This window comes from Cetorhinus maximus, chromosome 15 (genome assembly GCF_964194155.1).
Source record: "Cetorhinus maximus chromosome 15, sCetMax3.hap1.1, whole genome shotgun sequence".
Classification (NCBI taxonomy): Eukaryota; Metazoa; Chordata; class Chondrichthyes; order Lamniformes; family Cetorhinidae; genus Cetorhinus; species Cetorhinus maximus.
This window is the reverse complement of record NC_135893.1, coordinates 99,829,569-99,892,560: the sequence shown is the minus strand read 5'-3', so window position 1 is coordinate 99,892,560 and position 62,992 is coordinate 99,829,569. Positions and strand designations below refer to the sequence as shown.

At 45.0% G+C, this 62,992-nt stretch overlaps 1 protein-coding gene across 1 annotated transcript; it reads right to left on the bottom strand.

Moving 5' to 3' along the window:
• Positions 1-2,586: 2,586 nt before the first annotated feature.
• jmjd8 (jumonji domain containing 8) lies at positions 2,587-30,336 on the bottom strand. Its single transcript, XM_078557670.1, has 9 exons — positions 29,993-30,336; positions 17,333-17,422; positions 15,509-15,557; positions 13,322-13,418; positions 12,019-12,087; positions 11,125-11,244; positions 9,825-9,892; positions 4,162-4,296; positions 2,587-3,215 (listed from the first exon to the last, which is right to left on the bottom strand). Exons 1-9 carry the CDS (start codon positions 30,334-30,336, stop codon positions 3,135-3,137), a joined length of 1,053 nt encoding a protein of 350 aa, XP_078413796.1. The 3' UTR covers positions 2,587-3,134.
• Positions 30,337-62,992: the final 32,656 nt, after the last annotated feature.

The following is a 62,992-nucleotide window of genomic DNA, read 5'->3' as shown; positions in this document are numbered from 1 at the left end:
GTTCGAAATCTGTCCTATTTTGCACAGCTATCCTCAATGTGAAGGTGGGATTTCGTCTCCATCAGGACAGTATGATACAATACTGTTATGGACAGATATGTCTGCAACAGGTAGATTAATGAGGATGAGGTGAAGTAGGTAGGAGTTTTTTTTGCCCATGTTTCACCTGATGCCATTAGACTTCATGGGGATCTAGAATCCATGTTCCCAGGGCACCTCCCTCCTGAATGTATACCACTATTGCCTCCTCTGGTGGGTTTGTCCTTCAATTATAGTTGCACCCAGGATTGGTGAATTACTCCTTGATCTAGATAAGATTTCTGTAGAGATTACTGTAATAACATGACATACCTTGGGATGGCGATGGTGTTGTCTGGGACATTGTGTTATGATTCGGTGAATATGACTGTTAGGCTGTTTCTCGACTTGTCTATAGATCAGCTCTCCCAATTTTGGCACAAGCCAATTTCAATGCTATTAAATAGGATGAAGAAACACTTTGAATATGGCTGAAAACAGTATTCAATGGAAAATCATTAGAATATTTTTTGACTGGTCCCTAGTTACCTTAGTTAATCTGGAAGTAGATTTCACTTTTGTGGTGGGAGGGGGAAGCTATGGTGCAATTGTAAGTGAAGGCTGTAAAAGTAGCATGTGTTGGAGACAGTTCATTAACTTTTCTCAAGGGGTTGCTAACTTTGGCAATTATTGTCAAAACAATGGTGTTGTGATTGTACTTTAACTTGAAAGTTGACACTTTTTTTTCCCAATCTATCCTTATGTGAAATGATTCTGGAGTACATCAAGTAGTCACCCTACACTTGACATTATTGAAAGCTATTAAAATATAGTGAATGGAAAGATTCCAAATTCTGCATCTAATCATGTACGTATAAACATCACTCCTGTTTGATCAAGGCTGCAGAACTTACAATTACCACATCTTGCTGCAGCTTCATTAATAATTAGCCTATCACAGAAATTAAAGGATCAATAAACATTGACATAGATTAATTTGTACAAAACAGACAAAAGTGGTTTTTCAGGGAGCACAGATGGTGGACAAAGTACACACACAGATAGTGACTTCCACCCACCCTCACCACCATTGCAATGTTGAAGAAAGGTCTCAGACCTGAAACATGAATCTCTCTCTACAGATGCTGCCTGACCTGTTGGGTAATTCCAGCATTTTCTGGTTTTATTTCAATTTCCAGTATCCATAGTATTTTGCATTTGTATTAGTTAATTTTGATCCTGGCTGGAACAAGACATGCAGACATTTTTCTCACTCCATTGTGGCAGTGTCAAAGCAGATTTGGGTCAGAACTGGTGCTAGAACAACGTAGTCTTATCTCTAAGCTGTGGTCCCTTCAATTACAGTTGCACTCAGGATTGGTGAATTACTCCTTGATCTAGATATGATTTCTGCAGAGATTACTGTAATAACATGACTGATTTGACAAATACTTAAGGCACCTGTCTGGCAGATAAAAATATTGCTGTGTATAATACAACTGTTTCTCCCAGTTAGTCCAATTTTTGTCTTGGTAGTTTACACAGTTGCTTGTCCTGAATACTGCTGAGAATGGGAGGTGTGGAAAATGCACATTTCTGGAATATGATCAGTTTTGGATAGTTGAAAAATATGATAGACTCAGGTCACTGATGCTAATCTAGTAAAAGGCATAATACAAGTTACCCAACATTAAGAAATGTAGAGAGCACAGAACAGCTAGGTCTATGTTTGTTGAAGTACATTATCAGGATAATGCATTTAATCATTGCTAACTGAAGGCATATTTTATTTTATGTCTTGTTTTAATGGATCCCACCAGGTGGCCCCTGTTCACAATTTCCACAGCAAGTGAATGCATTTCATTTCCTGAAAGTCAAAGTAAATTAGCAGGCAGCATAATGACCCAAATCATCCAGTCTCTGGATCAGTGGAGACCAGACACACGTTGGAAGACACATATCAGGACCCTGCGAAAGTCCAGACGCACAGACCGACGTAGGAATTGTCTGGGAAGTTTGAACTTCCGATGGGCAATTCTCCTGCTCCTCAGGACCCTCTGCGAATGACTCCAGCTCTGAGCTAGAGTCAGAGACCTGGGACAGATCCACATGATATAACTGGATAGTTACCCAGGAAATGTTAGACAGTTTAAAACCTGGGTAACTCCACAATATCCCACCCCTACCTCCCCACTTCACCCACACAAAGACTGGACCTTTAAACTTCCCTGAATATAGCAGCTAATGTTGTAAAAATAAAAAGGGGGAGAGGGGGGTGGTGTCCTCACTTCCCCTGACTCTACTCTGCCCTGACAGAGCTCCTCAGGGACACTGTGCTGTGCAGTTCTTTGACAGCTGGGATTGGAAGATCCTGGAAGAAATGTGTTAATTCGGGAGAACGTTCATGCACAGCAACAAAGCACACAGCATCGCTGCTGCTTGGAAGGTTCAGGTTATTATCTGCAACAATTCTACTGCCAGTGGGAATCATTTAGTTACTGTGTACACAGCTAACACTAATTACTCATGGGTTTTGTGGGAGTGAAGAGCAGGGCTTGTGGGCCACAGGTTAGACACCTCTGGTTTACCCGTTTGGATTCCTGCATTGGAATAATAACCTAATATTAATAGTGACCGGTATTTTCTTCAGTCAGTCAGTCAGTTCCATCTGTGTATATTAGTGCTGACATCTCTTAAGAGTCTCTGGTCACCTTTATGTTCATCTGCAGCAACTTTGCTTCAAACAGTGTCTTCAATGGATTCTGTTGAGGTCAAAGGGCTTGACCTGGTCCCAAAGCAGCACCCTGAGCAACATATCTGAGCCAAACACAAAGACCATTGGAAATTTTGTGCAAACTCTATCTCCTCCATACACCCCAACCCACCCCAAAAAGAAAGGGGAAGGGGAGTACAGACTCAGATATATATTTGGTTACGGAAAGCTCCTTCTTAAGCATATTGATGCCATGAACACGTCCCAGCCAGATGGACTGCAATGGCTTTTTTCCAATTGTGCACATTGTTATGTCCATTTAGGGCTGTTGCTTTGGAAGGAGGTTCAGTGTAGATACAGGGAGGGCTGAATGAAAATGGCGAGTCATATGAATTTTCTGAGTTCATCCTAAAAATGTGGAAATGAAGACGCTGGTGTCGATATTAAGGGTTGCATGCCACCAACGATCTGGAAAATACAACACCTGCAACAGGAAGAACAAGTTTCAATTAACATTGAAAAGATCAGCGTGGATAAAAGATAACACACTATAAATGAGGGGGCTTAATGTCCAGTGCACTACACTGTACAGTACAACAGGGTTGTCAACCTTTGAAGTGCTGAATTTAGTGAAATCTCACACTAGGTCAATACCAGGAATGGCCAGGTTGTCTTATGGGGAAAGGTTGGACAGGTTAGGCTTGTATCCACTGGAATTTAGAAGAGTAAGAGGCAACTTGATTGAAACCTTTAAGATCCTGAGGGGGTCTTGACAGGGTGGATGTGGAGAGGATGTTTCCTCTTGTGGGGAGAATCTAGAGCTAGGGGTCACTGTTAAAAAAATAAGGTGTCGTCAATTTAAAACAGGTGAGGAGAAACTTTTTCTCTCAGGAGGTCGTGAGTCTTTGGAACTCTCTTCCTCAAAAGACAGTGGAATCAGAGTCTTTGAATACTTTTAAGGAAGAGCTGGATAGATTCTTGATAAGCAAGGGGGTGAAAGGTTATCGGGGGTGGGCAGGAATGTGGAGTTGAGGTTACAGTCAGATCAGCTGTGGTCTTATTGAATGGCGGAGCAGGCTCGAACTGCTCCTCCTCCTCCTCATATGATCCATAATCTTATAAATATGCCTTGGTGCTTTTTGAGAGGATATTTGACTGGAAACATCACAACCAAGACCAATTCCTTCCTTTTCGTTCCCAAGCCTCATGCTTTGAAATTCTTTCCCTTTCCTTCCTTAACACCTTCTTTAAAATGTACTTCAGTCACTCCTCTTAATATCTTTTTTGAATCGGCGTCTATTTTTCCTCTTAAACCTCTTGCGATGTTTTTCTACTTCAGAGGCTCTGTTGTAAACAGAAGCCTTTGTCGTTGTCATCCTTGCTAATTGTCCGTATGTGCATTGTATAAAATGTACATTGTTTTCGCTCACCTCTCCTGGGTGAATGGTGCACTCCATGGGTTTGTCCGCTTCTGTTAAATATGGGTATGTGTCAAACATCCATGAGAGGGTGGTCTTGTTTGGGTGAAATTCTGGTGTTTTTTCTGGTGGGTAAAGAAACCAGCGCTGTCCAAAATATTTAATAAGTAATTAGAACAAATGAATTGACCCAGAACTTAGTATTTACAAATTATTCAGATATACTTCAGTAACAGGAGGTCTAAAATGTACAACTTCCTGAAAAACAAAATCACATAAATATCTTGTAATAGCTCAGTTCTGTGTAATCTACTGACCATTTGCTGCATTGTCTATTTAGAACCATAGAAAAGTTACGGTGCATAAAGAGGCCATTCAGCCCATTATGTCTGCGCCGGCCAAAAAGAGAAAAAAGAAACTAGCCGCTCATTTTAAGCCCCTGGTCCGTAGCCTTGCAGGTTACAGCACTTCAGATGCAGATTCAGGTACCTTTTAAATGAGCTGAGCATTTCAGCCTCAACCACCAAACTTAGGCAGTGAATTCCAGATGCCCACCACCTTTTGGGTGACAAAGTTTTTCCTCATGTCCCCTTTAATCCTCCGACCAATCACCTTAAATCTATGCCCCCTGGTAATTGACCCCTCAACTAGGGGAAACAAGTCTTTCCTACCTATCCTATCTGGGCCCCTCATAATTTTGTACACCTCAATTAGGTCACCCCTTGGCATCCTCTGTTTGAAGGAAAACAACCCCAGCCTATCGAATCTCTCCTCATAGCTGCAATTTTCAAGCTCTTGTAAATCTCCTCTGCACACTCTCCAGGGCAATTATCTCCTCCCTGTAATGTGGTGACCAGGACTGTACACAAAGTTCCAGGTGTGGCATAACCAGCATTTTATACAGTTCCATCATTACATCACTGCATTTGTATTCCATATCCCTCCCAATAAAGGAGAGCATTCAATATGCTTTCTTGACCACCTTGTCCACCTGTCTTGCCACCTTTAAGGACCTGTGTCCGCAGGAATCAGTCTGGGACCTCTGCTGTTTGTAGTATACATAAATGATTTGGAGGAAAATGTAACTGGGCTAATTAGTAAGTTTGCAGATGACACTAAGGCTGGAGGAGTTGCAGATAGTGAAGAGGATTGTCAAAGGATACAACGGGATATTGATCGGTTGGAGACTTGGGCGGAGAAATGGCAGATGGAGTTTAATCCGGACAAATGTGAGGTAATGCATTTTGGAAGGTCTAATACAGGCAGGAATTATACAGTAAATGGCAGAACCCTTAAGTGCATCGACGGGCAGAGGGATCTGGGTGTACTGGTCCACAGGTCACTGAAAGTGGCAACACAGGTGGATAAGGTAGTCAGGAAGGCATATGGCATGCTTGCCTTCATCGGCAGGGGTATTGAGTATAAAAGCTGGGAAGTCATGCTGCAGCTGTATAGAACCTTGGTTAGGCCACACTTGGAATATTGAGTGCAATTCTGGTCGCCACATTACCAGAAGGATATGGAGGCGTTGGAGAGGGTGCAGAGGAGGTTTACCAGGATGCTACCTGGTCTGGAGGTTATTCGCTATGAGGGGAGGTTGGAGAAACTTGGATTGTTCTCACTAGAGCGACGGAGATTGAGGGGCGACTTGATAGAAGTTTACAAAATTATGAGTGGCATGGACAGAGTAGATAGTCCGGAGCTTTTTCCCAGGGTGGAAGAGTCAATTACTAGAGGACATAGATTTAAGGTGAGAGGTGAAAAATTTAGAGGAGATGTGCAGGGCAAGTTTTTTTACGCAGAGGGTAGTGAGTGTCTGGAATTCGCTGCCAGAGGAGGTGGTGGAAGCAGGTACGGTAGTGGTGTTTAAGAGGCAGCTTGACAAATACATGAATAGGATGGGAATAGAGGGATACGGACCCCGGGAGTGCAAAATGTTTTAGTTTGACAGGCAATATGATCGGCACAGGCTCGGAGGGCCGAAGAACCTGTTCCTGTGCTGTACTGTTATTTGTTCAAGGTCTCTACTTCCTCAACCCCTCTCAATAACTTCCCGTTTATTGAATATTCCCTTGCTTTGTTTGCCCTCCCCAAATGCATTACCTCATACTTTTCTGGATTGAATTCTATTTGCCACTTCTCCATCCACTCAACCAAACCATTCTGGAGTCAACAGCTATTCTCTTCACTATCAACAGTTCACATAATACATATCATCATTGGTCAAACAAACAATATATCATCATTTGACACAACAGAAGCTCTAACACCAATGGAAAAGGTACAACAATCGATTTACAACACACAGAGTTTAGAAGAATGAGAAGCGATCTTATTGAAACATATAAGATTGAGGGGATGTTTCCCTTTATGGGAGAGACTAGAACTAGGGGACACAGTTTAAGAATAAGGGATCTCCTATTTAAAACGGAGATAAGGAGAAATTTCTTCTGAGGAAGCGAATTCACAGATTAACGACCCTCTGAGTGCAGTGGAGGCTGGGTTATTGAATATATCCAAGGTTGAGTTGTACAGATTTTTGATCTAAAAGGGTTATGGGGGCCAGGCAGGAAAGAGGAGTTAAGGCCACAGTCAGGTCAATTGTAATCTTATTGAATGGCGGAGCAGGCTTGATAGATCGATTTATAATCTTACAGTAAAAGTAGCTGAATATAATCATAGAAAAGTCCTAGAAAGTGTCCAAGGCTCAACCATCTTCAGCTGCTGCTTCATCAATGATCCTCCTTCCATCATAAGGTCAGAAGTGGGGATGTTCATTGATAACTGCACAACGTTGAGCAACATTTGCAATTCCTCAGATACTGAAGCAGTCTATGTTAATCTACAGCAAGAACTAGACAACATTCAGGCTTGGGCTGATAAATGGCACGTAACATTCACACCATACAAGTGCCAGGCAATGACCAACTCCAACAAGAGAGAATCTAACCATTTCCCTATGACATTCAATGGCATTACTGAATCCCTCCCTTTTAACAGCCATGGGGTTATCATTGACCAGAAACTGAACTGGACCAGCCATATAATTACTGTGACTACAAGAGCAGGTCAGACGCTGGGAATTCTGCAGAGTAACTCAATCTCCTGACTCCCCAAAGCCTGTCCACCATCTACAAGGCACAAGTCAGGAGTGTGATGGCATACTCTCCACTTGCCTGGATGAGTGCGGCCCCAACAACACTCAAGAAGCTTGACATCATCCAGGACAAATCAGCCCGTTTGATCGGCACCATATCCACCACCAAAAACATTTACTCCCTCCATCACCAATCAACAGTAGCAGCAGTGTGTGCCATCTACAAGATTCATTACAGCAACTCACTACAGGCTCCTTAGACAGCGCCTTCCAAACTTGCGACCTCGACCATCTGGAAGGACAAGAGCCACAGACACATGGGAACACCAGCATCCTGAGTGCTATGGTATCCAAAATCCTGGACCTCCCTCCCTAACAGCACTGTGGGTGTACCTACACCATATGGACTTCAGCGGTTCAAGAAGGCAGCTCACCACCGCCTTCTCAAGGGCAACTAGGGATGAACAATAAATGCTGGTCTTGTCAGAGATGTTCACATCCTATGAAAGAATTTTAAGAAAACCTCCAAACAGATATTTCAGGATGTAATTTTTGTCTTATTCATAAACCAATATTTAAGTGATGTGATGGCAACAGGAGACAAGTCAGCTTTATACAATCCATCATTGGCAAATTTCAACAATTTTAAAAAAATTCGAGAGATTCTCCTTCATTGGCAGAGGTATAGAATATAAAAGTAAGGATGTGATGTTGGAATTGTATGGGGCACTGGTGGGGCCACGGCTGGAGTATTGTGTGCAGTTCTGGTCACCACATTACAGGAAGGATGTAATAGCTCTGGAGAGAGTGCAGAGGAGGTTTACAGGAATGTTGCTAGGGTTGGAGAGGTGTAGCTACGAGGAGAGATTGGATAGGTTGGGGTTATTTTCCTTAGAACAAAGAAGGCTGAGAGATGACTTGATTGAGGCATATAAAATTATGAGGGGAATAGATAGAGTGGACAGGATAAAATTGTTTCCCTTGGTGGAGAATTCTAGAACCAGGGGACATAGATTCAAGATGGGTGGCGGAGGGTGTAGGGGAGACATAAGGAGGGACTTTTTTTACGCAGAGGGTAGTGGGTGTCTGGAATTCGCTGCCCAGGTTGGTGGTAGAGGCAGAAACTCCAAACTCTTTCAAAAAGGTACCTGGATCTGCACCTTGGGTGCTGTGAGCTGCAGGGCTATGAGCCGGGAGCAGGAAGGTGGGATTAGAAAGGGCACCTGGGTGTCCTCGGGCTGGCCTGGACAAGATGGGCCGAATGGCCTCCTTCTGTGCTATAACTTTTCTATGGTTCTATGTGACATTCAGTTAAATACCTGAGAATCAAGCCACACCTTGACTATTTATTGTCAGCTCTCACTAACTCCATGATTAACCGCAACATTGGGATTGTAACAGTTTGCGGGATTGTACAGCAGGGACTATGCAGAAGGCAATAGAACTGTGGACTTCCACGAGTTTAAATTTCAGGCAAGTGGTATATACTGACATCTGTTTAAATTCTATTTTTTTTCTTTTATATTGCCTGATTCTACACACATTATACAATGAGATTCCGTCCTTTTGAAAAATTAGTTTTTGGTTGATCTTTAAAAACAAATTAGAACCATAAAAAGGTAATCCATCCCACTGTGTGCCAATTGTGTGATAAAGCAAATTAAAACTAACCCCACTGCCCCAATTGATCTCCATGACTCTGTACCTTCCTCTACTTTACATTTTTATTTAAAAGCTGCAGTTGTCCCTGTCTCAATTGCTCCGTGACACAGCATTCCATACTCAGACAACTCCCAACACAAGGAAATTTCTCCTAACCTCTAATTTTTAAACAGATGATCCCTTATCATTATCTTCCCAACCAGATGAAATTGTCTTTCCCCATTCACTTCATCAAAGCCTTTCATAATTTTAATCTTATAACTATAACTCGGCAATCCTGATATAATCTTTTTGAAACTATGCTGTACACTCTGTGTGCCTTAAATGTTCTGGGGTACCCAAAACTGCATGTAGTTCTCTATCTGTAGCCTAACCACTGCCTTGTATAAGTTTATTATAAGCACTTTGCTCTTGTACTATTATATGTAAATTCCAAAATGCTTTAGTTTTTTTTAATATATGTCTTCACATACCTGCACAAGCACTCTCAAGAAATTATACATATTAACCTCTAGCTCTCTCTGCTGCTTCACAACTTTCAGCATCTTTTCATTGATTGCGTACTCCCAATCCTTGTTTTTCCTCCCTTCAAACACAACACCTCCCTGTACTTCCCTGTAATAAATTGCATCTGTGACCTGCCTTCCAAAGAGTTGGGAAGGTGAGGTGCAGCCTGGAAGGATAGTGGGAGCAGACTCACTAGTCACTTTCAAAAGGGGAACCGGATATATACTTGAAAAGGAAAAATTTGCTGGGCTACGGGAAAGAGTGGAACCCAACTGGATAACTCTTTCAAAGAACTGGCAGGGGGATGATGGTCTGAATGGCTTTTTGCTGTTTGGTTCTATTCTTCATAATGCTTACGATCATTCTCTTTTTGCAGGTAGTGAATTCTACTGAAGGCCGAAATTCTCACCTTTCGTCCGTATATAACTTCGGAGTACCCTGCTCCATGCCAGTGGAATGGCACTCCGGTACCTGCACCTAAAAGCCAAACCAACACCACACCCCCCCAAAAGAAAAGCAGTTTTTTTAGTTTATCTTCATTCCATTCCAAATTATTTACAGTCAAGAGGAAGAGAACATGCTTTCTTCATACCCATTATGAATATGCATGGCAGAGACAGTAGAATATTACAGAATATCATTAATACTATTCCTAGGATATTAGCCCTTTTAATAGAGGTTAGGGCTGACATAGCAAATCATCCTCACAAGTAATTAGGCCTCCCCCAGATTTAATTCGTACACTTCTATGTCAGTAAGAGACTCCCTTCTTATTGTGGCATCTTGTCTCAGTGGCCCTTTGGTTTCCACATACCAGATGCGTGCAGCAAGCAACCTGTAACCAACCTGTGGCTCTCTGAAATCAGTTACCAGGTCAGCAAAGGCAGCCTTAGGGAATTCAACCCTCTTGAATTTCCCACTCTCCACTTTTGAAAGCTAAGTCTCCTCTATACTTCCCCGTTTACATACAAAAATTAGGTTTCCATAAATGCAATATCCCAGAAAAAGAAGATCTCCCCCAGAGATTAAAATGGAATTGAACCGTGCAGTCGGCCATTTGGCTCTTGCTTCAACCAGTCCCTATAGGATTGTCGCTTGTTATCAACTACGTGACCACTCCCAATCTCTCGAGATTAGTAAAAGACTGAAAATGTTCCAATCTTGTGCACAGCCCCTGCTTCAATTAAGGTTTCACTATGAGACAAGCTTGGCTTTCTGAGGTCAAACTGCTTGATCTCTTTTCCAACAGTATCTGTCTTGCTGCTTTACTCCTCCTGTTACCAGCCCTCCCTCTATCAAATGGCGAAGACCCTGTGGACTCACTGTTCTTGCGCCCACGGATTGGCTCAAATCCAACGACTGTGCTCCCTCTTCTTCACCGTTGGTTTGATTCCCATAACTTTGCTGCACCCATTCCCGCCAGCTTCAATCTCACAGCCTTGCTGCTACCTTTCATGTTAGTTTCGGCCTGTAACTTCTCAATAATTCAAATCTGAACCAATTTGAAGTCAGTCCAGTATAAACTATATTCAGATTTACTATTCCATCTAAGACATTCTCTGCTTGCCAGATCCATCTGTACTGGCAGCTATATTAATAAGTTTATTTTTTGGCTTGCACCTATGCAATATTACACAGGCAATAAAAGGGACCTATCGTCAACGGGTTTGTCTTGTTCAAAACTAGCAGTGCAGAAGCTAGAGATTAACCTGCTATCCCGAAGCTGTAAGCTCCTGTGGTCCCCGGTAGCTGGTATGGAGGCTGGATATATGTCCTGAAGAGTGAGTCCCACTCTGTAAAATTGTTATCTCCAAAAAAGTAGAATGTATCTATTCAAACAGGAAACACAATATATTTAAACAGCTTGTGATTACAGACCTCAAATCACCAGATACACTCTTGCTCCACTCTAACCATATGGTCATCACAGTGGGTTATGACATGAAGGTTTGTGGGGAGTACACTTATTAGTTTAATTAACAATATCTTTAGTAGGTGGTGCAGTGCACTGCAGGCCTACATCTTATTGTGTGACACTGGTGGAATAAGGGTTCAGTTCTGCCATGCCATACCTTCCTGATCTGTCCTAGATTGTCTTGGGGCGCTCAAGTGACTCCCAACAAAAAAAAAGGAAACTGGAAGGGGGCTCGGCTCAGGATGGGCTCGCATTTTAACTCTTGTTGATCAGAGCAGGGTGATATTGATGGGGGCGCGAAAACAGGTAACAAGTTCAACATGGCCCTGTGTGATACAAAAATAAACATTCTTCCTATTTACATCTTCATTTGAAATGGTTCTAAGTAAAAGTGAGTTCTGATGCAAGTTGTAATGGTATCACATGTGAACTCTCTTCTGTTAATGATTCACTTAGTGTTCCAATTCTGGAACTGGCACTGATGTGACATAAAAATTTCAAAGTATAAATCAAGTCAAAATGCAGGAACCTCTTGCTTGAACAGGAAGCTCTGCAGAGCACTATCTCTTGACTTATTATTATTCATTTGTTTGTTGCTTCCTCTGCATACATGTTATCATGCATGAAGGGACACCTTTTGGAAGCAATAATGTTTTAATTAGAGTTACATGATTAAAGGAAAACTCACCACTACCCAAAGAATCCAAAGATTGAGGCTTCATCATGTGCTCAACATATTCTTTAAAAGGAACATCGACTGTGAGGAAGAGAAGGGAAGCTATTTAGTTCCAGAGGAAGAACAGTTAGAAAGGACAGTGTGTGCTTTTGTTAGCGTTTATAGTGATTTTCATGAAAATTGCAGATATTCCTTTGATCCTCAATTTTTTACATTTACAATACTGCTTGCATTTTGTGGGGAGTGAGTTAAGAAAAGAAAATAGTAGAAAACATATCACATTGTCTTAAGAGGATATTTCTGTTTACATTTAAATCATAATGGTTCCTTGATTCACTGGTGACTGAAACACTTTTTATGGAGTCCTAATGGACCGATATGTTAAAGCAGACAGGCAAAAAATAGGGGAGCCAAACAACAGATGGAAACCAGGAACAGCAACAGAAAGCTGTTCTGGCCATGTGGTTTTACAAATACACTTTCTACAAATTCAGTGAGAAAACTTGTGTGTGTTAATGAGAGTCCAGTGCCAAAAGCTATTGCAGCGAGTGTACCAGTGAGAAAGTCAGATCTATCTGACAAGACATTGAATGGACAGAGAACCAACCAATACTTCTCAAACCTTGCAGCATCTTCCAGGGAATGTGAAGAAGTCAGTTGCTCGCACCTTTTTATGGGGGGAGTTCACGTATGTGATTGGTGGGAAAGGGAAGAGAAGACTACATCACAGTACAAGATTATGGACAAAGAGGCATTCAGCATCTCAATGTATACATACATTTACACATATACAATTTAGACTTGAGCACAAGGTGTACAAGCTTAAAATTTGCCGACAACACTAAAGTAAAGGATTTGCGAAAAAGCAAGGTAATATATTTTGGAAGGAGAAACCAGGAAAGAGAGTACATGCTTAATGGAAAAATGAAGGGTGCGGATGAAGAGACACTTGGCAGTTCAAATACATAAACCGCTGAAATTACAGGCAGATAAAATCATAAAAGTGACCAATGGTATTTTTAAAAAAAAACAGAGACCATTGCATATTTCAAAGGGAAATTAGATATAGATATAGAACAGCGTAACATACAGGACTTTAGGGAGAGAGTGGGGCAGTGAGGTCAGATGTAGATTGCTTTAGCAAAGAGCTGGTGCAAGCAGGATGATCCAAAAACTTCTACCGACATATAAAAAAAAAGGGAGATGGAAGCAAAATATACCGAACTAATCCACTGAAAGAACTGTAAGGCTTCAAGGTTAAAATTATATTTAGCCAGAAAGGAGCAGGAAATGTGTTTACTAAACGTATGTGTACCTTTCTGATAGGAGTAAGTGTTTGCTGTGCTCAGTCTCACCAGCCGATATCCAAACTCCTGCAGGAGACTTTGCTTCGAACAGAGAGCCCGGAATTGCTGCAAGATTCAAACACATACAATGCCAGGTCGCAGTACAGCTTTCAGAGGGGGTTTGGCATTTCAACATTTTCAGCCGTAGTATTTGACACTAATAACTGCTGTTGGCTTAGTAATGACATCCCCATATTTCGACATCACATGACGTGCGGATAATGAATTGGTTTGGGAGTGAGCAATAAGACTATAATTTAAAAGATGAGTGCAAATTACATCATGAACCACATGACTGGAGCATGAGTATGAGATTAAAACTTGAACACGAGTTTAAATTATAGCCCTGGCATCCAGTGTACAACTGTGCTTCCACGCAACAGCAGACTATAATTATACATGTTTTCGTTTGGCACAGTAACAGTCAGCAGGTGGTTGGTGTACTGGGCTGGCTTTGACTGCATCTTGAATAAATCCCAAAAAACAAACTGTAGACCATTTTCTTGAAATCAGAGAAGACAGCCCTGCAACACTGCACTGTCTTCACTGGCAGGGGAAGGATGGGGAGTTGCTCCTGTTGCTGCAGGTTCCAGAAAAATCAGGTGGATGTTAAAGATCCCATAGCATGTCCCGGCCAACATGCATCTCTCAGCCAACAGCACCAAACACAGACTAACGGATCATTCTTACCAGTTGCGAAGAAGGGTCTCACACTGGACTCGAAACATTAACTCTGTTTCTCTTTGCACAGATGCTGCCAGACATGCTGAGTTTTTCCAGCATTTTGTTTTTATTCCAGTATCCGCTGCAGTCTGCTTTTATTTTACAGATCATTTATCTCTTTGACATTTGTGAGAATTTGTCGCACACTAAATGGGCGCCATGGTCATTACATAAACTGTTATTGTACTTCAAAAATAATTTGTAGTATATGAAGTACTTATACAAATTGCTTTGGGAATTTCTTAGAGATGTGATATTGGTGTTATCCAAATGTAGTTACTTTCGTCTCTTCTTGCTGTGCAGTCTGGTTAGGATGGCATCACTGTGGTTAACATGTGTCTAGTTATTTTAATTAAATCTCCAATTTATGAGCCAAAATCCTTCAGCAAGTTGTATAATACACTTAACCAGAAAAGGCTGACCGCACTGATATGAAGCCTAATGTGAGAGGTAACCATTATAGATTATCAGTGTGCTTTTTCATTTAAATTAAATTAAATCTCGATTGCTGGGTCAATGTTGAATGGGGTGGCAGCTTAATGCCAGGAATACCACACTGACCTATTAAACTTGTTTCACTCTGGATACCAACATAAAAGAGGGGAGAGCGTTGCCAGAATGGGTTCCAAAAAAAAAACCTCATATAAAAGAACGGTGATCCAATCCAGTCGATCATCAGATTTCCCGAAGAGGGGATTTTCAATCCGTATGTCTGGCCAGGTGCCAGAAGTACTTTGTAAAACAATGGTTAGTCCTCAGCTGGAATACCCTGTTCGGTTCTGTGCACCATACTTTAGGAAGCATGTCAAAACCTTAGAGAGGATGCAGAAGAGGACTAAAATGGTACCAGGGATGAGGGAATTCCGGTACGTGGAGAGACTGGAGAAGCTGGGGTTTTTCTCCTTAGAGCTGAGATTGTCAGGAGGCTTGATAGAGGTGCTCAAAATAAGGAATGATTTTAATAGAGTAAGTAAGGAGAAACTGTTTCCAGTGGACAATGACCACAGGACACAGATTTAAAGTAATGAGCAAAGGAACCAGAGGCCACATAAGGAAACCTTTTTTTTAAAAAACATCAAGTTATTGTGAACTGCAATGTACTGCCTGAAAGGGCGGTGAAACTTGCAGAAGAGAATGGGATAAATACTTGAACGGTGAGAATTTACAGCTCAATGGGGAAAACAGGAGTGGGAATAATCGGATAGTTCCACCAAAGAGCTGGCATAGACATGATGGGCCAAATGGCCTTTTTTTTTATATCATTCTATGATTCTAAGTGATAGAGTATATATTTCATACTAAGTTTTATTGCCTTTCAACACATATGCAGCATTTATCAAACGTGACATATACTGGGAGTACTTCAATGTGCCGAAAAATTGCTTTTCACTCAGTTAAGTTTGAACAGGAAACAGTACATAAAGATCATTCACCTCATTCTGTGTGATTCCTCGGATAATCACTGGCTTGGAATATGCATACCTGTAAAACAAGGACATCTCCCATTTTACTTTATTCCTCTAGGATTGAAACATCCAAACATTTTGTCCTCACTGGATGCTAGAAGAATAGCATGTGAGAAGTTTAAATCCATGCTCCCACTGACTGGCAATTTTTAAAATCGTTGCTCATACTGACTGAGCTTGGAGTTCTCATTTAAGATTTACCCAATGAAGCAGCAGTGCCAAAAACAATCATTTTCAAACCTGCAGCTCACAAAATTAATGCACCTGAAACAAGGGAATGAGGAACAGGGCCACAAACAGCCTTTGGACCCCACATGATCCGTTCACCCATTTCACATATAAAAATTACTCTACTTAATCCGAATCCTCATCCCTGTTGGTGGCTTTAGGTTCAAGGTTTGAGAATTTCCTGAGTCATCAGAGAGCAAACATTTGCTGCAACAACAATATTGATCTAACTGACAGTGATTGCTGCCATTGCCTGCCCTGATCCTCCAGTAGAAAATTTATGCCAAAGCTTTCTGGAGAACTAATTGAAATATGTTGCAATGGATCAGGAGTGTTGCAATGGATCAGGAGAGATGTGGATCAATGGCCAGAGTATTGATCCTGACGCTAATGGTGCATCCTGCTAACCCAAAAAATGTGGAAAGTATGACAGCGTTTTCCATAACTTTTCTACTTTCAGACTATCTTGGGCTGAACTAATACCTCAACTCCTGGTTAATAAAAACTACTTCTTTTGTGTGGACTTTTAATTTCATGTCAGCTTGTGTAATAAATGGCGACAATTTCTTTAAGGGCAGCCTTTAAGAGGCTGCTCCAACTGAAATGACAATTCAAGCTTTTGCTTGGATTCATGGAGTCAGGAGATGGGGATATATCTCATGAAGCACCAGGTTACTTTCCAAGTCAATAGCTCTGTACTGATCAAGGGAAAACTTTGGCCTGTAGGTTGCTTAGGTTGATTGCCTGTTGATCCAAATTAGCATAGGGAAAAGTTTGTGCCTGCTGTGTGTGGAACTTCATAAAGACTCTCAGCCTCTGAGAAATAAAGCAAGTCACAAGTCCTTAGTCTCAAGTCCGTAAATCACACTGCTGCCAGGTCTCCCTCGTCATTAATTTTCGGTTTAAATGACAGCAGCATGAAGCATGGCTTAAAAGCAGTTAAGTGCAGCAAATCTGTGATCGCTGCGGGTTCCCATGTGGGTGGAGTTGCAATAATGGCTTTCTATTGGTTATTAGCAAGTGGAAATTGTGCAAAAGCCCCAGGAAATCATATAGAGCGGTGTGAGTCACTCCTGACTCCATGAATCTAAGCCAAACTCTGATCACAGACTTGTTATTTTTATTAGATCAGACACTTAAAGCTGCCTTTAGAGAGACGATAGCTATTTGTTACGCAAGCTGACATGCTGACCTGAAATTAAAAGTTCACACAAAAATAATAAGAATAATTTTTAATTAATCAGGAATTGAGGTGTTGGTTCAACCAAGATCATCTGAAAATAATTTAAAATGACTGAAAGTGTTGTTATAGTTTCCAGATATTAGGCTTGGCCTGATGCACCATTAGCGACATAATTCCTTGGAACATTTGCACTACAACAATGGTACACACCAAGGATGCACCACCTACATGGCACAAGTTTTCAGCAAATTCAGAGTCAAAAAGATGGAGGTGTGTGAGGCAGGTGAAACAGATTTGGCAATGGGCTGCGCTCAGATCAGATGCACTTCAAGCTCCAAGAGGAGAGGACCAGGAAGGTGTGCTGCACAAAAAAAACATACCAGTGAACAAATTCAGAATAGGTCAAGGAGTCTCTCACTTCCACGTTGCAGGGCCCTTTGCCAACCATCTGCATGGAGTGGTCCGTCTTCCTGCAAAGAAGAGGTGCAAAAATGTTGGTTCCAAGTTATTGGGCATTGCTGTTGACGTGATGAAATCATTCAAAACAGTAAACTGGCAAGACAGCCAGAAGGGAGGCATGTGATCTAGATTTGCCGATAAAATAACAGGGATTTCCAAACTAATTCATTGACTGGGAAGCACTCTGGGACATCCTCAGGACATGATTGCAAATACATATTTTTCTTTTTTCGCTAGATTCTCAAGGACCTCAAATGGTGAATGATTTCCATGATATCAAAACTAACATCCAAGCTTCAAAACTAAAATTTGGGCCACAAACTCACGGTCAAATATTTATTTGCAAATAGCATTTATATCATTCACATTAACACAGACCACTGACTTTTAAAAAAAAATTACATAACTGTATGTGTGTAATTTATTCAGCCTTGGGGATTGGGACTATTCAGTTTCCGGGGACCTTGCCTGTGGTGTTTCAAAAGCATCGTTATGCCACAGCACCAAGACCCATATTTCTAACCTTGTGACTCACAGGTACTGTAAGAAAAATTATCTTTAAAACTGACAGTTCTGAAGGGACGCAAAACAGTTTGTTCCTGAAACCCAACAAGACATTGGTATCACTAATGTTTGCAAGCCATTAATCATAAGAACAGAACAGTTCAAACATCTGAAATAACTTCTAGACACTGATCAAAATACACAGCAGCTAGGGCTGCACTTGCTCACAATTTCTAACTAAATCATTGTTGATAGCTATTTCTCATGAGTTATTAAAGTTCACTCTACAACTACAACAGACTAAAATAAGTTATCCCAATAAATCTAAACATGCCTCTATTGGGATTATACAATACATGGTTTAAAGAAAATATACAATGGCAAATTGATAAATAAAAAGTTATTATGTCATTATGCAGCATGTAGTTTGCACGATCAGTTTGCTATCTGTTTGGTAACTCCAATGACGACATGAATCAAAACCTGGCTTACTAACCATTATTTGAATACTGCAGAAGTGGACATTACAAGACTACTTGTAAGAGTTAACGGATTGTAGCATTGGACCAAAAACTACATGACATCAAGCAAGCTGGTTTGTTTTCCAGTGAGGATCCGTTAGCAGCATGTCTTTAGTATTTATTATGCAATTGCATAACAAACTGGTGAGAAATTAGAGGCAGTAATTCAATCAAGCTCAGATAATATTGCAAACCAGAGGAAGCATTCAATATTTGCAGAACTTTTCATAAAACACAGCTCCTGGAGACTTGGCTGGTATATTCACTGCAGGTTGATTGCGGGAAACACAGATGGAGTAAGTTTATGATGATGCATAAATGGTAAAAAAAAGTGTAGGGAAGGATATCTCCTGCTGAGAATCTGTTTTTTTTTTCAAATTGAGATGATACTGGAAGCATGCAGTAGCTATACCACAATGCATTCCTTGAATTCTTGGCTCAGTGGTAGACCTCTTGTCTCCAAGTCAAGCTGTACATTCAAGTTCCCCTCCTGAGACTTGGGCACAAGTTGACAGCTTATGTCCTCTCCAAGTTCATCTCATGCACAAGACCTGCCATTTGCAGCATTAACCCCATCCCCAAGTGCTGACCACCCAACTTTCTTCCTAACCCCTATGCTAGTTGTGATTGTAAATGGTTCCCGCTCCTCACCTACTATCCTACTCCCTTTCAAAACTGCCATCATTTCCATCAAATATATCCACTACTGGGCCTCCAATCTTCCATAGATGTTGCCTCATCCAAACTTTTTCCAGCCTCAGAACTGCTCACTCTCTGCCCCAACCTCCCCCAGCACCTTCTCTTTCTCTGGTCTTTTGTGGATCCCCCCTCCTGATGATAGCCATGAGTTAGGCCACCTCGGCCTCACACTCTGGAATTCCCTCCCTAAACCTCTGCACCATACTCTCCTCTAAGACCCTTTAAAACCGACTTAAGCTAAAGGTGCTATATAAATACAAGTTGTAAAGTATTTCCTAAATTGACCTGTTTCACAGCACTTCCGGGGGATTGACTGTGTGAGGCTGTGTGGGGGGGCAGTGGGTGTCAGTGATCTATGTGGCTGCATTATGCATAGATGGAGCTGGTGGCCTTTTTCCATCCTTTGTTCCACATTATTTGCTCTTTTTATGGTCTTATCCACTTTGGCTCTAACATCTATGAATCAGTACATCAGGGCATAAGAAATAGGAGCAGAAGTAGACCATATGGCCCATCAAGCCTGCTCCACCATTCAATATGATCATGAATGACCTTCTGCCTCAACTCCATTTTCCTGCCCACTCCCCATATCCCTGAGAGATCAAAAGTTGATCTATGCCAGCCTTATATATATACTCAATGATGGTGCATCCACAACTTTCTGTGACAGAGAATTCCAAAATTTCACAACCCTCCAAATGAGGAAATTTTTCATCTCAGTCCTAACTGATCAACCCCTTATTTTGAGGCTTTATTTATTTATTCATTCACGGAATGTGGGCTTCGCTGGCTGGGCCAGCATTTATTGCCCATCCCTATTTGCCCTTGAGAAGGTGAGTCCTTCTGAGTCCCCATGTTCTAGATTCCCCAGCCAGGGGAAACAACCTCTCAGTAACTACCCTGTCAAGCCCTTTAAGAATTTTGTATGTTTCAATGAAATGATCTTTCATTCTTCTAAATTCCAAAAAAGTATAAGTCCATTTTACTCAGCTTCTCATCCCAGGAACCAATCTAGTGAACCTTTGCCATTCTGCCTCCAATACAAATACATCCTTTCTTAAATGTGGAGACCAAAGCTGCTCCCAGTACTCCAGCTGTGGTCTCACCAAAGCCATGTACAACTGTGGCAAAACTTCCTTGTTCTTGTACTGCAGTTCCCTCGAAATAAAGGCCAACATGCCGTTTGTCTTGCTAACTGCTTGCTGTATTTGCATGCTAGCTTTGTGTTCCTTGTACAGTTACAGCCAACTCTCTCTGTACATCAACATTTAAGTTTCACGCTATTTAAAAAATATTCAGCTTTTCTATTCTTATTACCAAAGTGAATAACTTCACGCCTCCCCAAACTATACTCCATCTGCCACCTTGTTGCCCATTCACTCAATCTGTCTATATCTCTTTGCAGCCTCTTTGTGTCCTCCTCACAGCTTATAGTCCCACCTAGCTTTGTATTGTTAGCAAATTTGGATACATTACTCTCTACCTCTCCGTCTAAGTTATTGTCAATTGTGAATAGTTGAGGCTCCAGTACTTATCCTAGTGGCACTCCATTAATTGCAGCCTGCCAATCTGAAAATGCTCCATTTATCCTTGCTTCCTGTTCAGTAACCAATCCTCTAAAAATACTAAATATACCACACCCAACTCCATGAGTCCTTATCGTGTGTGTGTGGCACACCTTTTGTGTGGCACCTCATCAGGTGCCTTTTGGAAATCCAATTATACTACATACATTGCCTCCCCCTTTATCTACCCTACCAGGTGAATCCTCAAAAAACTCTTTAAAAAAAATTGTCCAACACAACTTCCCTTTTAGAAAACCATGTTGACACTGACTGTTTATACTGTGGTTTTCTTAAGCGCGTTGCTAAGGCTTCCTTAATAACACATTCCAGCATTTTCCCAATGACTGATGTCAGGCTAATTGGCCTGTTGTACCCTTTTCTCTCTCCCTCTTTTCATGAATATTAGCGTTAAACTTGCTCATTTCCAGCCCACTGGGACTGTTCTAGAATCTAGGGAACTTTGGAAAATCATAACCAGTGCATCCACAATCTCCACAGTTACCTCTTTTGGAACTCTAGGGTGCAGGCTATCAGATCCTGGGGATTGTGGGTTTTTAGTCCCTTAGGTTAGTCCAATACCTTTTCTCTGCTTATATTAGTTACTTAAAGCTCCTCATTTTTATTTGCCACTTGGTTACCCCTCTTCTTCTGGTATGTAATTTGTGTCTTCTTCTGTGAAGACAGAAACAAAATATTTGTTCAATGTCTCTACCATTTCCTCTTTCCCCATAATAATTTCTCCTGTCTCTGTCTCTAAGGGACAAACTCTTACAAACTGTTTTTATATTCCTGGCTAGTTTACTCTCATATTTCCTACATTACATATCAGTGCCTACACTCTGTAAAGGGCTTTGAAACTCTGGTGGTCGTGAAAGGTGCTACGTGAATGTCAGTCTTTCCTTTACTCTTTTACATTCTACTTTTCCCATTTTATCAGCCTTTTGATCGTCCTTTGCTGGTTTCTAATACACACCCAAACCTCACATTTGCTATTATTCCTCACAATGTTATAAGCTGCTTCTTTTAATCAAACACTATCCTTAACTTCTCCAGTAAGCCATGGATGGATCTTTTTTTCATTCATTCATGGGATGTGGGCATTGTATTGCCCATCTCTAATTACCCTTGAGAAGGTGGTGGTGAGCCGCCTTCTTGAACCACTGCAGCCCACGTGGTGTAGGTACACCCACAGTGCTGTTAGGGAGTTCCCGGATTTTGACCCAGCAACAGTGAAGGAACGGTGATCTATTTCCAATTCAGGATGGTGTGTGGTTAGCAGGGGAACTTCCAGGTGGTGGTGTTCCCATGCATCTGCAGCCCTTATCCTTCTAGGTGGTAGACGTCATGGGTTTGGAAGGCACTGTCAAAGGAGCCTTGATGAGTTGCTGCAGTGCATCTTGTAGATGGTACACACTGCTGCTACACATTGCTGCCACTATGCGTTGGTAGTGGAAGGAGTGAATGCTGAAAGTGGTGGATGGGGCGCCACTCAAGCGAGCTTTGTCCTGGATGGTGTTCAGCTTCCTGAGTATTGTTGGAACTGCACTCAGACAAGTGGAGTGTATTCCATCACACTCCTGACTTGTGCCTTGTAGATGATGGACAGGCTTTGAGGAGTCAGGAGGTGAGTTAATCGCCATAAAGTTCCTAGCCTCTGACCTGCTCTAGTAGCCACAATATTTATACGGCTGGTCCAGTTCAGCTTCTGGTCAATGGCAGCCCTGTCGATCTTTCCTGCTGAGTTTTTGTTCCTTTAATGGAATGCATTTTTGTTGGAACATTTTGAATCTTTTTTTTAATGTTTCTAACTGTTTATTTACATTTATATCTTTTAATCTATTTGCCCAATGAACCCGATCCAGCTCTTTAATGGCTTTGTTTAAGTTTAAGATTCTCCTTTTTGTCCGTCACTCTCAAACTTAATATTGAATTCAATTGTATTATGATCATTTTTCCCAGTGGGTCTTTTACTGTGAGATTACTCATTGACTCTGCCTCATTACACAAAAAACTAAGCAGCATTGTCTCTAGTTGGTTCCACAATGTATTGTTCCAGGAAGCTATTGTGAGAGCATTCTACAAACTCATCTTCCAGATTACATTTGCCCATTTGATGTTTCCATTCTATATGAAGATTAAAATCCCCCATGATTATTACATTACCTTTGTTACAAGCTCCAATTGTCTCTTCCTTAATGCCCTGTCCAACATTATAACTGCTGTTTTTTTTATTCTTTCATGGGATGTGGGCGTCGCTGGCAAGGCCAGCATTTTTTGCCCATCCCTAATTGCCCTTACAATTGCCCTGAGTGGCTTTTCATTTCAGAGGGCAGTTAAGAGTCACCACAATTCTGTGGGTCTGGAGTCACATGTAGGCCAGGCCAGGTAAGGACGGCAGATTTCCTTCCTTAAAGGACATTAGTGAACCAGATGGGTTTTCACAACAATCGACAATAGTTTCATGGTCACCATTACTGAGACTAGCTTTATATTCCAGATTTATTAATTGAATTTAAATTCCACCAGCTGCCGTGGTTGGACTTGAGCCCATATTCCCAGAGTATTTGCCCGAGTCTTTTGATTACCAGCCCAGTGACATTATCACTATGCTACCACCTCCCCTCTACTGCTAGGGCGCCTATAAACTACCCCAACCAGCATTTTCTGATACTTGTTATTCCTAACCTCTGCCCACATAGATTTAACTTCCTAATCTCCTGAGCCAATATCCTTTCTCACTATCCTCATTGTCATCTGTTATTATCAGGGCTACTGCTCTTCCTCTTCCATTCTGCCTGCCTTTTCCAAATATTGTGTACACTGGGATATTTATTTCCCAACCTTGGTCACCTAAGTAATGGTGATTAGATCAAACCCACATCTCTCTATTTGTGCCAGCAGTTTGCCCATCTTGTTATGAATGCTTTGCGTTCCTTTTCTCTTTGCATGGACCTTCGCTGATGCACTATTACTGTTAAATTCTCTGCTCGTCTTTACCCAAATCGTTACATTGCTCTATTGCCTTGCCTTTTCTCTTTAGATTTCTAAATCTCTCTTCACCAGACCTCTCTCCCGCTCTAAGGCCCTCTCTACGGCCTTAGTTATACAGTGTCAGGACGCTGATCCCAGCCTGGTTTCAGCGGAACCCAATGAAATAGCTCCCTCTGTCCCTAGTACTGGTGCGAGTTCCCCATGAATCGAAACTCCTTCACACAGCATGGTTTGAACCACGCTCTAACTCCTCCAAACATTTTTCGTTCTACCTGTGTCATTGGTTCCTACGTGGCCCACAACAACTGGACTCTACCACTCCCACCCCGACTTCGAGTTCGCACCCAGCTACAAGGGGATGTCTTTAGTGTTGATACTGGAAAAGAACACAACCTGCAGAACTCTCAGTTGTGGCTGCACAGAACAATATCCATTCCCCTGAGTATACTGTCCCCTACATTAGCTCTTTTCTTTTCACTGTCCCCACTTGAATGGAATCCTGCATCCTGGTGCCATGGTCAGTTTTTGCATCCACCCTGCAGTCCTTCATCTCATTCACAGAGGAAGCATGTACCTCGCATTCTTTGCTCAAAGTCAAGGGCCGAGGCTCCTCCATCATTGGATCCCCATTCCTGCGTGACTCAAGGTCACAGCCTCCTGAGCCTGCTCACTGAACAACTCAAATTCTACTTAACCCAAGAGGCGTGACTGCCTCCTGGAACAAGTGTCCAGGTAACTACCCCACTCCCTGATGCCCCACAATGTCTGACGCTCGGACTCCAGCTTAACAACTCTGAGCCAAAGTTGCTTGAGCTGCAGACACTTACCACGATATGGCTGTCTGGAATTGCAATGCATTCCACAAATTCCCACATGTTGCAGTTGCAACACACCACCTGCCCTGCCGTGTCTGACTAGCTTTAATTATTTATTTGATCCATTGATTAGTTACTAATTTAGTTAAGTAATAGCATGTTAGAGTTTTCCAGTTTAGAAACAAAAGAAAAACACTCATTAGCTGGAGGTAAAACAAAAGGAATACCATTTAACACACACTTCCCCATGTTCAAGCACTTTTGTATAAACATGTGGCACAATGGGTAGCGACCCTACCCCTTCCAGGTTCAAGTCCCATGCCAGGACTTGTAGGTCACAGAAGGAACGTTCATGACGCGGTTCAACTAAAGGGAAAATAGGGTATGCAGATATGCTAAAAAAGATTGTGATTAAAGGAGCTGTCAGCATTACTGCTCGAGGTTGAATCTCATCCATCACAACTCTCTGATTTAGGGAGGTGATGACACAGTGGTATTGTCGCTGGACTATAGTAATCCAGAGACCCAGGGTAATGTTCTGGAATCCCGCCATGGCAGATGGTGGAAGTTGAATTCAATAAAAATCTGGAATTAACAGTCTAATGATGACCATGAAACCATTGTCAATTGTTGTAAAAACCCATCTGGTTCACAAATGCCCTGCAGAGAAGTAAATCTGTCGTCCTTACCTGGTCTGGCCTACACATAACCCCAGACCCACAAGCAATGTGGTTGACTCTTAAATGCCCTCTGAAATGGCTCAGCAAGCCAATCAGCTGTAACAAACTACTACAAAGTCACAAAAATGGAATGAAATTGGATGGACCACCTGGCATTGGAAACAATCATCCCGAAACGACAACGGCAATCTCAGCCCTGTGACCCTGCAAAGTCCTCCTTACCAACATCTGGGGGCTAGTGCCAAAATTGGGAGAGCTGTCTCACAGACCAGTCAAGCAACAGCCTGACATGGTCAACCTCACGGAATCATACCTTACAGATAATGTCCCTGGGTATGTCTGCGTGCCAAACAGCATAAGCATCCCTGTCCCACCAGCAAGACAGACCCAGCAGAGGTGGCGGCTTAGTGGTATACAGTCGGGAGGACGTTGCCCTGGGAGTCCTCAACATCGACTTTGGACCCCATGAAGTCTCATGGCAACAGGTCAAACATGGGCAAGGAAACCTCCTGCTGATTACCACATACCACCCTCCCTCAGCTGATGAATCAGTGCTCCTCCATGTTGAACACCACTTGGAGGAAGCACTGAGGGTGGCAAGGGCTCAGAATGTACTCTGGGCAGGGGACATCAATGTCCATCACCAAGAATGGCTTGGTAGCACCACTACTGACTGCACTGGCCAAGTCCTAAATGACATAGCTGCTAGACTGGGTCTGTGGCAGGTGGTGACGGGGACCAACAAGAGGGAAAAACGTACTTGACCTCATCCTCACCAACCTGCCTGCTGCAGATGCATCTGTCCATGACAGTATCAGTAGGAGTGACCACAGCACAGCCGTTGTGGAGACGAAGTCCCACTTTCACATTGAGGATACCCCCCATCATGCTGTGTGGCACTACCACCGTGCTAAATGGGATAGATTTCGAACAGTTCCAGCAACTCAAAACTAGGCATCCATGAGGTGCTGTGGGCCATCAGCAGCAGCAGAATTGTACACGAACAGAATCTATAACCTCATGGCCTGGCATATCCCTCACTCTACCATTATCATCAAGCCAGGGGATCAACCTTGGTTCAATGAAGAGTGCAGGAGGGCATGCCAGGAGCAACACCAGGCATACCTAAAAATGAGGTGTCAACCTGGTGAAGCTATGCACAAGACTACTTGTGTGTCAAACAGCATAAGCAGCAAATGATAGACAGGGCTAAGCGATCCCACAACCAACAGGTCACATCTAAGCTCTGCAGTCCTGCCACATCCAGTGAATTGTGGTGGACAATTAAACAACTCACTGGAGGAGGAGGCTCCACAAATATCCCCATCCTCAATGATGGAGGAGCCCAGCACATCAGTGCAAAAGATAAGGCTGAAGCATTTGCTACAATCTTCAGCCAGAAGTGCCGAGTGGATGATCCATCTCAGCCTCCTCCGGAGATCCCCAGCCAGTTGTCAGCCAATTTGGTACATTCCACGTGATATCAAGAAACGGCTGAAGGCACTGGATAGTGCAAAGGCTATAGGCCCTGACAACATTACGGCAATAGTACTGAAGACTTGTGCTCCAGAACTTGTCACGCCCCTAGCCAAGCTGCTCCGGTACAGTTACAACACTGGCATCTACTCAGCAATATGGAAAATTGCCCAGGTATGTCCTGCACACAAAAGGCAGGACAAATCCAACCCAGTCAATTACCGCCCCATCAGTCTATTCTCCATCATCAATAAAGTAATGGAAAGGGTCATCAACAGTGCTATCAAGCGGCACTTGCTTAGCAATAACCTGCTCACTGATGCCCAATTTGGGTTCCGCCAGGGCCACTCAGCTCCTGACCTCATTACAGTCTTGGTTCAAACATGGACAAAAGAGCTGAACTCCCAAGGTGAGGTGAGAGTGACTGCCCTTGACATCAAAACAGCATTTGACCGAGTGTGGCATCAAGGAGCCCTAGCAAAACTGGAGTCAATGGGAATCAGGGGGAAAACTTTCTGCTGGTTAGAGTCATACCTAGCACAAAGGAAGATGGTTGTGGTTGTTGGATGTCAGTCATCTCAGCTCCAGGACATCACTGCAGGAGTTCCTCAGGGTAGTGTCCTTGGCCCAACATCTTCAGCTGCTTCATCAATGACCTTCCTTCCATCATAAGGTCAGAAGTGGGGATGTTCGCTGATGTTTGCACAATGTTCAGCACCAATTGCGACTCCTCAGATACTGAAGCAGTCCATGTCCAAATGCAGCAAGACCTGGACAATATCCAGGCTTGGGCTGACAAGTGGCAAGTAAAATTCATGCCACACAAAGTGCCAGGCAATGACCAAGAGATAATCCAATTATCACCCCCTTGATGTTCAATGGCACTACCATCACTGAATCCACCACTATCAACATCCTGGGGGTGGGGTCACCACCGACCAGAAACTGAACTGGACTAGCCATATAAATACTGTGGCTACAAGAGCAGGTCAGAGGCTAGGAATCGTGCGACGAGTCACCTCCTGACTCCCCAAAGCCTGTCCACTATCGACAAGACACAAGTCAGGAGTGTGATGAAATACTCCCCACTTGCCTGGATGAGTGCAGCTCCCACAACACTCAAGAAGCTTGACACCATCCAGGACAAAGCAGCCCGCTTGATTGGCACCACATCCACAAACACTCACTCCCTCCGCCACCAACACACAGTAGCAGCAGTGTGTACCATCTACAAGATGCACTTCAGGAATTCACCAAGGCTCCTTAGACAGCACCTTCCAAACCCATGACCGCTACCATCTAGAAGGACAAGGGCAGAAGATGGATGGGATCACCACCACCTGGAAGTTCCCCTACAAGTCACTCACCATCCTGACTTGGAAATATATCGCCGTTCCTTCACTGTCGCTGGGTCAAAATCCTGGAACTCCCTTCCTAACAGCACTGTGGGTGTACCTACACCACATGGGATGCAGCAGTTCAAGGAGGCAGCTCACCACCACCTTCTCAAGGGCAACTAGGGATGGGCAATAAATGCTGCTGCGCAGCCAGCGAAGCCCACATCCCGTGAATGAATAAACAAAAATATTGACAGCTTTCGGATCTAGTTTGGGTAGAACAACAAATTGCACTGCAGCTAAAGCCCAAGGCACTTCATAGGAATGCTTTCAAACACCATCTGACAAGTTACATAAGGAGATATTAGAACAGGTCTCCAAAAAAAGTCCAGCTTGACCAATGAGGTAGATTTTCAGGACTGTCATGAGGGAGAAAGAGGTACAAAGCTGTAGGGAAGGCAACTGAAGGCTCAGATACTCATGGTGAAGCAATGAAAAATGAGGATACGCAAGAGGCCAGAATCGGAGCAGTCCAAAGATCTCAGAGGGTTCTAGGGCTGTAGGTTACAAAGATAGGCAGGGGGAAAGAGCACGGCGGGATTTGAAAACAAGGATGAGAATTTTAATAACAAGGTGTTTTTGAATTAATCAAATTGTCCTAATCTATCTTATAATATGAACCATACCTAAATACTTTCACTATAGTACACAGAATGATTATATGAAATGCAGTTGAAATGTGTTACTGATTCAGGAGTCAATTTAGGTCGACAAGCATTGCTGAGCAGGACTTGGTGTGAGTTATAACAGGTGCAGTAGAGTTTTGGATGAGGTCAAGTTTACAGAGAGTACACAAGGTCAGTGCTCAATCAGGAGAGCACTACAGTGCTCAAATCTAGAGGTAACAACGGCATGGAGGAGCTTTCAGCAGCAGATGGGCAGGGCTGTTCTGGAGGTGGAAGTACAGTTTTGGTGATGGCGCGGATGTGGGATTGGGCTGTGACTTAGAGTTAGAGGGTTATGAGTTCAAGTCCCACTTCAGAACAAAAATCTAGGCTGACACTCCAGTACATATTGAAGAAATGCTGCACTGTCAGAGGGGCCATCTTTCAGATGAGACATTAAACCAAGGCACTGTCTGCTATCGTGAGTGGTCATTAAAGATCCTGAGACATTATTTTGAAAAGCAATGCAGTTCTCCCTGGTGCCCTGGCCATTTTAATCCCTCAAACACCATCACTAAAAAAAAACCTCGATTATGCATTCATTATCACATTGCTGTTCATGGGAGCTTGCTGTGTGCAATTTGGCTGCAGCGTATCCTGCATTACAACAGCGACAACAACGCATATTGATATACCGTCTTTAACATAAAAAACATCCCAGGGCATTTCACAGGAGTGTCATAAAACGAAGTAGGATGCTGAGGCACACAGGGTGGTATTAGGTCAGATGACCAAAAACTTGGCCATGAGGTACATCTTAAAGAAGGAAATAGAGATGGGGGGGGGGGGGGGGGAAAGGGCACAGTTGTGCTGCCAGAGGTGCAGGAGCTGGGGTGGGGGGGGAGCACTGGAGGTGGAGGTGTGAGGGAGTGCTAGAGGTGAGAGCGAGTTGGGGGCTGCTAGAGGTGTGAGAGGGGGTAGGGGGTGCTGCTGGAGATGGGGAGGGGGGTGGTGTTAGGGTTAGGGACAATTACAGGATCATTGTGTAAAATCTGGGACCATGCTGGAGATTGATCTTCAATCCTGGAGGGTTGGCAACCCTAAATCTGGCCAGAATTAGAGAAGTGCAGATACCTCAGGGCTGGTGAAGATTACAGAGATGGAGAAGTGTGAGGCCACGGAGGGGATCTGAAAACACTTTAAATTGCACCGTGAAAAATACCACATTGTCTTTGCAGCGCTTTGGGGACGTGCTGAGGTGGTGACAGGCGCTACTGAAATGCAAGTCTCCCCTGACTGGAAAAAGCAGCGCGGATTCCGCCTCTCACCAGCCGCCATCCGCCTCCAGCTCTCCCGCTGATGCTGCGGCCAGCAGTGTCAGTGCGAGCAGGCCCCGAGGCTCCATCTCTAGCCGCTCACAGGGCCGTTTTCGTCGGTAAAGCTCCCGCAGGAAACCGGCGGCGCTCCGGCTGTCGGCTCCCGCACGCAGGGACGCACGGCGCGGCGACGCCAGAAGAGGCGGAGCGACGTGCTCGCAAAGCACGACGGGAGCTGTAGTCCCTCCCCCACCAGCCGCGGCCAGCACACATTGCCCATCGCGCACCGCGCGTCGCGTGACGACATCGAACGTCACGGGGGGCGGTGGAAACCTTCGGCCAGACTCGTTTCCCATCGCGCATCGCGTTGACTAGGGCATCATGGGAGTTGTAGTCCATTTGTCATGTCCCTGACAGTATCTCATGCCTCCAAATAATATAAAAGTAAAATACTGCGGATGCTGGAAATCTGAAATAAAAACAGAAAATGCTGGAAAAAACTCAGCAGGGCTAGCAGCATCTGTGGAGAGAGAAACAGAGTTAACCTCTTGAGTCCATGAAGAGTCAAACTGACTCAAAATGTTAACCCTGTTTCTCTCTCCACAAATGGTACCAGAGCTGGTGAGTTTTACCCGCATTTTCAGTTTTTATTTCAGGCCTCCAAATAGGCTTGCCATAGTTTAACTGACCCCCAGGAGAATCATAACACATTTCAACTGCATTTCATATAATCATTAAAAAAAATCAATTTTTTACTATAGTGAAAGTATTTAGGTATGGTTCATATCGTAAAGTAGATTAGGACGATTTGATTAATTCAAAAATACCCTATAGTTTCTTATGGTTGCCAACTGTGTTTAAATGTATTCCTGGAGGTTTTACATGACTTGTCCCCATGCTCCAGCCATTAGTTGGCCAAAACTTGTGATGTACTGCCTTCCTACACTGATTGGAAAGCAAAAAGGAGTGTGATGGAACACTCCCCACTTGGCTGTATGAGTACAGTTCCCACAGCACTCAAGAAGCTCAATGTCGTCCAGGACAAAGCAGCCCGCTTATTTGGCATCACATCCGCAAACATTCGCTCCCTTCACCACCGATGTACAGTAGCAGCAGTGTGTACCATCTACAAGGTGCACTGCAGGAATTCACCAAGGCTCCTTCAACAGCACCTTCCAAACCCATGACCACTACCATCTAGAAGGACGAGGGCAGCAGATAGATGGGAACACCACCACCTGCAAGTTCCCCTCCAAATCACTCACCATCCTGACTTGGAAATATATCGCTGTTCCTTCACTGTCGCTGGGTCAAAATCCTGGAACTCCCTTCCTAACAGCACTGTGGGTGTACCTACGCCACAGGGACTGCAGTGGTTCAAGGAGGCAGCTCACCACTACCTTCTCAAGGGCAATTAGGGATGGGCAATAAATGCTGGTCCAGCCAGTGAAGCCCACATCCCATGAATGAATTTTTAAAAACCCAGCCAATTGGATGATACTTGACTGTCAGCCAAACAGCCTTTTTCTCCCATTTTCAATATTTCTATAGCATTGGTAAAGAGCAATGTTCAAAGAAAACGACAAAGGACCAATCTTTTTTAATGCCCTGATAATTTTTCTCCAGGGTTGCACATCGCAGTGTCCTGGAGATTGATCTTTAATTCCTGGAGACTCCTGGTCAACCCTGGAGGGTTGGCAATTCCTTGATCGCTGCATCCTACTATACCACTTAAATAATTCCAGGGCTTTCATCTCAACTATTGTATTCAGCCATCTGTTTTATGCGTTGATTGCACTTTGAAGATAACCTTTCAGCACTGCCCCTGTCCCCCTTGAAAACCAAACTAAAAGATTGCAGGGAAACCTAATAGAATTATTCAAAACGATGATGAGTTTTGCTGGAGCAAGTGGGCCAGTAACCAGCGGTCATAGATTTAATGTAATTGACAAAGAACCAGAGGGGAAATGACAAACTTCTTCAGAGGGTTGCTTTGTTCTGGGAGAACATGAAACAGGAGCAGGCGGAGGCCATTCGGCCCTTCAGGCCCGCTCCATTAGTTAATAAGATCAGTTGATCTTCTACCTGGATTCCTCTTTCCTGCTCTATTCCCAGTGCAATTGCCCTGCACTGGGAACCAGCTCAAAACAAGATTTAAATCGCAAACTCCGGTGGTTCTGACTGTCTTACATCAATAGTTATCCAGAAAAAAATGGAAAAAAATAAAGCCACTTCTAGCTTCTGGGTAACAATTGTACTGACCTCCCCCAACCTGCCACGGGACTCCGGCACCCCGCCCCCCAACAACCCCCATGGGACTCCCCCACACCCCCCAACTACCCTCCCCCCACCAAGGCTTCATTCCCAACTCTTGGCACCACCCTCCCCCCGCCCCACCACCAACGCCCAGGCCCAACTCCTGTCTCCCCACCCCCCCCCACCCCCCCTCCGCCCAGGCCCGACTCCTGACTCCACCCCTCCAGGCCTGACTCCCGACACCCCCGATCCCCCCCTACCTACTTACCTTGTTACACTTAACTCCTCCCTGGCTTGCCAAAGGCCTTTAAACTTGGCTGGACCTTTAAACCCACCTGGTTTGCAGCAGCTATATCCATAAAATAGGGGGCAAGGACTACTTACCTGTGACTGAGCTGCCCTTGACTGTGGAGTCAGTACAAACATGACAGGCAGGACAACCTTTTGGACGCAGGGTCACTGAATTTATTCAAAGCTGAGTTAGGTAGACTTTTTATAGACAAGCCTGTCAAGAGTTGTGGGGAGCAGCCAGGAAAGTGGACCTGAGACCACAACCAGATTAGCCATGATCTTATTGAATGGCGGAGCAGGCTCGAAGGGCCAAATGGCCTACTTCTGCTCCTAAGTCTTATATTCCTATGTTCCTTTTGTTACGGACGGGAGAGAGAGAAACTGAACTTATTTATCCTCTCCCCATCTGTCTGTGAGCAGATGTATTTTGAATTATTTTTAAAGTAGCCTGTGGCATGACCCTCAGCTTGTGTTATCCAATTTAAAAATAACTCACAGCAAACTCGTGCTATGATTAACTCAGTAGGTTGGTTTATTCACATCCAAACCTGGGGGGGGGGGGGGAGGTGTTCACAATCACACACACACACACACACACACACACACATACAGTAAGGTGGGATAGAAAAGAGGAAGATTTAGAACTATTGGCAACAACAATAAAAGAAGCACGGAAATTAATATTAGTTCAAGTGATTTCCAAGGTCTGAGAAGTGAAAGTCCAGAGGGTGTTTCCTTTTATGGCTGAGTTCAATCCAGATGAGTTTCTGGTTGGAGACAGCAACACGAGAATCTTCAAAACGAATGACCATGCAGCACGATGGGGTTTTTTGTGCTTTGACCGTTTGGCAGGCAATGATTAGAGACTTTGAAAATCAAACAGGCTTCAAGGAGTTGAGGGATGGTAGCCGGCTGCTTGGTCAGCCGGGAACTGCTGGAGTTTTTTTCGGTTGCTGTTAAAGCAGCAGTTTGAGCTGTGAGGCTAGAAATGTAATATTAAAATGATACAAAAGGCTAGAAGCTTAGGGGTCATGTGATGTGGCCCATCAATGAGTTAATTGCAGCCTTGCAAGCAGTTTCTGTGCTTCTGGCCAACATCCATTGTTTCCCTTAGGAGCGAAATGGTGGCTGTTAACACTTCTTCAGGTATAACTAGTTTAGGTGTCCCTGTATTTGTTGCTGTCCTGGCTGGAGGGAGTCAGTCCACCTGTTAATCATCCAGTTTTGTGATTATAATGTGGCTTTACAATGGGGTGCGAGATTCCACAAGGGTGAGAGTGGAACTCATTTGTTCTTGTAGTCTCTATTGGAAGCTTCCAGAGCAAATGGCCAATCTTATGCGTCATGTGACCTGTATCAGCCATCTTGTAGTTTAGCAGAAGTCAATTCTAAAATAGCAAAATAAAAATAAAGTTTTGGTACAGTTCTGATTTCTTTTCATGTCTTATTGTAATAATGTTACCGGTTCTATTCCATGATTCATTGTCCCAATGCTAGACATGCCTTGGCCTCTCTAATTGTTTTTTAAGGTCCTTGTGCATGCCATTGCCTCTCAACTCTATTGCCATCTCTCTTGAAACTCCCTGTTTGAAGCCCTCAGCTCTGGCTCAAACCCATCGTATAGCACCAAAACAATCCTAGCCAAAGGCATGAACGGCATCCTCTGTGACTGTGACTTGAACTTTTCAATACCAAGAAGCTGAAGGATTGGGTAGAAATCTGTCTTGTTATAAATTGGAAAGCCAATTGGTGAAGGATAGCACTGGAGCCAATTTTTACACAGTCTCACATTTATTTACAGAGTGAAACATTACAAGCATATACCTCCTAACTCAACTGCCCCACAGTGTCTCTTCATATATGCTCGAATGAAATCCCAATTAATGCCCTCCACCTACACATAATCAAACATATTTGACACAAAGTTAACAGTTGCCATTTTTGAACTTTTTCTGATCTCACCCCTTCAGGCATAAACCTTGCTGGGGTACTTGGTTTTCTTGGGCAGCAGCACAGCCTGGATGTTTGGCAGGTCCCCTCTCTGGACTACGGTGACCCCTCCCAGCAGTTTGTGGAGCTCTTCGTCGTTGCGGATGGTGAGCTGCAGGTGGCCGGGGGGATGACGCGGGTCTTCTTGTCATCCCGGGCCGTGTTGCCAGCCAGCTTGAGGATCTTGGCCGTCAGTTACTCGAGGACGGCCCCCACACGCTGGGCATGGTGAGTCTCGTGCAGCAACCGGTGGATGCGGCCGACAGGGAGCTGGAGACCAGCTCTGGAGAAGCTAGTCTTGGCCTTGGCGCGCCCTTTGCCTCCGGTTTTACCGCGACCAGACATCTCTCCCCCAAAACAGCCTTCTCCAACCAATAGCCGGAGAATAAAGCCTCCTGCACCTGGTATTCCCAGGCCGTCTCCCATCCAAGCACTAACCAGGCCTGAGTCTGTTTAGATAAAAGCAAAGAACTGCGGATGCTGGAATATCCAAAACAAAAACAAAAACAGAAATACCTGGAAAAACTCAGCAGGTCTGGCAGCATTGGTTCACCAATGCTGTCAGACCTGCTGAGTTTTTCCAGGTATTTCTGTTTTTGTTTTTGTTCTGAGTCTGCTTAGCTTCTGAGATCAGGCGTTTTCAGACCAGTATGGTTTTGAATGCATATTGATCCTCTAGTTCCACAGATGGACACTCCTCAATCTCCCATTTGGTACAGCAGCCATTTAAACGATGGAATACCATATTTTCCATCACCTTCATATTCATTGCTGGATTCTTATTTGAATTAAACCAAAAAATCTGGAGCTATCTTTTTGTCATCTCACAGGTTTGTAGCACAGTGGGTAGTGTCCCTCCCTCAGAGCCAGAAGCTCCAGGGGTTCAAGCCCCAGCCCAGGAATTGATGGTCAAGGAAGGTGCGTTCGTTAAAGTGGCCAAACAGGTTGAGTATCAACCTGAAAATCTGTTCACACACCAATGGCAGGCAGCAAGAGCGGGAGTAAACCCTGGTCAGCCATCTGATGGAAAGAATGTTGATGTCTCTACCATCATTATCCATCATGCCAGGCTACAACAAAAATTCACGTTGCCACAGCGACTCAGACTCCCTGGCCGAATGGTAACACAGCACCATCAGCATCTCACAAGAGGAAACCATCGCGTCTTGAAATATAGCTTTCATCAGAACCCTTTGTCTATTCTTTCTCGGCTGAGGGACACCAATTGGAACTGCTTTGCTGCTAACAGTGAGTTGTAAACATCAGACTCTGCAAACAATTTACACCATAGAGTAACATTAGTTAATTCCCTTCAAATACAGCCAACAGTTCCCAGAGAACATGTTAAAAGAGGAATAATTTTGATGTAGCCAACAAGGGGCATTGTATTGGGATAAGCCCTCCCTTACTACCTTGTAAATCCCATATCCACACTTTGGTTTTGCACCCAACCCTCATCATAAGACTCAGTTATAATACATCATGCATCTCATCCTCAGTCCTGGTGCCACTCCTATTACCCTTACCTGCATTATAAGTCTCTCAGTTGTAATATATCTCCCTATATATCAATATATTTCTCTCTAATAACAATGACTTGTAAAATTACCCTTGTTAGCATTGATTCCAGCTTTTCGAAGTTCCGTCAGTTGTTAAATATTCATTGCAGTAGATTGTACCTTGTTATAACAAACACAGTACGTTACTGCTTTAAAAATGAAGCAGGAATAGGTGACTAAAAGAATGCACTCAGGCTCCTGTTGTTTTTCTTGTATTCCTTCTCTTTCCTCCTCTCTTTGGGCTTTGTTACATTATCTTCTTTCAGCAAGTCGCCTTTCCAGCTAAGGCACTGGGGCATTACTATAGTAAGATACTGAATGCCATCAAGTCAAGGCTTCAGCTAAGATGTGAAACAAAAAATGTTCCACCATTCCTTTGTGAGTGGCACTTGCAAAGGCTTGCACTGGTCAAGAAAGGATTCTGGATTTCTCTTGCAGCATTACAAATATTGCCACGGCTGTTAATCTTTCATGTAGACTAGATAGCGGCATTTCATCTTGTGTCCCGTTAGTCTGTTTGGGTTGGGGTGCTGATGAGGTTCGGGCTCTGATTTTTCCACAGAAGTAAATGTTCCATTTGAACAACGGATGAAAGAAATTCAACCCCTAGTGCTGAGCACTCAGAGGTAAATAACTTTTACTGCATTGTTGTTATAATTGATACTGGTGTACTGCAAGCCTGCCAATTGTAAGAAGAAAGTTCAGAACACTGCAGATCCTGATGCACTTTCATCATTAATGCTCCAGATTAACTCAGTTTGGCAGTCTGTGTACCAGTAAGTGTATGACACAAATTTCGCATTTATATCCCAGTGCATCTTGGTGATCGTTGGGCATTTTACCTCCTGGTCTGGCAACATTGATGCTCATGCATCAACACTAACTCACTGAAATACTGGACTTATTGTCACCTCTCACTGCAATTATGAAACCTGACATGAACGTGTATTTGCAGTGAGTCTGTGTAATCGGTCTGCACCAGGCTAAGACTCCATTGCATATCACTAACTGGGTGATAGCCTCACATTTCAGAATTACATCCGTTTTAGATTTTAACGCATTCAAAACTCACCCACTTGCACAGAGTTAAAAATTGGCTGTGTACATTCACTTCAAGGGAAATAAATGCCACGGTAGAAGAACACTGCAGTTGACACCTTGCGCTCAAACTCTCTCACCCATCTCATCTCAACTGGCGCTACTCAATGGAATTCAAACATTGTCCCTCATTCATGCCACCTGAGCAGGCTCAAAGGGGCACTCCTGCTCCTAATTCATACGACACCTCTGCACAGTACTTACTTTACTACTTGTCGTCTCATATTGCTCCCTAAAATTTATGCCTTTCCCCGCTGAGTGCTAGCTGATAATACTGCAGGGCAGTCGAGCACTCAATCATGCCCAAAGAATGACTGAAATGTAAAACTTTGGACTTACGTGTGCTAAGTTATTGGCTAAACACCAAGGGCTGAATTTTACATCCCATGGACGGGCGTGTGCCCGACCCGATCGAGTGTAAAATCGCACGAGAAGATATGGGGCAAATATCCCAATGGCATAGCGCATTCCTGCGATATTTTTCTCAGCAGACGCGCTCAAACGTTGGAATCGCACCTGCTGACAATTAAGAGGCCGATCAAGCTCATTAGTGGCGCAGTTGCCTCCGATTTTTCGCGGCCCGTCCAACCTCACGGTCGGCGGACGGGCGAATCGGCCGGGCGGCCTTTGCATTTTTCCATCAAACCTCATTCAAGGGCGGGGTGAAGTTTCCGTTACGAAATAAAATAAAAATAAATATCCGTGGGCAGCATTTTTATCCGTTATATTTTCGGGCGATGGAGTGTGATGCGTGGACGTTCTATTTTTCAGCTTTTAAAAAACCTTTATTTGGACATTTTCAGGTCTGCAGCTCCCTGAGGCAGCTGTCTGCCTCCAGGGGGGGTGGGGGGCGCTCTCTCTCGCAGCGCTCACCCCGGCCCCGCGGAAACGTCATCGCCCCGCCCTCTTCCTGCCCCACGCCCCGGCAGCGCTGAGCTTTTCAGCGCGCGTTTCACACCGGCTGGCTGTTAATTGGCCAGTTGGCTGCCGATCGCGGCCGGGGGACCCGTTTCCTGACCATCCCCGGGCCCGCCCATCGCGCCCGCCCGCCCGCCCGCCAAAGGTTAAAATTCAAGGTGCAAGTAAAATTGTGGGGTCGCTTCAAACTTCTGCAGTACCACTGGGTCCCTCCTGGTGGCGGTGTTGATATTAGATCTCACCATGCTGAGCATGACCACCAGGAGTGGAGCGTAGCAATTCGAATCTGTTATTTTTTACCCATTCTTTTTACTTCATTTCATGATATTGTGGATCTACACTGACACACCGCCAAACAACCAAAAAAATCGCTTCCCCACTCCTATTTATCTCTCAGGAGCTCAGGACATTCCCAAACCACTTCACAGCCCATGAAGTAACTTTGAAGCATCATCACTGCTGTAATGTGGGGAAAAGTGGCAGCCAATCCGCGCACAGCACAAACCACCAATGAGATTAAACAATTAGGCATAATTTTGTTGACAAAGATGGGTAGGAAAGTAAGTTGTCAAGAGGATATGAAGAAGCTACAAAGGGACATATAAATAGGTCAAGTGAGTGGACAGAAAATGGCAAATGGAGTGTAATGTGGGAAAATGTGAACTTGCACACTTTGGCAGGAAGAACAGAGAAGCAGCATATTGTTTAAATGGAGGGACGGTACAGTCTACGGTACAGAGGGATCTGGTATCCTGACACATGAACAACACAAAGTTAGTAAGCAGGTCCACCGAGTGGCTCGGGAGGCAAATAGAATGTTGGCATTTATTGAAAGGGGAATCAAGTTGAAGAGTAGGGTAGTGTTGCTACCGCTATCCAGAGCCTTGATGGGACTGCATCTGGAGTACTGTGTACAGTTTTGACCTCCTTACTTAAGAAAGGATATAATTGCATTCAAAGCACTTCAGAGAAGGTTCGCTTGACTGGATCCTGGGATGAAAGGGGTTATCTTATGAGGAAAGGTTGAGCTGGTTGGGCCTAAGCCCAATGGAGCTTATATGAATAAGAGGTGATCTTATTGAAACATATACAATCCTGAAGGGACTTGACGGGGTGGATGCTGAGGGGGTTGTTTCCCCTTGTGGGGGTCTCTAGAATTAGGGGACACAGTTTAAAAATTAGGGGTCTCCCATTAAGTATGGAGATGGGGATGATTTTTTTTCTCTTTCTGACGGTTGTTAGTCTGTGGAATTCTCTTCCCCAGAGAGCAGTGGAGGCTGGGTTATTGAGTATATTCAAGGCTGAATTAGAGCGATTTTTGTTTGACAAAGGAGCTAGGGGTTATTGGGAGGCCAGGAGGAAAGCGGATTTGAGGCTGTAGAGTAAAGGGTTAACTCTAACGCTCGCTACTAGGCATGCGCATAAAGATCTATGTCACAGGGATGTCAAGCAATGAGAGGGATGAGTATGAAGCAGTTCAGAGAGTAGCTCCAGCTATGTCTTGGTCCTATTTAACCTTTGTAAATAGTTAGCATGTAAATAAATGTTTTTGAACATTTGACCAGTCTCTCCAGCAAGATCTCTTCTAGAGTAAGAAGGAAAAATCTGTTAGAGGAGCCTCCATTCCAGAAATTCAAGTTGACTCAGAATGCTGTGAATCAGTCTTCATTGATAAAACTCTATCCCTATGACCACAGGAGGACATTGTTAACCTTTCATTTCTCTTTGAGGAGAGGCTAATTGAAATGGGAGACAGGTGCACCAGGGATGAAGGTTACATGTAGCGAGATGACATTCTAGATTTGTTCTTTCAGTAAAGAGTGGAAGAGAATGATAACCAAGCTGCCACTGATATCGATGATTTGTCACAGGATGAGATGCTGAACCTTTGGAAGACAGCATACATTCTGATGAAGTTCCAGTGACATTTAGGCTTGCTGAGGAGTAAATTCACTGAAGATAGTGTGCAAGTTGAACTTCTACCTAAAGACAATTATCATTTTTTTCTCTGGAATATTCTTCATCTTTCTCTTCAGCCATCTGATTCGTTCATGGATAAGGCGTTAGATAATACTTTGTTCGTTACAGCAGTAGAAATTTGTAGACCTTCTACAGCTGTACAAATCTTCACAGGAGCTAAATGAGCTTCATCCTTTCAAGCAAGAGCAACCAGCAGTCTAATCTTTCCCCAAAGTACCAAGAATAAGGGAAAGAAAAAAAATGAAGAAAAGGAAAGTCTCAGCTCGTTGCCTCCATACTGCAGACCAGAAGCAGAAATCTCTGCCTGAGGAGGTGGTGCCTTCCACAGAGAAGATTCTGGAAAGCATACACCCTACACATCCTCAAAGAGAGTCGAGAACACAATTGGAGATTGATGGCACCAGCGCAAGATACTTTGGGTAGGTGGGGGGGGGAGGTGGATGGTGTAGGAGAATGTGTGTATGATGGTATGGGAATAAAGATCGGGAGGAGATGTAGAGTAAAGGGTTAACTCTAATGATAGGTACTGAGCAATGAGTAACTTTTCTGTTTTAAAGGTGCTGTATACTCATAAAGCATGTTTTGATGTATTTGCTTCTATCAGTCCCACTGTCATTTCTTGCATCTTTGTAATCTTAATTTTTGTAAATAAATTTAGCTTATCATATTTGTCTGTTGGATATGGGTCACTCAGTGTGCTATTCTTCTATTTTTTGAGGGGCAAGGTGAATAAACTGTGCGCTCTCCAGTGTGAGAATAGTCAGTAAAGGGGTAATTGTTAGTGCTTTGGCACACTGCTTCCATTTACAAATATGTATGGGTATACAATTCTGATCATTGGAGCCACAAGACTTCCTGTGGAAACTGCATTTTGCTGCAGACATGAATGAAAGGATTTGTACTAACCTTCACACAGGAAAAGAAAAAAAATCTTCAAATAGACAGAAACGTTCTCCTATGAACTGTGTTCCATGAAAGGTGTATAAACGATTATGTCATTCTGAACAGTGCCAACAACTGGTGAATTTGTGAATCCAGCAAACAAGCTTTATTTTGTGAGTATTCCCAGGGCACAGTGTCAGCATATCCTTAGGAGAGACTGTAGAAAAACCAGCAGGAGAAAATTAAAGGCTGTCTATATCTGACAAAGAGCTCCATGATTTTCAGTTGTAACAAAAGAAAACGATTGAGGAGCCATTTATCTCATCTTGTATAAATGTAAATGGAATTTGACTCAATAATTATGAAGGAAGCCAAACCAGAAAGTTTTTTCAAGCTTCAGTCACCTCTAACCCACGGATTTATTGCTATGAAATACTCTTCCACCTTATTCCAAGCTTATGTTCACTGATGATTGCACAATGTTCAGCATCATTTGTGACTCCTCAGATACTGAAGGACTCCATGTCTAAATTCAGCAAGACCTGGACAATATCCAGGCTTGGGCTGACAAGTGGCAATTGACATTCACACCATACAAGTGCCAGGCAATGACCATCTCCAACAAGAGAGAATCTAACCATCTCCCCTTGACATTCAATGGCATTATCATCCCTGAATCCTCCACTATCAACATCCTGGGGGTTACTATTGACAAGAAACTGAACTGGACTAGCCATATAAATACTGTGGCTACAAGAACAGGTCAGAGGCCAGGAATCCTGCGGTGAGTAACTCACCTCCTCATTCCCCAAAGCCAGTCCACCAACGACAAGGCACAAGTCAGGAGTGTGATGGAATACTCTCCACTTGCCTGGATGAGTGCAGCTCCAACAACACTCAAGAAGCTGGACACCGTCCAGGACAAAGCAGCCCACTTGATTGGCACCACATCCACAAACATTCACTCCCTCCACCACTGACGCACAGTAGCAGCAGTGTGTATCATCTGCAAGATACACTTCAGGAACTCCCCAATGCTCCTTAGACAGCACCTTCCAAACCCACGACCACTACTATCTAGAAGGACAAGGGCAGAAGACACATGGGAACACCACCACCTGCAAGTTCCCCTCCAAGCCACTCACCATCCTGGCTTGGAAATATATTACCGTTCCTTCACTGTCGCTGAGTCAAAATCCTGGAACTCCCTCCCTAACAGCACATGAACTGCAGCAGTTCAAGAAGGCAGCTCACCACCACCTTCTCAAGGGCAATTAGGGATGGGCAATGAATGCTGGTCTAGCCAGTGATGCCCATATCCCACGAATGAATAAAAAAAAGATGGAGATGGTGGCATAGTGGTAACATCACTGGACTAGTAATCCAGACACCAGGCTGATACTCTGAAATCCCACTGCAGAAGCTGGCGAAATTTAAATTCAATCAATAAATCTGGAATATAAAACTAGGCTCAGTAATGGTGACCATGAAACTATCATTGACTGTTGTACAAACCTACCCGGTTCACTAATGCCTTTTAGGGAAGGAATCCTTACCCAGTCTGGCCTACATTTGACTCCAGACCCCGAGCAATGTGGTTGATTCTTAAATGGCCTCTGAAATGGTCTAGCAAGCCACTCAGTTCAAGGGCAATTAGGGATGGGCAACAAATGCTGCTGTTGCCAGTGATCCCACTTCCCATGAAAGAGTAAAGGTAAAAAAAGTAGTGCTTCCTTTTGCATTTACCCAAGCATGCATCACCCTGCAGAGTTCATGCCTCTTGTCTGCATAACCCAGAGGCATTTCTTCCCTGCTCAAGCGCAAGGATAAATTGCCTTTCAATGCTCCAAAATGCACCCCCAGAAGCTCATGACTGCTTTGCGCATTGAATCCTGTGAAACTTTCCATCACTTATGTGACGTGGGCAATGCTGGTGAGGCCACATACTTACAAGCAGTGTAACAGCTAAGTGTGAAGGGTACATGAGCTCTAATGGGTAAAGATATTTCAGCTTCACCTTGTCTTGTATCTCCTAAGGTGAGTGGTGTCCATTATTAGGCCACCTTCAAAAATGGTAAAAAAAAAAAATCCCAATCTCTCTCCTGCCCCAAAAGTAATAAATGTTAAGTTCCTGTTGGGTGCACCCATTGAATAAGTATTAGACATATATCTAGCCGTAGTCCCAAAGGATCATAGGCATCTCTCTCCATTAGACAGGGATATTTTGGCTACTTGTAGCTTGAGGGGCACCAGTCCACAAGTGTGGGACAAGGCGAGGAGGCAGGGCCTCCATGAATTACCATAGCCAGTACGGGGATTGAACTTGCACTGTTGGGGTCATTCTGCATCAGAATGTGTCAGACATAACAGAATGGCTTTTGTGAGGGCCACAAAGTAACTGAAGCTGCCTGTTGAAAAGAAATGTAATGAATCACTGTTCTATAAAAATATATGAAATATTATTAAGGTGAAAAGCATTAAGGGTTGGATTAGTAACTATTTGTAGTGATATCATGGAGAGTGTGACAACTTTGGAAGTATGAGCAAAAGAAAATTACTAAAGTTCTGAAGGGAATAAACTTTCTATAGATGATGGATAATGGACAAAGAGCTATAAGAGTTTTAAAGTCATTGATGTTATCATTAAATCATAGGTGCATTCCAGCATGATTATCAAGGAGCCATAATAGTACCAAGTGTATTATACATGTTTCCTGGTCTGGTCTGCGCTGCTAAGAGTTTATGATCTTGCAATATTTTTTGTGCGTGAGAAAATAAACGTATCCTTTTTCTGCCAATCAGCTTCAGAATATCCATAGATTACATCAGCATGGATAATCCTTGAGATACCATCAAGATTTAGGTACAAAAGCCACACTGCTTCCCCAATCTCTTCATGTATTTCCACATAAACTTCTTACAACTAGCACATGTCAATCACACCCGGGGTCATCATAACCCACATAACATTGAAAATATTATAAAGAAAGTAACCCTGCCACTTTTAGCTGGTTGTAATGACCTTGAAGACCAGGTCTCTCCACAAAGTAGCTGTCAATCTATGGAACCTTTAATGACAACTAATCTCTAGCTCATCCCACGATGTGTCTAATTCGGCTGCTTCCCCACAGGGAGCGTCAGAACAATGGCTTTGAATGGATATGTTATCTTAAAACACAGCTCCAGTTTAGCAGGTGAACATCCCGGCTGTATTCACACTCCAAAATATCTGTGAGCAAAGCCATGAGAGATCAGCTGGATTATTAAAATAGTTGTATGTTCTGTAGGCAGAAATCTCATTTTGATGTTTGTAGGATAATTGTAAACCAGCCTAGATTCATGTTTCACAATTTATGATGTTATCTGAATCCTTTGATAAGAGCACTGCTTGATATAATCCCTTCTTGCTATTCAGAGAGAAGATAATGAACTCCCTCTCATAGCATAATGAGCGTTTGTCACTTCTCAGATACAACGAAGGTCGGTGAACTGGGAGATGTCACGTATATCGTTTGCTCCAGCCTGGGAGAATCCTGACGTGAAGAAATTCAAGGGCCTTGGTCATCTTCATGGCCATTGACATCGCTGTCCTCATCCTGCTCTGAGGCTGCAGATCTGGTTACAAGAGGTGACAGAAACCTGTGAGCACCTCCTTTGTAAAGTGCAGACAATGCACACACTGCCGCTGGAGATGGAGGTACGGGAAGTGCTCCTGGAATGCCCTAGATGGATAAGGCCTCCAGCTGAGATCTTTTCTCCCACCCCCTGCGCCTCCTGCTCCCTCTCCCAGAATCTTACCTTCTTCTTTGCTGTCTCTTTTCCTTCTCTCTATTATACTGCAGCCTGCATTGGGACTGATACTGTGGCAGCAAATGGTGTGTTTAGAGCCCTTGCCGTGACAACTAAGGTCTTCCCCATGTGCACCACCACTCCCTGCAGTCTTCAAAAATTGTAAGCAACCCATCCAAAACCCAACACTTGCACAAACTCAAAGAGATCCGGTAGAAAGTAATCTGCAACTAACCTGCAAGTTATTGATGACCCCTTTAAATATTATTGGTGGCAGAAGGGTGGGTTCTCTGTGCTGCTGAATGCATCTTCAGCTGTGCATGTTTAAGAGAGAGCATTAACTAGAGCAGCACTTCCCAAACTGTTTTCCAATACGCCCCCATAGTAACACTTGAAAATTAGCATGACCCCATATGCCAACAAAAATAAGACAGCTACAAAACAACATAGTAACTTTCAGCATATAATTATTAAAGTTCACGTATTGTAGATCAACATATAACTCATCATATAAATATGAAAGTCTTTTTTTTTGCAAAAATGTTATTATTTTATGTACTCACCAGTCCATCATCTGAGCCACTCCAACTCATGGATCTTGGCCAGGAAGCAGCAGGAGCATAGGTTGAGGGTCTTTAGGTGGCTCATGTTGGAGCCCAGGTTGTTACGCAGCGCCAGGGTTATGGGGTTCGCTGAGACATGCTGCAGCTTAGTAATGGAAGCATCATGGCTGAGTTTATCACTGGGGCTGAGCTTCAAGACTCGGTGTATTAGCCATGGACAGGAACCGATGGTCCAAAGAGAGCGACCGAGATGAGCAGGGCCGGATGCTGCCTGGGCTTTGGTCTTTCTGGTGGGAGGTGGGGCGCAGTCTCAGAGGTTGGGGTGCTGACGACACATTTGCTGTTTCTGCGACCCCCCCAATTGGGTCCAATTGCCAAATCAGTGCTAGGCACTGACTGACCTCACTATCTGTTTACTCTGCAGACTTTCACCACATGCTCGCAATGCCTTTGTTAACGCCCTCACCAAGATGTTAAAAACCAAACTACTGACGCTATAGAGCTGAATTTTGTGGCAAATTATCTTTGCTTCTTTTGGAGGTTGAATCATGACATTTCACGGATTCCTGTTGCCAAATCATATGGTGGCACTGGGCCATTAGATGGTGCTTTGAAATATTTGAACGGTAGATTTCCTTGGGCAGTTTGTAGCAGTAGCAGATAGCTCTGAGGTTATCTTCAGAATCCCGTAGACTAGTGAAGAGCAGTTGATGCAATTCAAACTACACTGCTTGATTTTACAAAATATGAGCAATGCCTCTCATGCTTTTTATCTCTGGTTATTTACCAGTATGTCACCCACATCCCCTCCTAGAATTATCAAGTACTTTTTGAAGTGTAGTCATTGTTGTAATGTAGCAGCCAATAAACACACAGCAAGGTCCAGGTTTTTCCTATCGCACTCAGATTTGTAAACTGCCATTATGGGATTACGAGCTCACAATCTCTGGGTTATTGCTCCAATAACATAACCACCAAGCTACCGTACAATGCTTTGAATCACCTTTTAAAATCTGTAGGAGTAGCAGCCAGCACCTTCTTTCCATTTTTAACGCCGCTGCTTAGGCGGCTGACGCCAGTTTGCCTCTTCCCGGAATAGTGTACCTAAGGTAGATAACTCAGCCGCGTGATGGGATTAACCCTGTGCCCGCTGCACTAGGCAGCCAAGCACTGGTGCTCTAATATGCTGCATTGCACGTTGTCTGTCACTCAATCTTTTTTCTTGGTGAGACGCTGCTCTAAGCTTGGTGCTTGAAAGCTGACATTTGCACCATAGGTTATATGAAGATCTTATCTCCGTTGGAAAGAGCATGGGGTTTGTCTTGGGACAAAGATCAAAGTCTACCAGGTGGTGGCACTTAAGTCACCTCTTTATGCATGCGAGAATTGGACAACCTACCGGCCTCATGTAAAACAACTAGAAGCATTCCGGCTTCGCTGTCTCAGATCTTTTGGCAACATCAGGTGGAAGGACAACATCCCCAACACCAAGGTTCTTGCAAAGTGCTGCATCCCTGACATTGAGAGCCCAACTTAACTGGGTCGGTCATGTGGTTCGCATGGAGGATTCCCGCAGACCGAAGACAGTACCCTGCAGCCAACTGAGCACAGGAACTGGTACCTCAGGGTGTCCTAAACTTAGGTCTGAAAGCCAACCTTTGGGGCTTGCAAGCTGGATCCCAATACACAGGGCAGGGCAGGGAAGTCTCTGTCATCCAGCGATTTCAACATTTGAGGAGAACAAAGTCACGTGCCTTCAGGAAAAGCAAGTGTGGCACAAAACCGACCTCTCCATCCATTCCCTCCAACACTGACCTCACATGCAGCATTTGCAATCGGTTATACAAATCAAGACTTGGCCTAACGTCACACATGGATGACATCAACCTAGACTAATCGGTCTTTTTCTCACTTGCTGAACACTCAACTGCCGAAGTGATGGGAGAATCAATCACCATTTTATATACATGCTGCACAGCTAGAGTACAATCTTAAGGTTCTGAGGGGATAATTTTAACCCAATCTGCCTATTGGGAAACTGACGGGATTGGGTGCAACACTCCCCCAATTTAACTCTCCATTAAAATGGTGTTTCATCCAATCCTGTGGGTCCCTGCCTGATGAGTTAGGTTCAGACTGTCGGTATACAATGTGCTTTTGGAACTCTAACCAATGTGTGATGCCATTTGGGAGGGATGGGATTACACCTCAGGGTGTGGGGTCTTAACAAACGCAAAATAACCCAGCAAATTGCATGTAAATAGCACCTTCAACATAGTGAAACATCTCAGGGTGCATCATAGGAGCACAAAAAAACTCGACACCCTAGGGCTCCTGGTTTCCCAATAGGCAGATTGGGTTAATGTGCTTGGAGTCTTGTGTGTTATGCTAGCACTTTTTCATTAATGTGCATCCCATTATTGTTCTGACACAACAATGGGAGGATAAGTGCAGCCTTACTATTGCTTCACGTATTACAGCAATAAGCCATGCTGTGTGTGGGACCTCCTGTTGGGTAAGGTCTATATTGCACCAGAATACCCATGAGCAGTAGCTGAAACACATGAGTTGCGTTAGAAACAGTTCAGAGAAGGTTCACTTGACTGATACCTGGGATGGGGGGGGGTGGTTATCTTATGAGGAAAGGTTGGACAGGCTGGGTCTGTGCCCATTGGAGTTTAGAAGAACGAGAGGTGATCTTATTGAAACGTACAAGATCCTGAGGGGACTTGACAGGGTGGATGCTGAGAGGATGTTTCCGCTTGTGGGAGAGATTAGATACGGGGACAGAGTTTAAAAATAAGGGGTCTCCCATAAGATGGACACAAGAAGAAACTTTTTCTCTCAGAGGGTCATGAATCTTTGGAACTCTCTTCCCCAGAGAGTGCTGGAGGCAGGGTCAATGAATATTTTTAGAGCAGAGGTAAATAGGTTCTTGGCTAACAAGGGAGCCAAAAGTTATCAGGGGGTAGGCGGAATGTGGAGTTGAGGCCACAATCAGATCAGCCAAGAATGGAGGAGCAGGTTCGAGGGGCTGAATGGCCTACTCCTGCCCCTAATTCATATGTTTGTATGAAACATCAAAAATAGTGGATACAGAAAATGAAATATTGCTCTTTGCCAGCTTAGACTGGTAAGTGGCCTCTTGTATCTGAGTGATTGCAAACACATGTAGCATTTTTTTGAATAGATCGGATAACACCTGAGGATTATGGGACAGAAAATGATAATGCCATCAGAGACCAAGGAGGAATTTCTAGCATTAGTTAATCAATTCTGTTTTAAGATCCGTTCCTTTATTTAGCATCCAGGCTGGCTCCCTAGGTAATTACAGTGTCTGTAAGTGCAGAAGTGGAGCCCAGAGCTGTAACCACAAGGGACTGAAATAAAATTCATATCAGAGTTCACCAACACAGTCGGCGTAATAATGCTTTTAGCTGGCAAGGCATTTTGGGAAGACACGTGTAAGCTAACTGTCAAATAACTGGTTCAGTTCTGTGCTGATGAAGGTTGGTGATCTAAGTACTGTCTCCTGGGTCTAGGAACCGTTTTGAAACAGATTGCAGCCTGTCACGAGATACTCCAGAGTGCCCTGACTAATACTGCAGCTCACCTTCACTAAACATGATATATGTAGGCAACCTTTCATCAGGCTGTTAGTTCTGCTGGGAGTTAGCTCTCTGTTTGCCTTAATCGGTCTGTGGTGCTATTTAATCCAGCGCTGGGCCAGTGGATTGTCCACTTCGGCTATTGGCCAGAGAATTTGAATCTTATTCCTTGTGTCTCATTTTAGAAAATGATTTATTCCCTCTCTTACTTTAGGCACCTTTCCCTTGTATTTGCTGACTGAGTGAGTGGCCTAAAAAGCTGGCACAGACACGGTGGACCGAATGGCCTCACTTTGTGCTGTGTGTTTCAATGGGGTCTCTGCCCTCTGGAACTATGGTACAATACTCTCAGGTGGGCTATTCATCTGCCTTCGGTTAACGTTTCGAGCCTTCATGGCCCTTCGGCAGAACTGGAGCATAGTTAGAAGAAGGGAGAAATATAAATTTGTTTAAGGTGGGTGGGGGGGGGGGGGGGGGTGGTGGGTGGGGGGGAGAGACACATTGAGGGTGTGGTGTGGTGATTGTGGAGATGAGCAGATAATCAAAAGATGTCACAGACAAAAGGGTCAAAGAGGTGTTGAAGGTGGTGGTCTTTGAGAAAAGTGCTAATTAAGAATGGAAGACAGGATATTCAAAGTACAGCTCTAGTGGGGGTGGGGTGGAAAGACTAAAGGTTTTAGTTTTAGATTTAAATAAAAGATAAAACCTTTAGTCTTTCCACCCCACCCCCACTAGAGCTGTACTTTGAATATCCTGTCTTCCATTCTTAATTAGCACTTTTCTCAGACAAAGACCACCACCTTCAACACCTCTTTGACCCTTTTGTCTGTGACATCTTTTGATTATCTGCTCATCTCCACAATCACCACACCACACCCTCAATGTGTCTCTCCCCCCCCACCCCCACCAACCACCCCCCCACCCACCTTAAACCAATTTATATTTCTCCCTTCTTCTAACTATGCTCCAGTTCTGCCGAAGGGCCATGAAGACTCGAAACGTTAACTGATTTCTTCTCCGCCGATGCTGCCAGACTTGCTAAGTTTTTCCAGGTAATTCTGTTTTTGTTTTGGATTTCCAGCATCCGCAGTAGCTTTTAGCTTTTTGTATTCATCTGCCTTTCCTTTCCCGCTGCTTCCTTCCCCGCCCCAACCCTGAATCCCTTAAACATTCCAGATGAGGTCAGTTTCGCGCGATGAGGGGAGCCCAGAAACCAATTCACGTCCCACTGCTCCGCAGAATGATCTACAGGCAGTCCAACATGGCACCAGTCCCAGGGCTAACTCTTGGTCAACAGGGTGTGGACATGGAGAGTGCAGCCCAGACATTTGCACCTGGGGCCTGGCTTGTTATCAGCTAAAGATGTAGAAAATAACTGTTAGTAAAATGCTCAGATTAACCAGAACGCTGGGGAATGCTCTTTAGTTGAAGGAGTTTTTTTGTAAAGGAATATACTGTTGGCAGCTTCCCCAGACCCTGAGAACTAGGCCAGCCTTTCTGTACGAATAGCCCTGATGTAGAGAAGACTTAGTCCTTTGCCTCACAGTGTCCCTTCCAGCACTCGTCAACGTAATTCAACGGGAGAACATTGTAAAGTGGGTCCCCTCAGCTTTTATCATCCCTTTCGTTGAGAGCAGGAGCTGATGGACCCATTCTGTTGCCAAGTTCGAACGAAGTGCTGGGTACGGTCAGACAAAAACAAAAGCTGTTCACCAAGACACAAGGAGAGCGGATTCTCATTCAGGACTGCAGGGGCTACGTGCCATTGTCAGAGACACGTTTGATATATTACGCTGCGAATGACCCCAGTCACACATATCATTAGGCCTGGCTGCACAGTGACAAGTGGGTTTTAATATCTAATATACACATACATCTGTTTCAGCCAAAGTCTGGATCAGCCTCAGGTAGGGTTGCCAACCTTCAAAGATTCTCTGGGAGTCTCCAAGAATTAATGATTAATCTCCAGGACACTGCTGTGCGTAAATGCAGCAGAAAAATCATAGGGCATGAAAAAAAATGTGGTTTTTTTTTTCATTGACACTCAATCATTCAATCAGGCAACAACGGGCTGAATCTTACATTGGAGGGGTGGTCTTAAGGAGCCTCTTGAAGGAGGGAAGAGAGGTGGTTCCAGAATTTGAAGGGATCGGCTGCCGAAGGCGTGTCCACCGATGGTGGAATGATTCCAGTCAAGGATGCGCAAGAGGCCAGAATGTGAGGAGCACAGATATCTCAGCGCGCTGCAGGGCGGGAGGAGATTGTGTGGAAGCAGGAGTGGGCCATTCAGCCCGTTAAGCCTTGCTCTGCCATTCAATTAGATTCATGGCTGATCATTTACCTCAACCCCACTTGCCCCATAACCCTAGTACCTAGAAATCTATCAATTCCTGTCCTTCACAATAGGCTGAAGTGACCACTTTCTGTGTTATATTATTCTGTGGGCAGGGATTTTCAGTCAGCGTGCGGGGGCAGGCCTGACATGGCTACGGCTCTCGGCTTACGCTGGGTGGGCTTTAATTGGCCCCGCCCGTGTAAAATGGCGGCGTGGAACCGATTGGCTCCACGAACACCCCCTCCGGCCGACTGAAAAATTCAGGATGATTCCTGAGCTGGTGTCACATGAGCCAACCTTACCTGTGAAAACAGACACAGTAAGTAGGGAGGGAAGCACCTGGATTTGAACCAAGGCACATCATGATGTGCAGTCCAACGCTCTGCCACTGAGCTACATCCACCTCGCAGAGATAAGGAGGGGGGTGGGGCGAGGACATGGAGGGGTTTGAAAACAATGACGAGAATTTTAAAATAAAAGCGTTGCTTGATCAGGAGCCAAAATAGGTCAGCGAGCATAGGGGGATTGTTGGTGAACGGAACTTGGTGCGAGTTAGAACTCGGGCAGCAGAGTACTGGGTGACCACAAGCTTAAGGAGGGAGGCTGGCTGGGATTGCACTGGAATAATCGAGTGTGGAGGTAACAAGGACGTGAATGAGCGTTTCAGCAGCCACATGTGCTGAGGTAGGGGCGAAATCAGGTGATGTTACGGAGGTGAAAATAGGTGGTCTTAATGATGACGGGGGATATGCGATTGGAAACTCATTTCGGGGTCAAGTATGACATCAGGCACTGAATGGACATACTTAAGTGCCTTGGGACATTTTACTACATTAAAGGCATTACATAAATGCAATGTGTTTGGTGTTGTTACAATGCCAAACTCTCCACACGTCTTTCTGCAACAATCTAGTTTTTTGGGCAGTGTCAAATGGTATTTGTTATCTGCTTATTCCACAAGACATCTGACCTGGGAATGTTTAAAGCTGCCAGCAAGTTATTAAAGGGTTAGTTCATTAACAACATACAACTCTTGTCTTAAATGAGAGAAAACAAAAATCAACGTTAATTTTTACAGAAATCGAAGTAGCCCAGTGATATTTCTTTCCTTCATTTGTTCATCTTTTGTTGAGTCTCAGGCAGCCTCAGTGAGGAATGAATAATTAAGGAACATGGAAGGAGTGATTATTTTCTACTCTACTTTCTCCTTGTTGTTTATTCATTTTTAATCTCTGCCGACGAGACTGAATGAAATTTTAATAAGTGTGGATCTGAAGGAAGCCTTCGTTGGTGTGCCCTCGTCCTCACACAGCACTGACAGTTTAATGGTTATCATTTGTTTGGGGATGGATAAAGCTGAAAATACTGAACTTTGAATAGGGCCGGAGCTATTTAAAAAAAAAGGGAGAGAGCTGGGACAATGGCTGGCCTCTCTCTGCAACAAGGGAACAAAGAGGAGAGGCAACAATCATTCCCATCGCGCTCGAGCAGTGTTTGCTTTCATCTACCTCCACTCCAGGTCTGTGTGCGCAAGTGCTGACGCCAACGGCTTGAGTTAAGCTGATCCTGCACTTATAAACAGTGGGTGGACACCAAGAATAAAGAGCAGCTGGTTTGAAAGGAGCATGAATGAAATACACGCACACACACACACACAGAAAGAATAAATTATTCAGAGTGCAGCCTCTGTTATCAGGTTAAATGTACAGAAGCTTCTTCATGGAGCATTTTCACTGTCCGGCTCCAGATCCCAATCAGGCCCCCAAACATCATTGCAGGAATCCCTGCTTCTTTCTCATGAATAGGTGATAAATGGTCTGGCCCTCATAAAGCGTAAGATTGTTTGTACGTTGTTACAATCAACCACTTCTATTTGTTTTATTCATTGTTTATACATGAGTCCAATCAGACCTCGTGCTTTCAGTGCCTAACTAATCTATTTGTACAGTGAGGCTCCGCACTGCGTGGGTTATATCGTCATTTTATGGAGGCACACAGACCGGCCTGGTATTCACAGCTCTACTCAGGCACAGGGCTCAAGATAAAAATGTAATGGAGACTTGGCCTCATATTCACAGGCACTTTGAAAATTTGCCGGGCGCAGGGGGTGGGGGGAGGTGGGTTGTTGGGGATGGGGAGGGGGTGGGGGGAGGTGGGGTGTTGGGGGTGGGGAGGGGGTGGGGGGAGGTGGGGTGTTGGGGGTGGGGAGGGGGTGGGGGGAGGTGGGGTGTTGGGGGTGTTGTTGTGGGGGGAGGTGGGGTGTTGGGGGTGGGGGGAGGTGGGGTGTTGGGGGTGGGGGGAGGTGGGGTGTTGGGGGTGGGGGGAGGTGGGGTGTTGGGGGTGGGGAGGGGGTGGGGGGAGGTGGGGTGTTGGGGGTGGGGAGGGGGTGGGGGGAGGTGGGGTGTTGGGGGTGGGGAGGGGGTGGGGGGAGGTGGGGTGTTGGGGGTGGGGAGGGGGTGGGGGGAGGTGGGGTGTTGGAGGTGGGGAGGGGGTGGGGGGAGGTGGGGTGTTGGGGGTGGGGAGGGGGAGGGGGGAGGTGGGGTGTTGGGGGTGGGGAGGTGGAGGTGGGGTGTTGGGGGTGGGGAGAGGGTGGGGGGAGGTGGGGTGTTGGGGGTGGGGAGGGGCTGGGGGGAGGTGGGGTGTTGGGGGTGGGGAGGGGGTGGGGGGAGGTGGGGTGTTGGGGTGTTGTGGGGGGGTGGGGGTGGTTAGCAATGTGGGTGTGCTGGGCCAGGGGATCAAAGTCCAGGGGGTGGGGAGGAGGGGTGGTGGTCGGAGGTTGGAGAATCGGAGTTTGGGTGGGAAGCAACAGAGGCTGCAGGGTGGTTGTTGGAGACTGGGGTGAGCGGATTTGGTTGTTCAATTGGGAGGTTGCGGGGGGGGAGAATGGATTCTGGGGGCCAGAAATGCTTGCGGGCACGATTTGAAAATTGCATTCCCACAACCTGGCAGTGGATCCCGCATCCTCTGGGACAGTTTGCAATTTTCAAAGGGCTTGCAAGGAGGGGAGGGATTGGGAATAAAAGCAAAATACTGCAGCTGCTGGAAATCTGAGATAAAAATGGAAAGTGCTGGAAAAACTCAACAGGCCTGGCAACATCCGTGGAGAGAGAAACAGAGTTAACGTTTAAAGTCTAAAATGGCTTCTTCAGAGGGCACAGGAAAGTTGTTTGCCTCCAATTAATGCCCCCCCCTAAACTCCTTCAGGAGCTGGTTAAGGGGCCTGTCTGGAATGGAATGGGATTTTCAATTCCTCTTCTGGGTTAACCCAAGCAGTCTGTGGTGCACATCAGTATACAGCTGTCATGATCTTTGTGGGGCAGAAGGGACTTTGTTCCCATCTGTCATTTTTGTCAAATTTGAGGGGTCAATAGCGCCAGGTCGATCACTGTATCCTGACTTGTGTCATGGCAACTTTGTTCCATCTTTGCTCACCTTTCATGAGCTGCCCTCTTTCCCCAGCACCTGGTCGCAGCAGTCCCCCAACATGGCTGCTGCCTGCCTTTGCCGCTGGTGTCAAACAGGCAGCTCCCGCCTTCTGGAGGTGCTCGGTGCCCAATCAGCCCGTCACCATTTAAAAATAGCGTCACGAAGGAGATGCAGTTTGGGCATGGGGTCGGGACCCAGAATTTACCCGGGTGTCAGGCTCCTGACCCCGCTTTGAAAATTCAGCCCTGGGTGTTTCAGGGGGTAGGGGTGGCGGGAGCAGAGGCAGGTAGGCAATGGGAAACCTTGGGAGGGGATGGTCAGAGGTCAGCAGCACTCCTCCTCTTTCTGGCTCCACATTCAGGTTAGTATATTCAAAAAACTTACTTTGCTTGTGACAGGTGGCCCCAAGGACTGATTTTCCAGAGTGTAACCAGCATCGGCACAAACTGCCTCAGCACTTTGGCAGTGGGGGCCTGGGACAGGCATTGCAGCCTATTGGCTGGATGTTCCGTAGTGCCGCAGTCCCCAGCATCACCCCCCACCCCCCCAAGCTAAAATGTCAGTGTGGTGCCCGCCCAGCAGGATGGTGGCTGCCTCGCTGTCATTATATACCCGGTTGCCAACTAAGAGAGGTGAGGCGGAACCTCTGCCCCTCAGGAACAAGAGGTCAGCCTCAGAGAGCCGCCGACCAATCAGAGGCAGACAGCTCTCCTGTACTGGCAGCACCACTGGGAGCAGTGGCCATTCCTGGTACTGCAGCCAGGCTGAGAGTAGGCGGGCTTCACTGGATCCGCCTAGCAGCTGAGTCAGGGGCCTCCTCGGGTGCCAAGGTGGCAGGGCCTCAGCGAGGTGGGGCGAGTGGGGGGGTGAGGGGTGGGGTGGGAGGAAAGGCTGGTGGGGGGAGAGGAATTTGTTTTACGCCTTGGGTGGGGGAGGCTTCTGATGAGCCCAGGGGATCCATTAAGGAGGGACCACCCAGCCCGCCACCAGCCCACACAGGGTAAACTGGGCACTTGGTGTGGGCCTCCCGGTTAAATCTCAGCGGCAACGGGATTTAAAAAAAAATTCATTTTATGGGGTGTGGGCGTCGCTGGCTGGGCCAGCATTTATTGCCCATCCCTAATTGCCCTTGAGAAGGTGGTGGTGAGCCGCCGCCTTGAACCGCTGCAGTCCATGTGGTGTAGGTACACCCACGGCGCTGTTAGGGAGGGAGTTCCAGGATTTTGACCCAGCGACAGTGAAGGAACGGCGAGATATTTCCATGTCAGGATGGTGTGCGGCTCGGAGGGGAACTTCCAGATGGTGGTGTTCCCATCTATCTGCTGCCCTTGTCCTTCTAGATGGTGGTGGTCCCAGGTTTGGAAGGTGCTGTCTAAGGAACCTTAAGTGGGATTTAATCGCCCAGTTAGAGGACTCAGTTGGCCCACTGGCCACCCTAAGCCACCCCACCACTGTTAAAATTGTGATAGAGGCAGGGATGGGTGGGTAGGTGGCGGACCAGCCAACATTGGATTTTACCTGGCCTCCTGTCTTCAAACCCACTGGCAGGGTAGCATAAAATCCAGCCCAATAATTACAAACACAAAAGCCCTGATGCCTGTTTCTGGAACGGGCAGTGGACGATGATTCTTTTTATTTTGTCCTTTCGCAACATGCCAAGCAGTGCGCCTCTGGGCAGAAATCTGCACCCACTTCCTGCATCAATTAAGCAACCAAACATTTATCTGCACAGGCCAGGTCAGGGCTGTGTATCAGACGGATTAATTAATCCATTTCATGCTATAAAATTTCTAAGCTATTGGCTATGGGAAGCCCAAAAATGACATATCAGAAGTCACTGGGTTGCATTTGTGTGCCCTCGCTGGGCATCTTTCAGTGGGGGGAGGGCACATAAAATAGGGCACGACCTTCCCAGCCATCCCCGAGCTCACCCCATAATACGGGGAGTGGGCAGGCACTGAATCGGCAGCCCGCCTGCCCTGTTTAAATAGGAACATCTTCCCCATAGAGTGGACGTGGGGAAGATGTTTCCATTAGTAGGAGAGACTAGGACCCGAGGGCACAGCCTCAGAGTAAAAGGAAGACCTTTTAGAACAGAGATGAGGAGAAATTTCTTTAGCCAGAGAGTGTTGAATCTATGGAATTCATTGCCACAGAAGGCTGTGGAGGCCAGGTCACTGAGTGTATTTAAGACGGAGATAGATAGGTTCTTGATTGGTAAGGGGATCAAAGGTTACGGAGAGAAGGCGGGAGAATGGGGTTGAGAAACTTATCAGCCATGATTGAATGGCAGAGCAGACTCGATGGGCCGAATGGCCTAATTTCTGCTCCTAGGTCTTATGGAAACCAAGGGTCAATTAGGCTTGTTACCTGGAAAATTGACCCTGATAATATGCTGCCCGCACCATAAAATGTTTGGCTTGGGCATTTGGATGGGAGTGGGCAGCTCGACTTTTAAAATAATCTCTTCAAAGGGCGAGAAGGTAGTGGGGGGGGGGGGGGAAGGGGAGGGGGTTGGGGGGGAAGGTGGGGGAGGGGGTGGCCCTATCTTCGGGAGCTTCCCTTTGCCGATTACGGGTTGGCCCCCTTAAGATAGAAACCCCACGTTCCTCCTACTCAGCCACAGCCTTAAACCCGCACCCCTGCCTCCCCTCACAGCCCAAACCCTCCCTGCTCAAGACTTGCTCCCAGGGTGGGGAGCCATCTGCCCCTGCACCACCGCCCCCCCCTCTTAATCCAACTCAATGATTTTGGAAAGGTACATGTCTCCCAGACTAGCCTCCTTTCTGGATAAACCTACAGTTTCTCTTTGTCTCTCACTATTCTCCAAAGAGCTAATTGAGATCCAATTAAAAAAAAAATGAATGGAGTGATGGTCCTTTACCTCAAAGGGGGTTTCTATACAAATGGGTTTAAGTTATGTTACGGTCAGATGAAGCTCTGGTTAGACCCATTTAGAGTTTGTCATTCAGATCTGGATGCTTCCTGTCAAGAAGGATATGTTAGCCTCAGAGGGGGTGCAGTCCATATTCACCAGGATGATACCGGGGCTGAAAGGGTTAAATTACATTGGCAAGCTGCATATAGGCTTGTACCCTATTGAGCACAGGAGATTAATGGGTGATCAAACTGGGGTGTTTAAGACAATTAAAGGCCTGGATAGGATCATTCATTCATGTGTGCTCTGCTCCAAGGCAGGTCCTTGGCTCATTATCTGCTGATGCTTCATCCTGAGCTGTTTGCTTGGCAGTTTTTTCATCATTGCCTTCCACACTCAAGGACAGGGCAAGGAGATAAATCCCAAAGTCTACCTCAAGCTAGAGCAGGAATCGAACCCACACAGTTGATGTTAATTGGATTCACATGCTAACCAACTGAGTTAACTGGCTCCACGACATAGCAGGGGATAGAAACAAACTGTTTCCCCTGCTGGGGGAGTGCAGAAAGAGGGGTCATAACCTTATATTTAGCACTAGGCTGTTCAGCAGTGACACCAGGAAGTACTTGTTCGTACAAAAGGTTAGTGGGAATTTGGAACTCTTCCCTCCCAAAAAGCTGCTGAGGCCTGGGAGTCAATTGAAAATTTCAAAGTTAATATTGATAGATTTTTGTCAGGCAAGTGTGTTAAGGGTGATGGAATGAAGATGGGCAGGTGGAATTAATGTACAGATCAGCCATGGCCTACTTGAATGATGGAGCAGGCTTGAGGTGCTGAACTACCTACTCTTCTTCATGTGTTCCTATGTTCTTATAACCCACCTAGGCCGGAATCTTCCATTCTGGAGTCTACGTTCGATGGTAGGCATGGAAGTGGGTGTGATTTCCATTGTTATGAGGGAGGCTGCGGGACAGCTGACCACGCGCGATCTTGCGCTGTTCATCTAATTAAATATGCATCTTTGAGGACCTTGCCAATTCTCATGGCGAGGGGCAGGCAGGAAGTCACCTGCCATTATCTCTTGGGGTTGAAGGTCAGGGTGCCATACTTAAAGGGCACCCAGACAACCTGTGCCATCCCTTCCACCTTTGCCCAGCCACTGCTCCACCCTTCCCTGCTAACCCTTCCTCCTTTCCTTGGTCATCCTCCACGCAACATGCACTGCCACCTCCCCCTCTCAAGCATAGGCTGGCATTTACAGACGCTCCCCAAAGAGGACAATGCAACTCAATGTAAATCATGAAGGAAGTCTACCTCGCCAGGCACACCCCATTTATGTGCAGTCATAAAAGCAAACGTTTTAATTTCTTGCTGATGGGGAACTCAATTTGGAGGGGAGCTTAATTCTACTGAGGTGCCCTTTTAAAGGGCATACATGACATGCTAATGCATGCAAACAGAGTTCCCAACATTGTTCGTCGGGAAGCCCGACCTGTCTTTAAAGTCACGAGAACTTAATTGCTAAAGTTCATCCCACCGTCGGGGAACTGATTTTTGGCCTCCCGCCAAATGAAGCTCCCTCCGCCCACCAAGCTCCCCGCTACTGGCAGGGCTGGAAGATTCCGCTCCTACTTACAGCCATCCTCATGTGACCCTCCCTCCTGCAGACACCAATTTGCTCAATCAGATCCTCACCTCAGTCTTTAATGCCCTTGTCCCTAGCAACAACATTCTTCACTCCTAAGGCAACAGCAGAGGAGAGAGGAAAAGAGTGAAAGAGAGAGAAAGAAAATGTATTACAGCAGTTCATTAGATGGGAAGAACTTCTGCACATTTTGAGAGCATTTAAGACACTTTATAAATGTAATTCATTTTCTTTCTTTCTCTCTTTCTTTCTCTCTCTTTTACTCTTTTCCTCTCATGCTCTTACCTAGCTTTCTACATAAATGCATCTCATGGTCTTTGCTCCTTGCAGTAGCAGGTTCCACATTCTCACCATTCTCTGGGTAAAGAGGTTTCTCTTGAATTCCCTCTTGGATTTATTGGTAACCAGGTCGTATTGATGATCCATAGTTTCAGTCTCCTCTTACAGGTGGAAACATCTTCTCCACATCCACCTTAATTAAACCTTACTGCAAACCAACATTTGTTGAAACATTTAACTGAATGGAAGTCTTCTTCTCCTGCATTGAGCAGAGCTTGTTATTTGTCATTATTATGGTGTAGCTGGTAGGTGGTCGTCAAAGATACAATGAAGGAATGTGTGCTCCTGCTGTTTATCCAGACATATTAGGAAGCTTGCTTCATTCAATTTTATTTTAGTACTGGTCTTATGATTTCATTACTGTTGGCAATTAAAGATATATTAACAGCTCGTTTTATCTGACTGTATTAAGCAGGTAATTTTTAAATTTAGTTATGATGGGTAAGTACATTATTTCCTATCATCTAGTTTGTTTTGTTTGTGTTATTGATGGCACAAGGAGCTCAGCTGTAGATCTGAGGAGCAAGTTGCTATGGTTACAGCTGGTGCACGCTGGTGTTGAGAGTATGTGTTCAGCTTTTGATATTTTATTTTGAAATGTCGCTTCTGTGTGGGAAAGTAAGGCTGCTTGACAAGGGCCTTAAAAGAAAACAGAATACAAGGTGAAGCACTTAGCCCTCCAATGGGGGACTTGAACGGGGTTTAATGTTTAATGTGGTTTAATGTGATTCACACATTTTTGCCCAAGGATTGTGGGGTTACTGTTGAAGCAACAGGAGGTTGAGGAAAATGGATGAGTCAAAAATCCCATTTGCCCTACCAATGGTATTTTGTGTGCTGTCAATTTATTTTACATTGTATACTAATGTTTCTCTTTCCCACTCTACCAATGCTACTTTGCTTCCAGTGATCTTAGTGTACCATCAATTCATAGGTAAATGTTAAGTAGCACATTCAGTAGGGAATCAGTGACTGTTAAGCATAGAAAATAGTGGTTCACCTATCAAACCTGCATCAATGTTTCTCGCTATTTAATCTAATCCCATTTTTCTGTTCGCTTGCTATAGCCTTTAGTATTCTCTTGCAGAAATTTAGAGATCTCTCTTTTAAAAGACTTGTTGAACTCTGCTTCAATGGTTTAATTATACTTGTGACCTCTCATTACTGTCTTGCCGAGCAATGGAAGCAACCTAACACTATCTACCCTTTCATAATCCTTCAGCATCTTGTGTATCTCTATTAGTTCACGCCTTAATCTTCTCAACTCCGTATCCTCGTCTATTTTTGGATAATTACAGTCAACTATCATTATTGCATTGTAAATAAACATCTTTCGAATTTGTGGACAAATCTACCTCAAAATTTCCTTTCAATTATTTGATCTAAAATATATTCTGAACAATGTTGTAATAATGTAATAATCCCTTGCTGTTCAACTCAATGTAAAGGATTTTTTTTCAACTACTTTTCCGTTTAAATCCTTTTATTCTAGATAAGATATTGGGCAGATCTCCTTTGGGGTGGGGGTGCCAGTAAAATTCAATGGGTGATTTTCCTGCCCAGCCTTGACCAGACTGCAATTTAATGGACAGCAGGTGGTCCCCCGCCACCCCCCACCCCCACACCCTCGCACCAATTGAAGCCTATATGTGGCCGGTTAATGGTCACTTAAGGGCTGCTTCCTGGCCACAACTTTTCAGCCAGTGGGTGGAGGTTGGCGATGGACGGGAAGCACGACAGGTGAGCCCGCTTGGGCCTTGGGCAGGAAAGTGGAGGTATTTCCTTCCCAGTGCCCCTTTTCCAATTGGAGGCCCTCCCCCCTCAAGGTCTGCCCCTCCTTTGTGTCCCCATCCCCCTGGCCTGTGCACCTGGACCCCACCTCCCTCCCCCCTCACCCTTCTACTCCACTCCGCTGATAACTCCCCCCCTAATTTACCTGTCATCTGGCTCTTTGGGGACTGCTGCAGTCCCAGCAGTGGACACCAATCCCGGTGACACTGCTGAGACCAGAGGGCTGCCGGCTAATCAGGTTGGCCAGCAGCTCTCAGAGGCTGGACTTTCTCCCCAGATGGGGGTAAAAGGCCTGTCGCAAGCCAATTAATGCTCCTGAGAGAGTTAAATTGCAGTGGCGCAACTCCCCACAGTGGGGGTGATTTTTACAGCAACTTTTTTGGTGGTGGGGTGGACTTCAGCGTTTCAAGGAGGCAGCTCACCACCACCTTCTCAAGGGCAACTAGATACGGACAATAAATGCTGGCCTAGCCAGCAAAGCCCACATCCCATGAATGAATTAAAAAAAAACCTGTAAAATCCTGCCCATTGTCTCTAAATAGCACACAAGCACAAAAGAAGACAAGAAATAGGAAGAGGAGTAGGCCATCTGACCCAGCAAGCCTGCTCTGCCATTGAATAAGACTATGGCTGAACTTTTACAGCAATGTCACTTTTCCGCCCAATGCTCATATCTTTGGATTCTCCTGTGCCCGAAAATCTACCTGCTCTTCTTTTCCCCTTTCTTCCTTCCACATTCCTCCCGAAAGTTTTGTATTCAAGAATATTTAGCTCAGTCATTCTTTGATGATTGCTATTCCATCATGGCTTTCAACTTTAATCATGGACTCCAGTTCTCCAGTTTAGTTTCTCACACTCTCTGTATTAATGGGCTGGATTTTCCCAGCCCCCTGGAGGTGGTGATGTAGAGGGGGTGTGGGGGGAGAGGGGGTGTTGGGGGAGAGGGGGGAGAGGGGGTGTGGGGGGAGAGGGGGCGTTAGTGTGGTGAATTTGGGAAATGTGGAGGGAGCTGCTTGGAACAGCCCACAGATGTATTCTGCCACCATGGAAGTATCCCAAGAGCGGGTTAGTAAGAGGATCAGCTCCCTGCAGTAAGGAGGTGGAAGCCAATTAAGGTGATTGAAACCCCAATTTGGGATGATTTAGTGGCCTCCTCCCACCTTTTTTCCACTAGTGCAATGGCACCACACAGCATGAGGAGGACGCCAACTCAATGGAATTGGCCTATCCTGTGACAAACTGGGGTGCCATCAGAGCCAGAGTCTCCATGCCCCATTGAAGGGGTAGCAACCAAGAAAGACTGCAATCTCAGCCGTACCCAATCAGGAGGGAGTTTGGGAGGGGGGGTGAGGGGGGTGCGGGGGTGGAGGGGGGTGGGTTGGGATGCTTTCCCCTCCATCCCTATAGACCCGCCGGTTTCTTCAGAGTTGTGCAGGCCGGCTAGGGAGCCTCCATGTTGAAGTGTCCTCAAGGTCTCCAACTTGCCTCAGCAGCACCCACTTTTCCCGGTGGGCCTGCTGAGGCTCCAGAGCTGCCGGCCCAACAACATCAAAAGCCCACCTGCCATCCTTAATAAAAGAGTGAGCCAGGAGGCGGCCAACTAGGAGGCTGCCTCCTGCAACATTGCTGAATCTGTGTTGCTCCCAGCAAGTGTGGGCCCAGGTC

Coding starts and splice junctions, on each gene's coding strand:
- jmjd8 (XM_078557670.1), bottom strand. CDS start 30,336: ATGGGAAACGAGTCTGGCCGAAGGTTTCCACCGCCCCCCGTGACGTTC. Junction 12,088..13,321: donor CACTTACTCCTATCAGAAAG/GTACACATACGT, acceptor TCTTCCTCACAG/TCGATGTTCCTTTTAAAGAA. Junction 9,893..11,124: donor TTACAGCTTCGGGATAGCAG/GTTAATCTCTAG, acceptor TTTGGCTTTTAG/GTGCAGGTACCGGAGTGCCA.